General features: G+C 47.8%; 2 protein-coding genes across 5 annotated transcripts in view; both read right to left on the reverse strand.

The window, feature by feature from the left end:
* Positions 1 to 10,780: 10,780 nt before the first annotated feature.
* On the reverse strand, positions 10,781 to 37,177 carry VRK3 (VRK serine/threonine kinase 3). Its single transcript, XM_074220085.1, has 14 exons — positions 36,532 to 37,177; positions 33,026 to 33,183; positions 31,499 to 31,615; positions 30,106 to 30,240; positions 29,629 to 29,681; positions 28,630 to 28,696; positions 27,432 to 27,516; positions 27,018 to 27,123; positions 25,782 to 25,874; positions 21,957 to 22,089; positions 19,671 to 19,791; positions 18,207 to 18,265; positions 17,563 to 17,711; positions 10,781 to 10,855 (listed from the first exon to the last, which is right to left on the reverse strand). Exons 1-13 carry the CDS (start codon positions 36,834 to 36,836, stop codon positions 17,575 to 17,577), a joined length of 1,569 nt encoding a protein of 522 aa, XP_074076186.1. The 5' UTR covers positions 36,837 to 37,177; the 3' UTR covers positions 10,781 to 10,855; positions 17,563 to 17,574.
* Positions 37,178 to 52,690: 15,513 nt separating this feature from the next.
* The window catches only part of LOC141510081 (uncharacterized), a 45,931-nt gene continuing 27,998 nt past the window's right edge, over positions 52,691 to 70,623 (reverse strand). Inside the window, exons 2-4 of one of the 4 annotated variants that reach the window (XM_074220083.1) lie at positions 62,335 to 65,048; positions 59,532 to 59,791; positions 52,691 to 59,278 (exon numbers count right to left, since the gene is read on the reverse strand). In XM_074220083.1, the coding sequence (XP_074076184.1) occupies positions 63,443 to 65,035 (1,593 nt within the window). In that variant the 5' untranslated portion in view covers positions 65,036 to 65,048 and the 3' untranslated portion in view covers positions 52,691 to 59,278; positions 59,532 to 59,791; positions 62,335 to 63,442. Of the gene's footprint in view, positions 59,792 to 61,559; positions 65,049 to 70,623 lie in introns of those variants that run through there. The other 3 variants (XM_074220084.1, XM_074220081.1, XM_074220082.1) reach the window with 3 other exon arrangements.

Genomic DNA, 70,623 nt, shown 5'->3' on the forward strand with positions numbered 1-70,623 from the left:
CTTTGGAGATTAACATGCTTTCCTTTTGTAACAGCATTTGCTAGATTAATAGATACAGGGAATGCTGTAGGTGCAGTTTTCCTGGATTTTGGCAAAGATTTTGATAAAATATCTCATGTTATTTGTGTGGAAAAGAAGATAAAGTATGGATTAGACAATAATGTAATCAGATACATCAAACTCAGTTGGGTGGTTGGACTTCAGTAGTTAATGGGTAGTTTGATGGCAGTTGGCAGAAAGTCTACAGTAGAGTGTCCTGGGAATTTGTATTAGCATTTGAGTATTTTCAATCATAGTTTTATAGATGAAGATTGTGCTCAAACCATTTTTCTGGTGACACCAAACGAAGGGGACAGATGAACACCCAATGACAAGTAGGACCCAAAAGGACTTTGACAGACTGTAGCATAGGACTGAATCTATTAAGATGAAATTTAAGAGGGATCAATATAAAATTTGGTCCTTGGGGACCAAACCAATATCATAAACCTATGATGGAGAGTCATGGAAAGACAGCAAGAGTTCTGGAGAGGGTCTGTGAGGTTTAGTGCAAATTCAATATGAGTTTGAGGGTGACGTGACAGCCAACAAGACTCCAACAATCCAAAACTTTGTTGATGGAGATAGCCTCCACCTGCTCTTTGACTCAGTGATGTGGTGTCCTTGGCTCTTCCTATACAAGATACATCCTGGCTCCAGGTATTCTCTCTTTCTATCCCCCATGTCCTTTTTGCCTCCTGTCATCTTTGGCTTCTCTAAAATTCCACCTTCTCCAGGAAGCTTTTCCCTAAATCTCTCTTACTATGATGCCTTGCCTTTGAGATTCTCTCCAGTTTATCCCTTCTCTATCTTCTTTGTCCATAGGTGTGTGCATGTTTTCTCCTTCATTAAATTGTGAGCTGAGGGTGGGGACCGCTTTTTACCATGGCTTTTGTAGCACAGATCCTGGCTCAGAGGAATTATTGTTGACTTGAAGAAATGAGTATTCCTTTATCCAGAACCTTTGCCAGACCTCTTCTGACGTGTATTGAAGGCCATTGCTATGCATGATCAGAAGAAGACCTGATGTTTGTCCTTCATTCTTGAAGACCATGACATCAGGGAGGTGATGCCATGAGAAGTACATGAACTGGATTGGAGTGAAGAGGGGCTGTGCTAAGTCACCAGTCTCACTTTCTCCTCCAGAGTCACCTGGGTCCAGTGACCAGATGTGGTTCAGGATCCCTGGAGATGGCCTTGGATGCCACGCAATCAGGGTTAAGTGATTTGCCCAAGGTCTCACAGCTAGAAAGTGGCAAGTGTCTGAGACTGGATTTGAACTCTCTTCCTCCTGACACCAAGGCCAGTGTTCTATCCACCAGAGTACTGGCCCTGGAATCAGGAGGATGGCAGTTCAAATCCACACTCGACTCTTAACTGTGCCTTAGTGTTCTCCTGCTTCTGCTCATTTTCTTTTGGAGCAGTCCCAAGAGTTCTGCCCGGAGGAAGACAACCAAGATGACAAAGGGTTCATAGTCTGTCCATCATATGCAAGGGTTGGATGAAGGAGCTAGGGATGCTGTGCCCAGAGAAGAGAAGGCTCGGAGGACATAATAATTGTCTCCCAAGTGTCTGAAGGGCCCTCACATGAAGAAGGGATCAGACTTGTTCATTTTGACCCCAGAGGCAGATCTAGGAGCCATGGGTAGAAGTTGCCAGTTTGGGCCCAATAGCAGGAAAAGCTTCCTAACAATTAGAAGTATCTCAAAGTGAAATGAGTTGCCTCAGGGGTTTTCCTTCCTTGGCGGTCTTCAAGGAGAGGCTTGGAGGATCACTTGTGGGATGTGTTGCAGTGGAACTTCTTTTCATGGATGAATTGGACCAGAGAGATAGGTATGAGAAGGGGAAGGTGATCCAGGCAGCAAATGAGAGATGGAGGATGAAGAGTCAGGGAGAGCAATGTGGGGAAGTGATGGTGAGGCATGAACTAGGATCTAGGCCGTGGGAGCGGAGAGGGCAGGGAAGGATTGAACCTCCCAGCTCTCCAGTTTGTCCCTTCTCTGCCTTTGTCCATAGGGGTGTACATGTTTTCTCCAGTAAATTGTGAGCTCTTTGAGGGTGGGGACCACTTTTTACCATTGTTTTTAACCAGAGAGATCTGGGATGTGTACAGACCATCTCAGGGCTCAAGGAGGAGGATCAATAGGCTATCTGGCCCCCATCAGAAGCTGCCTGAACTGATAGAACTGAGGTCACAGCCTCCTTCTGGAGCTGTTTTTTTTTTTTTTTAACCAGTTTTTATCAGTTACCTTGCTCTGGACTCTACTGACTCTGAGGGGGAATAGCAGCCCAATCTTCACCAAAATAGCTTAGAATAATGAATGGTCACATTGTTATAATAAGAGTCCTGCCATCTTACCGTTGAGGAACTTTTGAAGTCTGGAGAGTTTCAAAGATTTGCTTAGTCCCATAGGTAACAAAAATTTGTTTTTAATAATGACAGAACTGTGGATTTGAAATCAAAACCTGTGACCCACACTGATCACTCTTTCAGGTAAATGGAAAGAGTGCTGGCTTGCACTGGGATCCGGATTCAAGTCTTAGCTGGGCCTCTTCAGGCAAGGCTTTCTTTGCTTGGGGCCTCAGAGACCTCCTCCATCTCAGGAAGGAGTTGGACTAGAGGTTTGCTCAGCTGTCTTGTTTTTATCCTTTGGGAGACTTGGGTGCAAGTCCCACCTTCAGTACCACCTGTTAGATTGGACTGGTGGCTCCCCCACCAAAAAAACCCCCAACTTATCTGTAAGATGAGAGAAGTCATAGTTCTTAGCCCACCTTCTGAGGAAAGGGCTTGGAAAATGGAAAGTCATCTATAGATGGAAGCTCTATTAGGGGCTTTGAGGTGCATATCTGTAAAATGGGGATGATGAACCTGAGGTTTACCTACCTGACAGGTAGGGGTGGAAATGGTTGATTAAAATACTATGGATGGGGGCGGCTAGGTGGCAGTGGATAAAGCACCGGCCTTGGAGTCAGGAGTCCCTGAGTTCAAATGTGGTCTCAGACACTTCATAATGACCTAGCTGTGTGGCCTTGGGCAAGCCACTTAACCCCATTTGCCTTGCAAAAACCTTAAAAAAAAAAGAAAAAAAAGAAAATACTATGGACACAGGAACCAAAGCTTGCTCACCTAGTCACCTACCAACTCTAGAACTCTATGTCTGGAAGGATTGACTGGATCCTGAGGGACTTGTGCCAATTTGGGGACATTGTGGGGGGACAGTTCAGACAATGAAAGGTGCTGGGCGTCAAGCCATTAAGGACTTATTGAAGGACCTGGGAAAAGGAGAGACTGGGGCCTGGGAGGGGGAAGTGTTGGGGTAACCCTATTTTTGACATTGGTGGGATTCCTGCATTGTATCACACCTGAAAAGTCCTTGGGCCTTTGGGTGGCTACAAGCTCAAAGCTGGGATGTGTCTGTCAGTGTTCAGCAAAACTGAAGGTCGCATGGGGTAGCAGAGATATAAAATGAAAGGGTGAGAGCAGTTTCAAGGGGACAGAGAAGCCTCCCACTCCTTCCTTTGGGGTTGACCAGTAGAGACATGAATATGCCACTGCACCCCCCCAAGGGCCTCTGCTCCCCCAACCCCTCACTGGCACAGACCTACAAGAATTTAGGGAATAGAACTGGTGAGGGAACCCAGTCCTGAACTGGGAAGAATTGTCAAAGAAGCCCACTTCTGTTTCTCCTCTCCCAGCTGGGAAGCCCAAAATGTCTGAGCTGAGGCTTCTGCCAGACCTGGGCTCTGGATCGCTGCCATTTCTGAAGAAGACCAGGAGAACCAAGGAGAACCTGGAGCTGGGGAAGTTGAGGACTCCAGCTGCCACTGCAGAGCAAGTGCACAGGTCCGCCAGGTCATCAGACCTCCAGAGCGGAGGGGCTGATCAGCAGAGAGTAAGCCTGTCTTACAGTAGTTCATTTTTCAGGGTTTTTTTTTTTTTTTGCAAGGCAAATGGGGTTAAGTGGCTTGCCCAAGGCCACACAGCTAGGTAATTAAGTGTCTGAGGTCGGATTTGAACTCAGATCCTCCAGGGCTGGTGCTCTATCCACTGCGCCACCTAGCCGCCCCTTGTGTCTGACTCTTTATGATCCCATTTGGAGTTTTCTTGGCAAAGATACTAGAGTTTGCCATTTCCTTCTCTCATTTTTCAGATAAGGAAACTGAGGAAAACAGGGTGAAGTGACTTGTCCAGGACCACAATGTAGTAAATGTCTGAAGCAGATTTGAGTTCATGAAGATCAGTCTTCCTGACTGCAGACCTGGTGCTCTATCCACTATGCTACCTAGCTGCCCCTAGGCACTATTGTCATCCTATGATTTTTAAAAAATTTCAAGAGACATAGTTTCTGGTAATTTAATTACTTATTAAGGCCAGTACGTTTATTAATAAAAGGATAGTCATTTGGGCATCTTAGACCAAAGAGCCCTCAGAGCGGGGGGCTCATAGTTTATATATTTTTCAAAGAAAGTAGGTGTTCCTAAAAGGAGGCAATCAACTGGTCAACAAATATGAAAATGGTAATTGTTTTTTAGTTTTTGCAAGGCAAATGGGGCTAAGTGGCTAGCCCAAGGCCACACAGCTAGGTCATTATCAAGTGTCTGAGGGCAGATTTGAACTCAGGTTCTCCTGACTCCAGGGCCAGTGCTCTATCCACTGCGCCACCTAGACGCCCTGAAAATGATTATTAGTGGGAGGTGGGCTGTATTCAAAATGAGGGTCTTGGGGAACTTGACTGGAGAGACTTATCATTGTTCATATCACTTGTCTGATAAAAGGGAGAGTTCATATTTTCCCAGGCCTGTCTGAATAGTTGTTGCTGTGGTTTGTCCATTCTTGAAGACCATGACGTCAGGGAGATGAGGCCACGACAAGCACTCGAGTTGGATGTGAATGGTGGTGGTGGTGGTGTGGGGGAGACTGTGCTAAGTCCCCAGCTTCACTTTCTTCTCCAGAGCCATCTGGGTCCAGTGGCCAGATAGGAATCAGATGGCTGGAGATGGCCTTGGATGGGAGGCAATCAGGGTGAAGTGACTTACCTAAGGTCCATAGATGGTACCTGGCAAGTGTACAGTAGATAAGAGTACTAGCCCTGGAGTCAGGAGGACCCACATTCAAAAACCTGGCCTTAGACACTTGTCTGAGTAAATAAAATGAGCAGGAATCCACCCATTCACCCAAACTTAGAATTTCTTTGACATCCAATTAATTTTAGCCTGGGCCAATCTTTTTTTTTTTGGGGGGGGAGGCAATTAGCAAGGCAATGGGATTAAATGACTTGCCCAAGGTCACACAGCAAATAAGTATCAAGGGGCTGAGGCCAAATTTGAACTCAGTTCCTCCTAACTCCAGGGCTGGTGCTCTAGCCCTTGGGCCACCAAGCTGTCCCCAGATTTGTCTTTCAGAATGATTTCCCACACTGAATATGGAAATAGAAGATAAGGAAATAAGGAAATAGAAGAGGGGAAAAACTTTGGTCCTGATAGAATAATTACTTTCTAATAATCCCTGTTTTACAATGAAAGAAACCAAGGCAAACAGAGGCTTAAGTGATCTACTGAAGGTCACCTGATGACTAAGTTCCTAACTAGCCTTTATACTTAGCACTTTCTAAACAGGATGTCATTGGAGCTGCACAACAATGCTGGAGGTAGGCGTGATTATGATTCCCATTTTACAGATAAGGAAACTGAAGTAGTTGAGGAAGTGAGGGAACTTGATTAGGATTTCCTGATTAGTCGATCTGAACTCAGGTCTAGTCAAATACAAGATGGTTTGGGAGGGTGGGAAGGCACAAGGCTAGGGGGAGGACAACAAAGGCTTCAAGTGGAGTGATCCCTGGCTTCATCTTAAAAAAGACAAGAGGACAACCAAAGGAACATGGCACACACCAGGTTAGACTATGGAAACAAGGTCATTTCAAAATGATCACAAGAAGAGTCACTTGTGAAGCCCAGGAAGGAAAGAAAATGACTCAGGGGTGGGTAGCTGGGTCTCTCCCCTTATGTTTCACTCAATTATTTTGGGATCAAACATTGAGTGGATTCACCTGGGAGTAGCCAGGGTTTGTGGGATGGTTTGAAGTCTGTATCCATACATAGCCCTTTGGGTGCCAGGGCTGGGCTCTGGCCTCCCTCAGTCCTCTTCTGCTTAAGGGCATCCTCAGTGACAGATCTTGTACCACTTCTTGCAAGCAATGTCCGGCTGCTTGGCTGTGCCATGATGTTAGTTGTTCACCTTAGACAGAACTCGGAGAGCATTGATTTTATTGCCTTCTGGATCTGGGGACTCCAACACATTCCTGGGGGACTAATGATAGTGGGTTACTGCCCTTGTCCACAGTGGGATCCAGCAGCTGAGAGCTAACTGATCTTGGGTGGCTTTCTGGGATGGCTGAGGTCTGGCCAAGGGTCCCTTAGAAGTCTGAGGGGTCTGGACCTTGGAACCGACAATGCTGAGCAATGGACTCATGCCATCTCAATACCCCTAGACCAAATTCTGATGGAAAAAGCCCCAGAGAATCATTTTCCAGCTCAGGTTGGCATAGGAGACAGGTAAGAGAAATCTGGGGACCCTGGAGGTAAAATCTGACTGGAATGCCTGTGTGGCAGGGAGAGACTGTGTACAGGGACTAAACATCAAATCTGGCATTCCCTGCTTGGTGTTGGGTGACAGTCCTGAGCTGACCTGTGCCTTGGGAGGCAGCATTCCAGGGGCTCAAGTTTCCTGGCTGGCACTGAGTCAAAAGCAAGTTCAGAAGCAGGCAGGAGTCGTGTGGTTCAGACTTCAAGTGGAGCAAGCTAGAGCCGGCAGGAATTCGGACAAAGGGAAGTCAGTAGTTGGCTCACTCTGAAGCAGCAGAGCCTCCCAGCTGTGGTAGTCTTCTGAAACTTCAGATTCAAAAATGTACAGAGCCCACACTGGGTATCAGTGATCAAACCTTGTCCTGATCAGACCTCTTTGGGAGCACTGAAAGCTGGTAGGTCCCCACTCTGTCCCTGAGATCCTGGAATAACACCATGGTGAATATCCCCCCCGCCAAAAGCAACAAACAAAAAATGAACTAAAACGGTGATGGAATGCTCAAGACAAACCCAGAAGAAGAGAATAATTACTCCAAAGTATCTACAGATAAAACCACAAAGAAAACCACAGGTTGGGCACAGATTCAGCTGGAATTCCTGGAAGAGATGAAGTGAGTTTAAAAAAAAAGGTTTTCTATTGTGAAATTTATATTTATAAATGAGAATGGGGGGAAATGGAAAAGAAATCAGAGTCACAAAAGGAAGAATTGGAAATAGAATTAATAACTTGGCATGGAGAGATTCAAAACTTTGGCTTGAAATGAGAATGTATCAAACAGAAAACCAATGACTTCATGAAACATGAAGAAATATTAAAAGTTAAAAAGTTATAAGACTGAAAAAATAGAAGAAAATGTAATGTATCTTGTAAAAAGCAACTCACCTGGAAAACTGAGAAAAAAATTTAAGAATGGTTCAAGATGAATTTAAGGATGAAGCTATGACTAAAAATGAAGAGCCCAGACATTGTATTTCAAGAAATCATGAAAGAAAACTTCTCAGACCTCTTAGAATCAGAGATATGTTATCTCCTTTAAGAAACCCCAAACTGAAAACCTCCTCAAACATCACAGCCAAAACCCAAACTTCCAGGTTAAAGAAAATACATTGAAAGCATCAGAAAGAAGGAATTCAATGACCAAAGAGCCACAATCAGAATTATACATATTTTATATATACCACTTTAAGAGAAAGAAGAGCTTGGAATAAGATATTCCAGAAGGCAAAGAATATAGGTTTACCATCCAAACCTCAACCAGCAAAACTGAGTATATATCTATGGGGGGGGATCGTTAATAAAATAGAGTATTTTCCAGCATTTCTAATGAAATGATCATAGTTACACAAGAAACTTTAAAGTGCAAATACAGGAGTGAGAAGAAACATAAAAGGATAAACCTGAATAAACAAAGATAAATTGCTTACATTCTAGTGTGGGGAGAGGTTTCATGTGAGTCCCCACTGAGTCCATCATCACATGGATGATCTTGGCTCCATTGTGCACCAACCTTGTGCATCTTGGGCTTTCTTGTTCATAAACATGTGGGGGTTGAACTACAGGTTCCCCAGGCCCTAAGTATGTCAAGGAGCAGGGAGCATGTTCCACCTCAGCATTCAGTGATCTTGGGTTTGGCTGACCTCTCAGGGCCTCAGTGACCCCTCAGAGATCATACTTTGTCATACTCAACATCATACGTTCAACTCCAGATCTCATGGTTTTGAGGAAGGCCCTTTGCTTTCTATGCCCTACACATGAGCTATTGTCGATCCTGACACTGATGGTGATTTGTCTTGGGAATTTAGAGCTTTACTCACCTACAAACCACTGCCTACTTAAGAGGAAGCCCTATATATATATATATATACTATATAAACCTTAAAGGTAGGTCACTCACTGTATGACCTCCCTCTCAAAAACCGTGCCTGGAGCTAGGAGGTCATCACCCCACTGTCCCATGCCCAGGTAAGACCACATTTGGTACACTGGGGTCAGTGTGAGCACCACAGTGTAAGTATACTGATAAGTTGGACAGTGTCAAGAAGGCAACTGGATAGCCTTGGGTTCACACCAAAAGAAAAACATCACCCATCAGAAAACACCAATCATTTTATACAATATATTTAACAAATCAACAACATGCCTAAAATCTAAATTAAATATCGTTTTTAAACAATCAGAAAATCAGCAAATCAAACACAAAACTACCCCAAATTAGAGCAGAGAAAAATATCAGGGAAATGAATGGAACTGAAAATAAGATTCTCTAGTGAAGCGCCCTGGGACTCTGGCACTGTGACCCTGGGCAAGTCACTTCACATGTCTGCTTTTATCCTCTGGGGAAGGAAATGGAAAACTGCTCTAGTATCTTTGCCAGGAAAAGCTCACAGAGGTGGGTATGAGAAACGGCTCAATAAACTCCCTTCTAGTTCTAACATTCTCTGAATAAAGTATTAAAATATCGACCAAAGAACTTTAAAAATTTCACAGAAATCTTGAGGTCACCTGGCATCTGGGGAACCATCGTCTTAGACTTCAGTTCAGCAAGCATGGCGAGCAGTCTGCCACTGTGGTTCTGAGCAAATTCTTGCCCATCCCTGGGCCTCATCCATAAAAATAAAGTGGCTGGACTTGCTCTCTAAAGTCTTTTCTGATTTTGTCTAAATAGGACAAGAATCTTAGTAATTGACTACACCACTATAAGCTCAGACTGCCTCAGTAGCTGGTAAGCTACTTTCCAGGTTTTCCAGAAGAATCTGCATCCTTGCTCGTGAAGGATATTCTAGAAGGAATTTGGGGCCAGAGTTGACCATGTCATCCAAGATCCCTTCAAGTCTGGCTCATCTCTGTCTTGGTTAGTAAGGCCACCCTTCATAGTGGGTCTTCAAGCATAAGGCTCTTGTGGCCATGGAGGGCCATTTTGTTGGTTGGAATGGGAATGCTTGGTCAGCTGGCTGAGGTCTGGGCAAAGGTCCCTCTGAAGTCTTGAGGGGTCTTGGAACTTGGAACGAACAATGCTGAGCAATGGAATCATGCCATCTAAGTACCCCTAGACCAACTCCATTCCAACTAAGACTTCATAGCTCATGTCCCAGGCTTATCTCCCTATTGCATGCTTGCTGCCATTCATGCTTTTACTTTGAAACATCAGGTGCAAATCCACAAAGGCCTGGTTCAAGAGTCACATCCTTTGTGTAAGTTCTCATTCAGGCTAAGTTCTGTTAATTGTCTCCTTTGGGTTCTGTCAGCAGGTAGGGCACTATGCTTTGGCTCATATACTCTAGGCAAGTTGGTCTGGGTTCATGTGGGGCTCCACAAGGTCTAGGCCTTTTTTGGTTGGTGAAGACGATTCCTAAGGTTCTTTCTATCTAAATTGATCCTAAGTCTCTAGGAGGTCACAGTGGCAGAATAAGTGAAGTGACAGAAGTAGGAGAGAGACATCAAGGCTAGATGTGGTGAAACAGGTCCTCCCACAAGCCCAGCTCTGCAGCCAGGGCATGGCGTGGGCATGCAGCTGGAGCTGGGAGTAGTTGCCATTGGCCCATTGGGATCACAGCACACCAGGCTCTGCAGGAATGTATTATGGGTGTGCTTATGGATGCTATACCCACATGAGTGGTGGGTCTTGCCACATGGCTGGGATCAACCTGGAGACCAGGAGACAGCAACATGTGACAATGGATCAAAGAAGAACATGTGGCCCCGAACAGAACCAAGACACACCTCAGTGGGCGAAATGCGTTCCCACGGGAGGGGCTCTGAGATCGAGGGGTAACCACATGTGTGAATGTAGCCACAAGCAGACCATGTGGATGTGACCAAGGACAGGCCCAATATTCAGCCTCCACTCCAGCATCACTGTGGTTACACAGCTCCAAACCCCTATGGGATGACCCATAGTCAATGACACTGTGGGATGCAGTTTGGGATGGCAGTTAAGGCCACACTCTGAGCATGATTCTCTCTGGATTCCTGCCTGACTTTCTCCAAGTCTTGTCTACACTGTGGCTTCCACTTCAGTAGATCTATGAGAGGTAACTAGACTTTTCACATTATCTAAGATTTAAGAAACAAGCTTTCTAAGAGAATTTCTAAATGTCTCCTATAAAGATTAGCTCTGTAGCAAGTGCAGGGGATTTCATACTCAGTACACATTCAGAATAGTTTCAGATTGATATTCAGGTTGGCTTCACTATCACTTTTTGAGAAAACACTCAAACAGGGAAGTTGATAAATCTGAAAGACAAGAAAAGAAGCCATTAGTTCCTAGATGTTACCTTTTTTTAATTTTATTTTTCCAATTACATGATATAAAAGTTTTTCTACATTCAACCTCTTGCATATTTTTATGTTACACATTTTCCTACCACTTTCCCTTCCCATCCCACTCCCTTCATCAGCAAACATGTATGTATCTGTTTAACATGTTTGCATATTAGTCATTTTGTGAATGAGGAATTAGGACTAAGGGAAAAGGAGGAAACCCATGGGGTAACAAGGAAAACCATGAGAGAAATTTTTTAAAGTGAACATAGTATCCATTCAGATTCTATGGTGTTTTTTTGTTTGCTTGCTTTTTGATTTCCTCTGGATGAGGATGGCGTTGTCCATACCAGGTATCCCAGGGTCATCCTAGGTTTTTGAACTGCTGAGAGGAGCTGCATCCATCATCCTAGCTGATCAACCTACAATAGTGTTGTTAATGTGTACAACGTTCTCTTGGTTCTGCTCCCTTTGATCAGCATCAGTTCCTGCAGTTCTTTCCATACTTCTCTACAGTCTGACCATACATGGTTTCTTATGGAGCAATAATATGCCCGAACATTCATATACCATAACTTGTTCAGTCATTCCCCAGTTGATGGACATCCCCCAATTCTTTGGCCACTAACAAAAAGAGATGCTATAAATATTTTTGTGGGACTTTTCCTATTTTTTAAAAAAATTTCTTTTGGCTATAGACCTAGTAATGGTAGTGCTAATCTCCAGGATGGTTGGATCAGTTCACAACTCTACCAACAGAGCATTAAAGTCCCAATCTTCCTACAGCTTCTCCAACATTGCTCATTTTCCCTATTTGTTTTCTTAGCCAATCTGATAGGTGTGAGGTGGTACCCTCACGGTTATTTTAATTTGAATTTCTCTAATCAATAATGATTTGGAACATTTTTTCATATGATTATATATAACTTTCATTTCTTCATTTGAAATGTAGATATTATTTGACAATTTATCAATTGGAGAATTACTTGTGACCTTATAAATGAGATGTTTAGCAGAACCCCTAACTATGAAAATGGTTTCCCAGCTTTCAGTTTTCCTTCTAATCTTGGCAGAATTAGTTTTATTAGGGCAAAACATTTTTAACTTAATATAGTCAGAGACAGCTAGATACCACAGTAGATAAAGCACTGGTCCTGGAGTCTGGAGGACTGGAGTTCAAATCCAGCTTCAGACATTTAATAATTACCTAGCTGTGTGAACTTGGGCACCCCATTGCCTTAAATAAATAAAATTAAAAAAAATTAATAGAGTCAAAAAATCATCCATTTTGCATTTTATAATGTTCTCTACTTCTTGTTTGGGCCTAAATTTATCCCCTTTTCATAGATCTGATAGAGTATTTCTCTGTTATCGTTCTAATCTAAATTCTGTACCCATTTTAACCTTATTTTCATAGAGGATTTGAGATGTGGGTCTCTAAGTTTTGCCATTCTATTTTCCAGTTTTCTTAATGGCTTTGGTTGAATGGTGAGTGCTTATCCAAGAAGTAATGTCTTTTGAGTTTTTTAAACAGTACATTATTATAGTCATTTGCTACTATTTCTAATTCACTGGTCCATTACTCAATTTCTTTTTTTGTTGTTGTTTTGTTTTTGCAAGGCAGTGGGGTGAAGTGGCTTGCCCAAGGCCAGACAGCTAGGTAATAAAGTGTCTGAGGTCACATTTGAACTCAGGTCCTCCTGACTCCAGGACCAGTGTTCTATCCACTGTGCCCCTAACTGCCCCCCCTACTCTATTTCTTAACCAGTACACCAAATAGTTTTGATGATTGCTGTTTTATAATATTGTACAGTATAGTTTAGTATACTATATAGTATATATAGTATAATATAGGTAAAACAAGGCTACCTTCCTTTGGATTTTTTTCATCAGTTCCCTTGATAGTCTTGACTTTTTGTTGCTCCAGATAAATGACTACTTTTTTAGCTCTGTGAAATAAGACTCTGGTAGTTTGATTGGTATGGCACTGAATAAGCAATTTAATTTGGATAGAATTGTCATTTTTATTATAATAGTTTCACTTAACCATGAACAATTGATGTTTTTTTCCAGTTGTTTAGATCTGACTTTATTTGTGTGGAAATTGTATTCATAGTTTCTGTGTTTATCTTGGGAGGGAGATTCCCAAGTATTTTATGTTGTCTACAGTTACCAAATGTTACTTCTTGCCAGGTTCCAGTCATTAATTTCCAAGGCTCATGCTTATAGAAGGGCAGGTGATCCCTCTGGAATTCTGATGGTGGAATCTTGGAATTACTAAGGATCTTAAGAGTCCATCTCACCCAACCTTACCAAACCAGTCACCTGGTAATTCTCTATAATACAGAACCACATCCTCATGATAAGAGTTGAAAGAGAAATTTATAGGTCTAATTAGTCAGTCTAGATTAGGCCTTGGAGGTCATGTGGCTGGGGGGAACCAGTACGCTGACATTTGAACTTGGGTTCTTTTAGGATTCCCATTCTGATACCCTATGTTTTACTTGTCCTTCCAGAACTGTGTCATCTATAAACTTGATCAGTGAGTCTTTATCCCAGCTAATGATGAAAATCCCTACTGGAAAATAAGGTTCCATCCCAAGACAAACCCAGAAATTGTAGGAACACAATTACAAAAGCACTTCTCACACACATAAAGTCAGATCTAAACAACTGGGAAAATGTCAACTTATGGTTAAGTCCAGCTAATATAATAAAAATGACAATTCTACCCAAATTACTTATTCAGTGCCATACCAATTAAACTACCAAATAAGTATTTTACTGAGTTAGAAAAAATAGTAACAAAATTCATCTGGAGCAACAAAAGGTCAAGAATAGCAAGGAAGGTGGCAGCTACGTGCCACAGTGGATAGAACACCGGCCCTGGAGTCAGGAGTACTTGAGTTCAAATCCGGCCTCAGACACTTAACAATTATCTAGCTGTGTGGCCTTGGGCAAGCCACTTAACCCCATTGCCTAGCAAAAAAAACAAAACTAAAAAAAAATAGCAAGGAAACTGATGAAAAAGCAAGGTGGCCTGGTTCTACCAGATCTAAAACTATACTATAAAATGGCAGTCATCTAAACTGCCTGGTACTGGTTAAGAAATAGAATAATGGGTGCAGCTAGGTGGCACAGTGTATAGAGCACAGGCCCCGAAGACAGGAGGATCTGAGTTCAAATCCAACCTTAGATACTTACTAATTAGCTAGCTATGTGACCTTGAGCAAGTCACTTAACCCCAATTGCCTTGCAAAAACGAAAAAGAAAGAAAGAAAGAAAGAAAAAGAAAGAAAGAAAGAAAGAAAGAAAGAAAGTAAGTAATGGATCAATGGATTAGGATAGGTTCAAAAGAAACCACAGTAAATGACCACATAAATCTACAATTTTTGTCAACTCACTATTTGACAAAAATTGTTGGGAAAACTGGAAAATAGTATGGCAAAAACTAGGCATAGACCCACATCTCACACTGTATATCAAAATAAGGTTTTAATGGGTACAGGATTTAGACATAAAGTGTGACACCATTGACCAATTAAAAGATCAAAAAGGGAGAAATTTATGACCAAGCAAGAAATAGTGTACATGGATGATTTTTGCATTAATAAAGCCAATGCTGCCCAAATTAGAAGGAAAACAAAACTGGGAAACCATTTTCACAGGGGTTTCAATAAAGGTCTCACTTCTAAAATATATAGAGAGAATTGCATCAGATTTAAAGGATTATAAGTCATTTCCCAATTGATAAATGGTCAAAAGATATGGATAGACAATTTTCAAATGAAGAAATTAAAGCTATATATAATCATATAAAAACACTCCAAATCATTATTGATTAGAAAAATGCAAATTAAAACAACAGTGAGGTATCATCTCACATGTATCAGATTGGCCAAGATGAGAAAAAAAAGGAAACTGATCATTTTGGAGAGGTTGTGGGAGGATTGGACATTGACGGTGGAGTTGTGATCAGATCCAGCCATTCTGGAGAGCAATATGGAACTATGCCCAAAAAGCAATAAAACTGTTTATACATACCATTTGACCCAGCAATCCAATGCTAGGCCTATATCCAGAAGAAATTGTTAAAAATGGGAAAAATCCCACTTGTTCCAGAATATTCATGGCAGCTTTTTTTGTAGTGGCAAATAATTGGAAATTGAGGGGATGCCCATCCACTGGGGAAAGGCTAAACAAGTTATGGTACATGAGTGCTATAGAATATTATTGTTTTAAAAGAAACCATAAATGGTTGGATTTTAGAGAAGCATGGAATGAGTTACAGAATCAGATGCTAAGCGAAGGGAGCAGAACCAAGAAAACAATGGACCCATCAACAACAACATTGGGAGATGAAAGACCTTGATGGAAGCAGCTCCTCTCCATGGTTCATGAAGCTAGGACAACCCTAGGAGACTGGCTGTGGATAATGCTATCACTCCAGAGGAAGAAAAAACAAAACAAAAAACCCAAAACCCACTACAGAGTTTGAATAAACATTACATTCACTTTTTAAAAATTTCTCTTATGTATTTCTTTCCTATCTCATGATTTTCTTTCTTTCCCCTGAATCCTAATTCCTCATACTGAAAATGACTCATCTATAAATATGTTTAACACAAATATATATACATATAGTATTCACCTCCCTGTTCTGCCACTGAGGGGAGGGGGGTGGAAGAGGGGGGAAGGAAATTATGAAGCTCAACAATATGCATGTGCATGTGGATGATTGTTGAAAAACTTTCATAATAATGTAATTGGAAAAATAAAATGAATAACAACAAAAACAAAAAACAACAAATAACCAAAAAAAAAAAGGAAAAGAAAAAGGCTCCAGATCAGGGAACCCTGGGGCAGGGCTGTCTTTCACTCTAGAGAAGTCATCTGAAGCCCAGTCTGAAGCAAGATTCCTCCCAGTCCCCATAAAAGAGAGCCACAGGCTCAGGGCTTTAAGGAGGCTTAGACATCGCTGTGTCCCCCTGGGCTCCCACTCCATCTTCTTGGAATATGTCCCCTCCCTGCTCCCTAAACCCTACAGTCATCTGCTGAATTCATAAGCATCCACTGAGGGCCAGCTATGGGACCACTTCTTCCAGAGAAGCCTTCCCAGATCGCCCCAGTTAGATTTGATGTCTACTGTCCTTGCTGTGCTTTGCAATTATCCAAGCATAGTCTGGATTAAAGGACTCTCAGATCTTAATTTCCTGCCTAGCTCTTTGACATTCATCTCTTCCCTCCCCTTGGATGGCTAGGATCTTGGTACAAATTCCTTCCCCAATGATTCCATCCCAGCCTGCCCTGCCCAGATCCTTCCAGAACCTCCTCAGTGATCATGGGTCTGGCCCTCCACAGGGCCCTAGCTGCTAGGAGTCCAGGCTGCTCAGAGAACTGCTCATGTGCAAGACGTCACCAACCACAAGCCTTATGGTAGGATGGAGACCCTCCAGCGCGAGCCCAGGCTCCAAGGACCAGCAGGCAAGGCCTGGCTGCCCCCCTGCTCTGCTCTCCTATGGTCGGAATTCTCTCTGCCAAGGGTCTCTCTTGTGTTCCTCACCAGGCTACTCGCCTGCTCAGTCAGCTCCACTACTTTTTGGCCTCTAGAGCCCTTTTCACTTTTCCAGCTTTAGGATCCAGTTCTCCATCATGCTCTAAATGGGGGTTCTCACTGTTCCTTCCCAGGACCCTTCATCTCCCATCTCTGTGGCTATGCAGAGTGTCCCTGTGCCTGGAACATACCCCTTCATTTCCATCTTTAATATTTTCTGACTTCCCTCCACCTTCCTACACAAAGTTTTCCTTCCGGGGGGAAGCAGAGGGTCCCAGGGAATGGCTCTGTATTTTGTACATACGTCTATCTAAGAGGAGCTGGTCTCAGAGCCAGGAAGATCAAATGTGAGCTCCTCGAGGACATTTTTATAGTCCTCCCATCCAGGACAACGTCTCAAAATTCTTGTGGCTTGTGTGTCTTATCAGTTCGCCATTTCCCCAGCACATCCTACCTGGACTTGGACTGAATCTGGTCCAACCCCCACCACCCCTGCAGAAGTCATCTAGACAAAGGAGCCTCAGCATCCCAGAGCTGAAGGGCTCCCGGGAGGCAACTTCTCTATTTCTTTGAAGGTCTACACCTGCCTTTCTGAACCTTCACCTGTTGCTCCTGATTTTGCCCTCCGAGGCCAATCGGAACCAGCCTAACTCAACTGAAGCCCTTCAGATACTTGAAGATGGCTCTCAAGGCTCTTTCCCTGAATAATAACAGTAAGCAGGACCATCTTTATGTAGCACCTTGGAGGTATGTAGGTAGCACCACAGTCAGGAAGACTCCTCTCCCAAGTTCAAATCTGGCCTCAGACACTGACTAGCTGGATGACCCCGAGCAAGTCATTTTACTTTGTCTGCCTCAGTTTCCTCAACTGTCAAATGAGCTAGAGAAGGAAATGGCCAACCCTCCAGGATCTTGGTACTCAATTGATCGTTGTTAGATCACGAGCTCCTAGAAGGCATCTCATCTCCCAAGTGAAAGGCCAGTGTGGCCCACGCATGGCTAGCCGGAAGGAGGTCTGCTCAACATTTCTAGTTCCCATGCTCAATCACCAGTGTTTATCTGTGGCCCAGCTGAGTGCCAATATGCACCCTGGGTGCCCCTGCCAGGCAGAGTGCACGTGCCTTACCTAGGGGACAGTCTAGAAGTTGATGGACTTGTAGGGAGTGATATGATGTTTCTTAAGAGCTGACATCAAGACCGTCCGCAGCCTTTTGTAGTTGGGCTTCTCCTCATACCGAAGGGTCATTGCCTTGTTCAGGTAGACCTGCAATGCTTCTGAAACAGAAGAGGCCCCCGTAGCCCCAACCACTCCATAACAGGTCCTCTAGCCCAGCACCCGCCAGCTGCTCTGAGCCCTATGACTATCAAAGGGCACTTGGGGCCAACTCTGGATTTACACACCAAGGAGAAGAGACCTCCTGCCCTGCAGCCAGTCCTTCCCCATCTTTTCAGATGGGGCAGCTCAGGACCAGAGAGGGAAGGAGGCCGGCAAAGATCAATGAATGGGGGAAAGATGATTTAGGCTGAGCTGCTGCTTCTTTGGAAGAGGGCTGAGGCCAAGGAAGGGAGAAGGGGCCCAAGGCCACAGAGCACCTTGAGCCAAGCCAGAGGGCCTGCCTCTGAGTCAGAGAGCAGGAGCCAACAAGAGGGTCCAGAAGGCTTGTCTCCTGAGCGGGGCCTCTGCTGTGTGTGGGCTCACAGTGCATCCCTAACATGTCTGTCCTGGCCCACCACTGCCCTTCCCCCTGGCCTTCACCCTGCAAAACCCACCTGGGGGTTTCCTGTAGTCATTGAACTGCCTCAGGAGCTCCGGCACATTGTTCAGGAACCTGTCAGACCAGAAAGATGGGATTTTTCAAAAAATGAAAAAACAAAGAAAAAAATTTGTCAGCGGTGACACTTCCAGTTGAAAGGCCTTTCATTTCCAGCTGACATTCTCTGGTCTTGTCTAACAGGACCTTAGATAAAGAGAAATACTCTTTGAACCTTAACCCTCATCCATTCTATTGTTTCCAATTTCCCTTGTTCTTCTTAAGAATGTATTATTTTATCCAGTTCTACATATTTTGGTTAAATACTAAACATGATACTAAAAAAAACAAAAAAAAAACCAAGACGGCAGTGCTGCCATCTTTGTATTGGCTTGACTTCATTTTCTGCTCTGAAGAGATCTTCCCTTAGTTCTATAAAATTGTTTTCTGATAGCCAGTATTTAGAAACAACTTTAAGGTTTGCAAAGGGTTTTACAAACATTATTTTCTTTGTTGATCCTCTCAACCAATGCTGGAGGGAGAGGCTATTCTTGTTATATGGGTATGTATTTATACATACATGCCAAGCCCCCAATACTGAATATATTTTCTCATTATTTTGCCTGCATTTTTTCTTAATTTGCCTGTTGATGACAAAGTCAAGGATTACCAGTTAAGGGTGGTTCTCTATTTCATAAAAGTATTTTTTAAATTGAAATTTATTTATTTATTATTCCAATTACATGCCAAAATAGTTTTCCAATTCCTTTTTTTTTTTAGGTTTGGGTTTTTTTTTTTTTATTTAGCAAGGCAATGGGGTTAAGTGGCTTGCCCAAGGCCACACAGCTAGGTCATTATTAAGTGTCTGAGGCCACATTTGAACTCAGATCCTCCTGACTCTGGGGCTGGTGCTCTATCCACTGTGCCACCTAGCTGCCCGTCTAATTCCTTTTTTGTTAAGTTTTCGAATTTCACATTTTTCTCCCTCCCCTTGTCAGAGTCATCTGATAACAGGTTATATATGTATAACTATATTTCATCAAATTCTTGATTCTTGAAATGCTTTTTGTTTAAATGCTAAGGAGAAACTTTACATTACTTTGCTTTTTAGTGGTTTTAAAAAATGTAAATACACACAAAAATGGATATTGAATTTTATTAATGGGCATTATCTCCATCTACTGCTCTAACTCCATTTCAAAATTCCTGATCTAATTTTTTATTGTACTTTCTAGCTCTGACCTCAATGGTTCCAGGATGTTCTGTGGTCTACATCTTAAGGTCATAGCCAGCTATGGATTTCCACATTCTTAGGCTGGAGGACTTCATATTCTTTTGAGGGACCATCACATCTGTGGCTTCCCATAAAGTCAGACCCACCTTGTTTCCAGACCCACCCCTTTTCCTGGGCCCTGAGCCCCTTCTCCATCACCAGTGGGTCCTTGGGTCCCAGGGGGCATGTTGGCGACAGTCTATGGCTTACCTCTCTTTCTGCTTCATGACTTTGAGCGCATCAGAAAGCTGTGAGGTCCAGGGCAGGGTCCCATACAGCCACTTCAGCAGACAGTAGCCGAGGGCCTGCATGTCACTCCGGCGGGAGGGATCTGGGGAGAGGCCACCAAGAGCTTCTATTTTTATAGGTTGGCAAAGTGCAAAGGACTCATAGGACAAGGTCATTCCCACCTTTTTACCAAGGAGGAGCCTGAGGGGCAGAGACTGAGAGATCAAGCCAAGGCCAGGGTCGATCTGAATGTCTTTGTTTGGACAGTACAGTTAGCAAGCTCTCCTGTTCACTCCATGACCAGGGAGGCAGAACTAGGTTGAGAGCAGCTCATGGGTTCGGGTCCCAGGAGGGACCTTGGAGATGAAGTCATTCAAATCCTCCATTTTAGAGATAGTGAAACCAAGGCCCAGAGAGAGCACCAGGAGACTCACACGTGTGGTCATATCAGTCACAGAACCAAAGTTAGATGTCATCAAAGACTTTTGGGTCTGGAAGGTGAAATGACTTGTCTAGAGCTTTAGAAAGGCAAGGGGGTTCAGAGGTCCCTAGTTCTGCCCCCTCCACTGACACAAAGAGGAATAACTTCCCAAGATGGACCTCTGCCAGCTCAGGATGGAGGCAGAGGGAGGAGAGCCCCTACTGAGCTGCCCATGAGGAATTCAGACCCCACCCCACACTTTGAGAACAACATCCCCAGGGACTGCCAGAACGTGAAGCCATGGCTCTGGAGAGACGGCTTCGGAGAGACCACAGAGAAGCAGCAGAGGAAGGGCAAGCGTCTTGAAAATTCTTTTGGAAAGATAAACTAGGTGTAACTTGGATGGCTGGAAAGGTTCTAGGCTCCTGTTAAACGGCTGGGGAAGAAAGAAGGAAGAGGAGCTCAGGAAGAGATGGCCAACTAACCGTGTGGTCTATTAGACAGGTTTCGAAAGCCTCGCAGGTCACAGGGCTGTTGTAGAGGTGGTTGACATAGATTTTTAGCAAAGCATTTGACAATTTTTTTTCCTTCTACTCTTATGGAAAAGATGAAGAGAGACAAGAGGGTCGATCTGGCAGGCATTGAATGACTGGATCCAAAGGAGTCAATAAGGATTCAACATTAACTTAGAAGATCCGTGATGGGGATCTGAGCATGACTGACCCATTGCGGCTTAACATATTTAGAAATAATTTGGATATTGGCATGGACAGCCTGCTTATCAAATCTGCAGAAGGTGCAAACCCAGGAGGGAAAGCAAACAAGCCAAATGGGACAGGGGATCAAAAAAGATGCTGATAGGTTAGAATGTGGGTTAGAATCTAGCAGCAATAAATTTAACAGGGATCAATGTAAAGCCCAACACCGTGGTCTTAAGAAGTCATTTTCACAAGTAAAAGATAGGACAAACATGGCTGGCCAGAAAAGCTGATCTAGTGAATCTGAAAATGATATGAAGAATTCCTTGGACTAGAAATACAGTATGGCAGCCAAACAGGCTTTGAAATCATGCCATGGAAAGGAATGAAGACACTTGTTGGCCAAACAAGACTCAGGAGTCAGGATGATGCAGGCCTCTGATGCATACACTAGTGGCTCCTGCAGCCACTAAGCGACAAGACACTGAGAAACATCAGGGAGATTTCATGGGATGGTCCCCAAAGTGATGAAATCACTGATCCAGAATTCAAAAGGAAAGGAGAGGGGAGGCGAGGGGAGGAGGGGAGAAGGCAGGGAGAAGAATATACTGAGATTATGCTAACTTTCTTCAAGTAAATGAAGAATAGTCACATGGAAGAGAGATTGGGTTGGTTCTGTGGGGTCCCAGAATGTGGAACCATGGAAGAACAGTGGGGAGAAGCGGCAGAAAAACCCTACTAAGAATTCGAGCTCTGTCTAAGACCAAGGGGCTGCCTCAGAGGAAGGGGCTTCTTCTTCTTGGGTGCTTCTTATTCAAGCATGGCTTAGACTCAGTGGCCTCTGAGGTCTTCATGTCTGAGATTCTATAAGCTTATCCAGCCATGTTACAGAAGCCCAGAGAGGAAGTGATTTGTTCAGGGTCCTATGGTAAATCTTCTCATTTCCCCATACGGTCCTACCATTAGACTCAATCTTCCTCTTGAAATTCTAAGCTCTGGGACCTTGGGTATTTTTAGATAGGTCCATCACTATGGAGTCATCCCAGCCCCTCTCTCTGGCCCGTTGCAGCTTAACCCAAGATGGTAGGAGATGGAAAGCAGTCCCCGGCAGAAATCCCTGGGGGCTCCTCTCCTCTCTAGGCTTCTTACCTATCCCCTTGTGCAGATCCAAGCTGATGAATTCAAGCGTTCCTTGGTGAGGAGTTCTCTTCTGCTCCAAATAAGCCACATGTTTCCCCCCGGGGCAGTAGCGGAACACAAAGCTGTAGTCAGCCAGAATGACCTACAAGAGAAGGCATGGGAGGCCGTGGGTGAGTAGAGATCCCAGACTCTCAGGAGATGAAAGGCACCTTGGGCTCATTTCATCTACCCTTCTTGCTCAGCCCAGAGGTCTTCTCTACACCGAAACAAAGAAGATCTCCCCCCACCAAAACAAAAGAGGGGAAAAAAAAAGAAAAGGAGAAAAAAAGGAAAGAAATAAGAAAACAAAAAAAATCTTTTTAAATAAAAAATAAAAATTAGAATAAAAAAATAAAAAGATCCCCAAGCATCACCTTCTCCAACTTCCCCACCATGTGTAATAAATAGTCCCTTGGAATAAAGATCAGAACCAGCGGAAAGTGTGCTTCTTGAGAGGAGGCACCCAGCCAGTGCTTGGCACATAAACCCTCATAGTTTCATTAGCATAGTGTGTATAGGCATAGCACAGTTGCTCCAAATCGCTTGTCCTTCCACGTAGCTGGCAGGAGCTCCTGTCTGCTGTGGGGCCACCTGGGCCAGGTCCACAGCTGTGTTGCCTGGAGACCACTCAGGGTCTGAAAGCCTGGGGGGTGGGCAGTGGTCAGCCCAGGCCCTTTGTCAGACTGCACAGAATCTAGCAATCAATACCCAAAAAACAATGGAAGAGGCCCAAAGAAGATGGGCCAGAAGCACCAGACATGCACAGACAAGGCCCTTACACAAAGCACCAAGCTGGGAAATGAGACAGAAAGGAAAATGTGAACCAGAGAACTAAAGTTTTATTATGTGGCCAGAGATGGCCAAGTCACAAACCTGAAAAGAGGGGAACAACTCCAAATCGCCTTTAAGGAAGTTTCAAAGAAAAATACAGCTGAACATTCAGGAAGAAATGAAGCAAGAGTTAAAAAAATATTATAAGAAACAAGGGCACAAGAGGAAGATATTAGAAAAGCAGAGTTTTAGAACAAGAGAACTTCCCATCCATCTGACCCAAGTTACAACAGATTCCTTGAAAATGAGAATGAAGGAAAAGAAGTTGATGATTCCATGAGACAACAAGGAATGTTTACACAAAGTGAAAAGGTGGACTATCCTAGCGGGAGATTAAGAGCATTTCATCTAAAAAAGAACTGCGCTGGAAAACAGACCCAGGAGAGATGAGGGAAGAATCACTGGACTTCCTGCAAGTCAAGAAATTGTCCCTTGATAAACATGTGCTGAGCATCTCCTGTTTGCCAGTCCCTGTGCCAAGCCCTGGGGATATGAAAAGAGGCAAAAGGCAGGTCCTGCCCACAGGGAGCTCACCAGCAATGGAAGGGACAACCTGTGAGCATCTAGAGACAAAGTGAAGTCCACACAGGAGCACTGGGAGGCAGGTTAAAGAGGGAAGGCTCTGGAAGGAAGAGGGGTGGGCAGGCTTCCTGGAGGAGCCGAGATCCTATCTGGGACTTAAAGGATGCAGGGGAGGTCCAGAAGAGACGGGGGGCCTCACTCCTGAGACTCCAGGAGCCCATTCAGACCTGAGAGCAGACATCATTTTGCCTTTTCTACTCGTGTCCTCTGCACCTCAGAGGGATTCGCCCATGTGCTATGGTGGTTCAGTCATTTTTCAGTTAAGTCCAACTCCTTGTGAGCCCATTTAGGGCTTTCTTGGCAAGATCCTGAAGTGGTTTGCCATGTCTTTCTCCAGTTCATTTTACAGATGAAGAAACTGAAGAGACCTGCCCAGAGTCCCACTGCTAAGAAGTGTCTGAGTCTTCTTGCTTCTGAGCCCAGAACTCTCCCTGCTGGGCCACCCGCCTACCTCAAGTAAACAAGAGCTCCTTTGTCACCGATTCACTGGCAGGGCAGAACACAGTGGGTGTTGAAATGGTTGGTTGGTTCTTGTCCTTGAAGATCAAAATGACATCACAGTGTTGGAGACAAATCACAGCATGGCTGCTCAGACCAACAGGAGCTCAGGTGCTCTCCCACAGGTTGGGCACCAATAGCCCATGGGAACCCCTGCGATGGGACTCTAAACTTTCCTTTGAGATCCTGTCTTCCTCATAGAGCGCAGCCCCCTCACCAATGAGGTCACACCACACTGGGTGCCCTGTGCCAGGGTCTCCCATGCTGTATGATCAATTCTAAAGTTCTTCAATGAGATCTTCAGGGGGACCCGGTATCCCTTCTTCTGACCCCGCTGTGAGCACCTGTCCTGGGTGAGTTCTCCATCAAATAGTTTTCTTGGCAAGACAGTCTATCGCAGTTATGCTCTCTGTAGTAAAGGTTGGAATCCTTGGCAGTTTAGCAGAGAAAGGACCTCAGAGTTTGTTCTCTTCTCCTGCCAGGTGATCTTCAGAATCTTCCTGAGACAATTTCAGTGGAAGTGATTCCATCAAAGGTGGAAGGCCACCTGATAAGGCTTTGGCAACCACAACCAGACAACCTGGTCTTTCTTGAACACCCCCTAGACCCCAGGTGTTTAATAATTGCTTGATGATTGTCTAGATGCTTGAATTCAAGTTGAGCCAAGTCTAGTGAGATGAAACTGAATACAGCAGCAGAATAGCAAGTCTACCCTTGGAAAACTCAGTGTCCCCAGTCCTGGGGGGGGGGGTAAGATCAGAATTCACTTTGTCTGAAAAAGCTCTGGGGGTCTTGGTGGACAGCAAGCGCAGGTTTAGTCAATGTCCATTTACTGCCAGAGCCTCCCCAGGGCCAGGTAACCAACTGGTACTTCACAAACACTGGGAGTGGGGTGGCTAGGTGGTGCAGTGGATAGAGCACCAGCCCTGGAGTCAGGAGTACCTGAGTTCAAATCCAAACACTTAATAATTACCTAGTTGTGTGATCTTGGGCAAATCACTTAACTCCTTGCTTAAATAAATAAAATAAACGATAGGGGATGCTGTGATCTGGCAACCCACAGAGCTAATGAGATCTTTGGTATGATGATGAGAATCTAACAGAATTCAGCAGTTGATGGTCCTCCCGCCAGACTCCATCTGGAATAGTGGGCACTGCATCCTAGGAAGAGCGACAGGGGCAGGGATTGTCACAGAGCAGGAGATGATAAAGCAGAGCAGGGGTCCAGGCAGGAAAGGGGCATACCCAAGGCAACCAGTTCCTAAGGGTCAGAAGGGAGGCTGGAAAGCAGACTCCGGGGTTCCCTGGCCAGGTTCTTTCTGAGTGAAGGGTCTAGAGTCAGGCTAGGAGGAGAGCAGCCCAGGCCCCAGGAGGCCAGCCCAGTTGGGCACCAGAGAACCGTCTTTGAGGCCTGAGGGGGCCCCACTTTAACCAGAGCAGGGGTCCAGGAGTCAGGAAGGCCTGAGTTCAAGTCCAGCCTCAGACACTTCCAGGTGACCCTGGACAAGTCACTTTAACCTTATTTGCCTCAGTTTCCTCATCTGTAAAATGAGATGGAGAAGGAAACGACAAAGTCCTCAAGTATCTCTGCCAAGAACACCCTGGGTCAGACACGATTCAAACAACTCAGCAACAAGCCCCCCACCCCAGACGGCAGAACCAGGAGCAAGGGCGGGGGAAGTGGAAGGGTAGATTTCTGCTCAAATCAGACCCATGCTAAAGGAGGATGGACTACCTCCCTCAGGAGATCATGGCAGGGTCATGTTCGGAGGAGGATTCATCAGGGGAGGGTTTGAGTGAATGATGCCTCTACCATCCCTTCAGGGCCCATGAGCCTGAGTTTGGTCCCCAGTCCATAGCATTCTGGGATAGCATGGACCCTACCTGGCCGACTGTGTCTGGATTCACAAAGATACTCTCTGCAGAGATGTTTCCATGAACGTACTCATTGTCATGGATGAATTCAAGTGCATCCACCTAAGGGGAGACAAGAAGGGCCTGGATCAGCCCAGCCAGGCACCACCACCAACTTGGTTGCCTCGTGTTCAGTTCTGAGCCAATGGGAGGGGCTCTGCCATCTTTCTCTCCAGCCGCTGAGGTGGCAGCCATCCCGGGCTCCACCTGGAAGGGCCCTGCAGGTGCCCGCTCATCCCTGTGTCCTCCTGTCATGGTCACTTGCCTCTACATGGCAAAACTGGCCAACAGTTGGCAGCTCATCACCTCCGGGGAGGACTCTCCACTCACCGGCATCCCCAGTTCACCCCACACCTCGGCCAGGATAACTTCTGCATCAAATCTGCTCCTATCCTCCCCCTGCTCAAAATCTTTTGGTAGCTTCCTATCTCCTGTGGAGCGGCTGCTGAACTTCCCCGGGGGAAAGCATTCAAGGCCCTTCTCACCTTTCTGGCCAGACTAGATGGACACCTGGGGGTCCCCAGACACACCCTGAACTCTGGACAGCACTGTGCCCTCGGCCACATCTCCCTGTTGAATTCCCACTCATCCTTTAAGGCCTAAGCCATGGAATTCACAGTTGGTTAGCCCCCCTCCCCCAAAATCTTTTTGCTTATTTTGTACATAATTATGTCGGGACTATGCTAGAATGGAAGGGTCTTGGGAAGTCGTGAGTTCCGGCAGGGTGGGATGGCTGCCTCATCTATCAATGTCTGTTCAGGTCGGGCTGGATGGGATAGTCTCTGAGATCCCACCCTGGACACCTGACCGCTGGGGTCCCTAGCATTCTCTATGCCACCACGGGGATGGGCTAAGGAGGGGTCATTGTGGCCTACAGACGGTTGGAAGAGGGGGATCCTCTGGAACCCTGGAAGCCTGGGAGGTAGCTTCGAGCTCGCCCAATCCAACCCACTGAGAACGAGGCGAGGGGGCTCCTTCCCAGCTGGGACAGTGGCTGGGATGACCTCTCCTACAGTCACGTCCAGCTCTGTGCTGCTAGGCTGGATGGACTGGGAAGCTCAATGAGCTGACCGACCACTGGATCCCTGAGGTTTTCCCTTTTCTAGTCCTTAGTTTCCCCATTTGTAAAATGAGGGTGTTGGACACGAGGGTCCCCAGGGCCCCTGCCAGATCTGGAAGGCGAGGCAGTTCTCACACACAACATACCAGTCTGAACAAGAGGTGGAACACTGTCTTCTCTGACAGAAGGTTCTTGGGCCGGCTGTTCAGGATCGACTGAAGACTTCTCCCCAGGTTGGGGAATACCAGGAACCTGAGGGACATGGGAAGTGAGGTGCCCAGAGCCTGGACAGCCTCTTGGGGCAGTGTAGGAGCTGGCCTAGGGGTGGAGGGCCCGGATGGTCTCTGGCTGACCCATGACTGCCCGCCAAGGGTCTCAGGCTGGACACTCCCTCAGCTTCCCTAGCTGTCCACTGAGGCCAGGGGGGGGGGGGGGCTTGAGTTCACTCATGTCTCCAAGAACAAGAGGGCGGCTGGGGCGAAGGCATGCTCGCTTGGGCCTGGAGCCGAACCCCGGCCACCCCCGGGAAATGAGGAAGTGGGGCCTGGGATCCCCTTCACCTGTAGATGTCCTGGTGCAGGCCAAAGGTGATGAAAGTGGGGATGGCCAAGGTGGGGATGGAGCGCGACTTCTTCCATCTTTCCACTGTGGGAGAATAGGAAGAGGCTCTGGATTGGCCTGTCACTGCTGGCCACTCTGGACCAGGGGCTCCGACAGCCCTCGGACAGGACCTGGGCCCAGTGGGAGGAGCTTGGGTCTCTCCACTCTGGGCAGGAGGAGGGGAAGCAAGGGCTCTGTGGTCAGGAGCTTGCATCTTAGGCCTCATGTGCCTCAGTTTACTGCCTGCCTGACTCCTGGCCTGCATGTGAGGATTAGAGGGAAGAGTGGAGAGGAGGAGGGGCCCCTGGCTCATGCCTGCCCCCCCCCCCAGCTCAGAAGCAGCAAGGCCCCTGCCCTGCCCTGTCGCCGGTCCTCCAATTCAAAAGAAGCTTCCGGAGGGCTCCCCCTCTCCTGAAGCCAGAAACTAGAGGGGAAAAGGGAAGTTGGGGCAGGGGTCTCCACAGCTTCAGCCCCCATCTAGCCCAGCCCAGCCCAGCCAATGTGCCCCAATGTGTCGGCTCTGTCTCCATTCTGAATCCAGTTTTCCAGCGGTCCTGGCACTGGCCCTGCTCTGGTCTGTCCTGATGATGGACTGGTGGGGCCCCTGGGTGTGGGGCCCTGGGGGAGCTGCCAACCCGGGTCTCCTTGGGCACCTCCTTCCTTCCCAGAGGCTCCGTCCTCTCTAGCTCTCCTTCCATCCTCCCCATCACACCTCATGTTCCTATGGAACTGAATCATCTGCCTCTCTGTTAGACAGAGAGGAAACTGAGGCCTGAGGGGCTAAGGCGGAAGCTTGGGGACCCAGACCAGACCAGATGGTGCCTTAAGGAGCACTGATTCCCAGGGATGGAGGGAGAGAGCCCAGGGGCCAAGGGAGCCCCCCACCTATGCCTGGGGGGACCCATGCCTTCCTGCCTCCTGGCAAGGGCCTGAGCAGACTGAGTCCTACAGGGTTGGACCATGCTGTCTGAGAGGAGAGGCGCGCCACTCAACAGTCTCCTCCTGGGCTAGGAAACTGGCCATGGGAGGCCGGCAACCACTCGCAACTTAGTGTGGGCAGGAGTCATCAGATCCTGGGAGAAGCCGGCCAGGATGGCTGACCAGGGGCGGCGGGGAGGGGGCAGGGGTGGGGGGCCGCTCTCCTCCCCATGGGCGCACCTTCTCTCTCTTTGGCTGCTCTCTGGAAGAAGATCTGCTCGTGGAGGAGGCGTCCATTTTTCAAATCCTGAAGAGAGAGACACAGAGAGATGTAGCTGGTAAGGGCCAGGTAGGCCTGTGGGAGCTAGGATGCCTGCCGGGGGCCTCCTGAGGTCCTGGGGAGGGGGACCTGCCGTCCCCACACCCTCCCAAGTCTGTGCGCCCACTTTAGGAGAGGTTTATGCGGGGATTGGGGGAACGTAAAAATCGCCTTTGAGCAAGGTCATGCCAAGGCTGAGGGCCTCAAACCAGGCAGCATCCAAAGTCTCTCCCAGTTTTGACCTGGCCTGCCGGGTCGGCTCCTTCCCACAATCCCCCCGGGAGCATTTTGGAGGCTGCCCCCGAGCTTCCCACCAACATGCAGCCTAGGCGTGGGATACAAGGGCAGGAAGAAGAGGGTAGGGACAAGTCCCAGGCAGCTAGCAGACCCCAGCCCCACTGCTTGGGGGCTGGTGGGGATCAGGCCCTGGGAAAGCCCTGGGGAGACCCCAGGCTTCTGAGCTCATGGTGGGGGAGGAAGCACATCCAGAGACTCCAGACCTGGGGTCTCTGCCCCAGAGGACCAGCTGAAGGTCCTTGGGAAGCCTAAGCTGGGGGGGGGGGGGCTGCTGGCTGCTGCCAAGAAACCAACGGTCAGCAGCCAAGGGGAGGAATGAGTGGCGCACTAAGCAGGAGGAGCGTAAGGGCAGAGGCCCCATTTCTGAAGTGGGCCAGCGGCTTCCCCCTTCCCTAACTGGGGGCACCCTTGGAGCTCATGGCTCTTAAGATTCCAGCCTGGGCTGGGTGGCTTGGCGGGAGTCCCTCGGGTGACTGGCCGGTCCTCTGTCTTCAAGAGTGGGACCCTCCGGTGGGCACTCCTCCCAAAGTCGGATGTCACCTCTGCCCTGAGACTGCTGCCCGTGGGACCACCTGCGGGGCACCTGCTGGCCAACAGCCCTGGGGGCCCACATCCCAACTCACTAGCTTGATGGAGAATCTTTGCTTCGGAAAGGCGGTGTCAAAGGAGGCTGTGGCTGTGAAAGAAGGGGAGATGCTGGGTTACTGCCTGTGTGGGGCTGGGGGGCCTGAACCCTCCTGGCCCACAATTGAGGAAGCTGGGAAACTCAGGACTTCCGTATTCTATTGCTCTCCCGGCTCTGACACCCCACTCTAAGCTCCTCCCCGGTTGTGACACCCCCTCTTCTAAGGCTCTGATATCTAAGTGTACCACCCCAGAGGTCTCCTCTGTTTATAGAGGAAGGCACATCAGCCGAAGAGGCAGTGACTGAGCCAGGGCCAAACCAAGATGCTGGCTGGATGGCCTAGGGAAAGGCCACCTGCGGCCCATCACCCCCCACCCCTCTCCTTAACTCGCCTTCAAAAGCCGGGTCCCGGAGTCTGCGGACTCCTCCTTCATGCCCTCCCCACCCCCATCCTCGACCCGACCCTGGGCCGCACCTTCAAAAAGCGACCGGTCCACCTGTGCCCCCAGCCTCCAGTGCTGGCCGTCTTTGTCCGTCAGGAACATGAACTTCCCCAGAGTCTCAGGGGACGTGGTTTTGGCAGACTTCGGGGTGTGGCCGTGGTCCTGGCCTTTGGGAAGACACAGGCAGAATCTCAGAGAACCCTTAGAGGGACGGGCAGCTCGCTGCATCTCATGGCGGGCCGTTGCCAGGACACACAGCGGAACCTGGGAGGAGGCTCTTGTGGAGGGGATGGGACCAGACCAAGGGCACCGTTTGTCCTGGAGCTGCCAGCGTTGGGGGGGAGGGGAAGAGTCCTCCTGCTGGTGCAGGTTGGCACCTTCTCTCTCACTTCTAGCCCAGAATCCCAAGGGGGCAAGGGACCTACCCAAGATCACACAGTCATGGCAGGTCAGAAGCTGGGGGCTACTTCTCTTCTTCCTCTCCCTCTCCCCGTTCTTCTCTCCCCCTCCTCTGTCATCTCCCTTCCCCCCTCCCCTAGCATACTTCTCTCCTTTCTTAAACTAACAAGATCCACATCCTTGAACCTTCCTGCCCCCTAGGGCGCTGCCCGGTGCGGACCTAGGCTTCCTAACATTTTATCCCAGAAAGGCCCTCTGGCCCCGAGAGGCTGCGCTGCTCTGACCAGTCTGGGGGGGTGTCTTCTGGGCCAGATCGGCCCCCTCCGTCCTGTGTCACATTACTGTAGCCCTCCTGCGTGCCGCTCCTACGGCCCTTCCCCACCTCCTGGCCCCCCGCCCCGTCCCTCCTGGCCCCCCCCCCGTCCCTCACCTCCTCTTCACTGGCCTCCTGCTTGCCCGCCTGGGGGGCTGTTCCTATTCCTCCCCTTAGGCTCCCACAGCCCTGTGGCTCTGGGGACACATCCTGGGGAGGTGGGCTAGGGCGGGCTGTGGCCCCAGGGGCAGAATCCGCACCAATGGGCAGAGGTTTCGAGGAGGTGGATTTCAAGTCAGTCTAAGGGAGGTGGGAAGCTTCTGGCTGCTCTCAGGAAGCTCTCCTCTGGGTGGAGGCTGGCCAGCGGCCAGAGCAGCGGCTTCTGGGAACAGCAGCCCCCGAAGGGCCCCAAGACGGCGTCTAGTCTACAAGAGTGGGTTGAGGGTCCTAGAAGCTCAGTGACTGGGCCAAGGTCACAGCAAGGAGGAAGAGGCCGAGGCAGGCCGAGGAACCAGGGGCTTGGTCTCCCCCGGACCTCTGGACTAGGGGCTCGCTCCTGAGATAGCCCAGGCTGGCTCCCACCCGCAGCCTGGTCTGGCACCAGACAAGGAACCAGGGATCCTGGAAGATGGGCTCAGGGAGCCACAGCTGTTGGAACTCCTCCCAAGTTCCCCCAAATCCCTTCCTCTGCCCGCCACCTTGCCGGCTCTCACCTTTGGCCTTCCCTGGAGACCTGGAAGGGGACGAGGGTGCTGGGCTGAGGGGCACGGCCCACTTCATTTTCTTCCTCTGGCTCCCCTGGCTTTGGGGGGTCTTTCTCTTCTTGGGTCCTGGAACAGAGGGTGGGTTTGGGGGTGGCCATTAGCCCAGCAGAGAGTGGGTCTCCCCTACAGGCCCCCCCACATTCTCCCACCCTTTTGGTTCTGGGCTTTACTAAATTCTTGAGAACTAGGAAAGCCTCAGCAGCATGCCCCCCCCACTTGACAGATGAAGCAAGCAAGGCCCCAAGAGTGTGGGGGCCTCAGCCGTGCCCCCCAGGGGATAATTCACCAAGGCAGGCCCCCAGGAGGGAGAGAGCTGAGGGTCAGGCCGCAGTCACTGAGCCTCACCAGCCCTAGGTGCTGGGGGCTGCCCTTGGGGAGCCCTCCCTCTCACAGGGAGAGCCCAAGCAGACCACAAAGTTGAGCGGTCACAGCTGTGAGACCCGGGACAGAACTGGCCCAAGGCGCTAGCGCGGGGGGAGGGCCTCTGAGAAAGATGGCTGGAGGGGGCAGGAAAAGGGAGGGCCCTCCCGGCACAGGGGAGCCCAGAGACAATCCCCAAGATGCAGGGTCTCCTGTGAGGGGCGGCCGGAAGACAGCTGCCACCAGAGGCGACGGGCCTGGCCCTGTTGGGACGAGCTGGAGAAGGAAGCCAGGGCCCCCAGAGATGCAAGGAGGGCCGTTAGGCTTGGGGATCAGGACAGGGAGGGCAGACGCAGCCGCCGTCCTCAGGTCTGGGGGTGGTGAGTGCCAGGATGCTGACTGCCCTTCCCTTCTCAAGGTCCCAGGGTCATCAGTCCAGGGAGGGGCCCTCTCCTCGGGGGGCCACAGGCCCCTGGACTGCCCAGTCATCTGGGGCAGAGCCTCCTCTTCTCCCTTTGGTCCTTGAGGCCCTCGGGGTCTCTATCTGGTGGGGACACCTACATTCCCTGGGGCTTTTATTGGGGAGCTCAGGGGATTCCTGCCTGGGAAGGGAGGCTGGAGGCATCCCAAGTCAGAAAGCCCGGGTTCAAATCCCACTTCTGCTCTTTATTCCCCGGGGGAGCTGGATGAGAGACTCCCCAGGGGTCTGCTGGGCCAGAGAGAAGGGGCCCAGCAGAGAGAGCTGGGTTCAGATCCTGCCCTGGCCGCCTCGAGGCCAGTCACACCCTGAGCCTTCGCTTCTTCATCTGTAAAAGGAGTGGGCCAGGCCTCCTCCAACCCCCTTATGCCCTTGACCCTCTTCCTGCTTGAAACTGCAGACAGCACACAGGGGGTCAGCTTCCCCCCAAGATCTGGGGCTCAGAGGACAAGCTATTCCCTCTCACCCCCCCTCCTTCCCAGGATGGAGGGCCAACCTCACCCCAACACTGGCTACACCCTCCCATCTTCGGGGCCCACCCCTACTCCGTGGGAGCATTTGGACACATTCTCCCTCCGGGTCTGGGCCAAGGCCCCATGGAAGGCCTGGCCTGGAGCCTGGGCCAGTGGCGACCGTACCTTCTCCAGCGGTGGCTGTACCTCCTTCCATGATCCCATGATGCTCCAGGGAGCTTTGGTTTTCCATGTCTGCCTCATTGGGCAAGAGCTCTCCGCAGTAGGGGCAGAAGTGGAAAGCTGGCTTTACGTCTCCCCTGCAGCCCGGGCAGAAACGTATACTGTGGGAGAGTGGGCACCGCGTGTCAGTCTGGCCTCCGGGGACCCCCCTGCCCCCCACACGAAGCAGTCCCGGCCCAGTTGGGAACTGGGCCTTTGCCCTAAAACCTTCCCTCCTTCCGGTCATGGCCCTCCGGTCTTGGCAGGGACGGACTGGGAGGGTCGCACCCTGGAGAAGGAGATGTTGCCAGGGCAGCCCTTCCCCTCGGCAGGCCTCAGTCTCCTCTCAATGGCAGGACAGGAAGGGTCAGAGCTAAGGTTTGGGAAATGCCTCCTGGCCTAGCATTTCTTGGGGTCTGCCCCCTCATCATGAGGAAAGAGTCCTTGGTGGGCTTCTAAGAGCCAGAGAAATGCACTTGCCCTTGGGTGGGCAGCCAGGTGGCACCTCATAGGGCTGCTTATCGTGGCTGCCTGTCCTGGAGCAATAATGAAAGCTTCCGGAGGATGGGGGTTCTGATTATGGGGGAGATGGGCAGTGGATGGGTGCTGAACAAATGAAATGATGTCCTCTTTCTGGGCCTCCAAAATGGACCAACACAACACCAAAAGTTGTAGATGAAAAGTCGGGGAGCTCCTGGGGGCAGAGAGGTGACTGCGCAAGTGTGGATGCAGCAGCCACACCTCTGGAACCAGATTAAGCGTCCAGGGGAAGGCTGTGCCCCCCAAAGTAAATCCACAACAGGACCCAGAGGATGGGAGTTTGTGGTTCTCTAGAATGGGCTCTCTCCAAGTGGGTCGCCCCAAAATCTGACCGTGGCTGGGATGAAGCGGGGCCTCCCCAGGTCCCCAAGTACCCTCATAGCTTTAGAACCTGGCTAGGCCGGCCAAAGCACTGATCCTGGAGCCTGGGGTGGGGGAGAGGCCCAGCCCAAAGAAAGGCTCCAAGCCTCAGAGCTGGCTCGGACCTCGGAACACGGATATTGGGAGGGTGCCCTGACACAGAATCCGGGGTGAGGAAAGCCAGCTCAGAACACAGCTGAGGCCTGGAGAGGAGAAAGGGGGCACCCAGGAGGCTGAGGCCCACCTGCCCCCTCCATCCATGGCCAGTCCTGGGGTGGGGGTGGGGCTCAAGGGTCCTGCTGGTCTCCCCCTGCTCCCTCCATCCCCACGACGCCCCTCAGGCTCTTCAGCTTCCTGGCTGGGGGCCCTGTGGCCAACACCCACCATAGCCAGGGGCTGGTCCCTCTGGGTGGGGGGCAGAGCCAGAAGTTGTCCCCCAGAGCGTTCTCAGAAGCAGGGCCTCCCCCACAACCCCCGGGGGCAGCCCAGAAGGGACTGGGGGACAGATGGGGATCCCAGGCTGGCAGAAAACCTGAGGCAGCTGCCCAGTCCTGAGACACCCCCCACTCCCCACAGCCCAGGAGGGGGGTGATCTCCGGGGGGGGGCCCTACCTGCACTCAAGGGGGCTGTAGGAGCCCCTCCCCAGTCCTGACATCAGTCTCCTGGGTACCAGGGTCACCCTCCAGCTGGGCCACCCCGGTGGGGCAGGAATGTGTAAACAAGGCGCAGGAAGTCCGCGTTTCCTCCCAGGGGCCCTGGGGGTGCTCTGGCCGAGCAGAGGACTTTCCCTTCTGGCCTCAGCTTCCCCCCAAACTCAGCCCAGCCTTCCAGGGAGGGGGGATTCTTAGTCCCGTTCAGAGAGGAGGGGTCCAAGGTCCAGTGGCCAGGCGAGTGCGTGATGGAGCCGGGAGGAGCCCACAAGGGGCCCCGGTTGAGCCACTGCTTCCTCTGGCACAGGCCCCGGCCCAAGTGAAGGGACTTGCCCAGGGTCACCTGGCAGCACCGGCTCTGGGGCTGAGTCTAGTGTCCCCAGACTCGGGGTCTTGCTGGGTGCCCCTGGGGACCCTGGAGGGGTGGGGATGGGGGAGAGAGAGAACTGAGTGGAAGGGGAGGGAGTAGCAGCAAAGGCTTGTGGGAGAGGGTCCCAGGACCTCAGCTCCACTTGGTGGTTGCTGCTCCTCTGCATCACCCCAACAACAGAGCCTCACAGGGGGGTCCACAAGTTCGGTTTTCTGCTCCCCCTAAGTCACCAAGAGTCTCCCCATCTTCCTGCCTGCCACGGATGACGGGGGCAAGCCCCTGGGGTGCAGTGGGCGCCCCTGGGGGCTGGGGAGGCAGCCCCCGGGCTTCTGACCGGCCACTGCCAGCCTTGACTGGCGCCACAGAGCCTGGAGTCAGGAAGACCCGCTTCCCGAGTCCAAGTCCAGCCTCAGACTCAGGCTGCGCCACCCTGAGCAAGTCCCTTCACCCTGGGTGCCTCAGTTTCCTCATCTATAACATGAGCTGGAGAAGGAAATGGCTGCGGGATCTCTGCTGAAGAAACCCCAGATGGGGCCTGGAGGGTCAGACCCCAAAAAGGGCCCGGAGAGTCGGACCTGAGTGAGCAAGAAAGCCTCACGGAGAAAAGGGAATGTGCTTGAACTCCGTGCCTCGGTTTACCTTAACTACAATCCAGCCCCTCCATACGAGGGGGCCTGCAAGGCGGCAGAGGGTGGGCGCCCCAAGCATGGAAGGGGCCATCAGGCCAGCTGGATTAGAATGTGGGGGGCGGTGACTGAGAATGGAAAAAGGGGGAGTGGGCCGGGTGCGAGACCCAGGGAGGAGTTTCTGTTTTCTCCTAAGGGTGACAGAACCAAGGGGGTTTTAGGGAGGGGTCGGAGGACCCAAGGTGGGAGGGGAGGCCCTGGGGTTGTGGGGGGCGGTGAGCTGCTCAGCTTGGGATACCAAGGGCACCCCTCCCCGGGGGTGCGGCGGGCTCGGCCCCCGAGGCTTTGCCCGGGCTGTGCCCGGCGCGCATGCCCTCCCTCCTCAGCGCTGCCTCCCTCAGGAGCTGGGGCGCCCCTGGGCGTCGCTTCTCTGCAGGGTCTCCCTCCTGCAGGGGAGTGCTGGGGGTCAGGCCGAGGGGCGCCGCCGCACCCCCTGCCCCCATCCACCCTGGTCCAGTGTCTGCTGTGTGCCAGCCTCTGCCCCGCAGTCCCCCTCTGGGGGTCCCAGAGCTCTGCCAGCCTCCACGGAGTGGGGCGAGGAGGGGGAGGGGAGGGGCGAGGGAGAAAGGAGGAGGGGGGAGGGGGAGGGGAGCCGCGGGGATGGGGGTGAGGAACCCCAGTACCTTTGCCCCGCTTTGAGAGCTTAGGAATCGGGCCTACAACGGTTGGGGAGGGGGCACCAGGGCTGCCCAGGCCAGGAGGCAGGAGGGGAGGCTCGGTCTCCCCATCTATAACACGGGGTGGGGGAGCCGCGGGGCCTGGGGGGAAGCGGGGCGTGACGTCACGGAGGGGCGGGAGCCGACGTCACAGGAGGGCGGGCCCCGCCCCTTCCGGCCCCGCCCCTCGCGGCCCCGCCCCCTCACCTGGCCGGGCCCTCCGCGGCGACTTCCGAGGACGGGGCTGCGCGCGCATCGCTCGCCCCGCCGAGGCTCTGCGCAGGCGCGGGCAGCTTCCCGGGCCTAGGCCTCCGGGAGTGGCTCGCGACTTCCATTTCCCCAGGGTCTCGGCCAAGCCCGACTTCCGACAGGCCGGCCTCCGGACCAGGGCTGTGCCGGCTGTGACCGGCCGCGTCCCGGGGAGGCCCCGGTGGCGTAGCTAGCGTGAGGCCCGGCAGGGAAAAATAAAACCCCGGAGTCTTCGGAGCATGCGCCGTCTCGAGTGGTCGCATGCCGTCCGCCAATCAAAAACCGCTCCTCAGTTACACCTCCCTCCTCCCGGCTTGGCTCCGCTCCGCTCTGCGCGTGCTCGTCTCCATAACGACCAGCGGCGTCTTCGGCCCGAAGTCTCCGAAGAGACTTCTGGGAAATGTAGTCGGCGCGGTGCCCACGCTGCGCCAGTCGCGGGACGATGGAGACGAGGGCGCCGCCTGGGGGCGGGAGGCGGCCAGGGCCGCCCTTGCCTCTCCCTCTCGAGCCCTTGGCTTTCACGCTCGGAAGGATATGCTCCGGCAGCGCCGCCCTCCCATTTTATGAATGGGGACCCGAGGGCCATGGGCTGTCGTTTGTCCCTGTGCCTCCGCAGCCTCCCGCGCCGGCGCTCCCCCTCCCCCAGTCAGGTCACAATGGCGCCACCCAGCCTGGCGCCATAGCCGCTGACCCCCGAGATGAGTCACAAAGACCCCCGGGAGCCGTCCCAGCCGCTGAGGACCAGAGGGCGAGCGGCCAGGCACACCCAGGCCGGGCGGGAGGCCGGACCTGAACTCGGGTCTCCCCGCCTTCCTTGCTGGGGGGCCACCTCTCACAAAAGGCACCCGTTCCTCTCAGAAGCCCTCTGCGCTCTGGGAATGTGGGGTCTGCTTTGTATCTGATTCTCCGCATTGGTGTTTCCCCCAGTAGAAGCTGCGTTTGCCGAGGGCACCGTTGGTCTCGTTTTGGCCTTGTCACTCGAAGCACATTAAATTAGAGCATCCCTTTTGTTGAGGTCACCGGAGTCGCCCCAGAGAGAACCCAGAGTCCGATCAATCGACCCCCTGACTCACTGTCTCACCTAGATTCCCCGCTTGTCTCCCAGCCTCCCTTTCCCTCTGGAAAAGGAGGGCATTCCCGGGACTTGGAAAGCCTTATTCTGTCTCCTCCCCCATCTCATTGGCACCCTGCCCATCCTTTTACTTCCCCTCCTCTGGTGTCATGCTTACGTTCTCAGGGATCTCTTTTCCTTTTTTAATTTTTTTCTCTAGGCAGTGGGGTTGAGTGACTTGCCCAACATCAGGCTAGGTAATGATGAAGTGTCTGAGGCTGGATTTGAACTCAGGTCCTCTTGACTCCAGGGTTGTTATTCTATCCACTGCACCACCTCACTGCCCCTCCTAGGGATCTTTGAGCCAGGCTTATTCTGTCTCACAATCCCAGTAGAATGTCCATGCAGTTAGGGACATCGATGACCACTGGCCCTGGGCGTGACTGAGAATTCCCTTAACACCATCACACATGCCTCTCCCAGGCGACCACCGAGGAAGGAGGGACCAGCACCTCTGGAGGCTGCCCATCCTGCTCCTGCGAAGCTCAAAAGCTTAGCAAGGCCTTTCCTCACTGGGCCTCACCTGGCTTCTCCACTTCCCCATTGCCCTGGTTCTGCTTCAGGAACCAAAAGAACAAGGGATTCCCAGACCCCTTTCCCAATGTCTCAAGCCCACTCTCTCTTTAGAAGAGTGAGACTGATTCTTTGCTTTCAGCACTTAGCACCGTGCCTCCTTCATTCATTCACTTGTTCATTCACTTCCTTATTCATACACTTATTCATTCATTCATTTTGTTCACTCATGTATTCAATCTCTCTCCTATTGTGTCTCTTCAAGGCTTCTGGATGACTTAGTAGATAACTGAGGAAAAAGCCCCAAGTTAGGGACTTGGATGGTCTGGCTCACCCAGGGACATTCAGGTACTTGTCACTCTCCCTCCCTCTGGAAAAAAAGGGAGCCACTTTAGTCTTTTAAAGTTCTCAATTCAGACATTTGATGTTCTAAGCTCCCTTTGAACCTAAGGCACAAAGGCCTCCCCTACCTAGGAACCAGCTGAATGTATGGGAATCGGGGGTCAGATTCCATCTCGGCCACAGCAGATCTTTTGCCTTCTCTTTGGAAGAAGCTGAGTGACAAGACCAAGCCTTGAAGAACCCACTTCACCAAGTGGTGAGGATCAAATGAGATGGTGATGATGGATGATTCTCTGTGTCTCAGAATGCTACATAAGGTACAGCCGTTAATATAATTGTGTTGTTGGTATTTTAAATGAATATATTTTTCACTTGATGTAAAACTCACCTTTTCTCTCCTTTTCCCTACCTTTCCCCAAATTTTAAAAAGAAAGAAGAAACCCCTTATAACAATTATGTGTAGTCAAAACAAATTCATACAGTGTCCATACCCAAAAAAATGTCCCAGTCTGCCTTTAGAATCTGGTATTATTTGAAGTAAGGCCCCTCCCAGGGCAATTAGAAAAACCTAATGTTTAGAATGCTGGATCTGGAGTCGGTGAGATTCCAGAAAGGCTAAGTTCAAATCCACCCCCAGATACTTATTAACTGTGTGACCTTGTTGGCAAATCATTTAAATTCTTTATGCCTCAGTGTCCCCATCTGTAAAGTAGCAATAATAATCTTATTTGTAAAATACTTGGCACATAGTAGGTGCTTACTAAATGTTTCTTCTTTTCATTAGAAGCATATTTCCAACTCTTAGCAAAGACTTTTGAAGATCCCTTAATTATTTTGTTTATTTTTATATAAATTTTTCTTGGTCTCTCATATCCCTTCAGAGAATGTAACTTCTTGAAGACATCAACTGATTTGTTTTTGCCTTTGTTTCCATAGCACCAAGCATAGCACCTGGTACATGGCAGGCCTTTAATAAATGATTAGTTTATTGAATTGAATTATGTTATCCAGTCCTGATGTCATGTGCCCTATGATCTTAGCCTCTAACCCCAATATCGTGTATTTTATGTTGGGCCCCCCTTACCCGATATCTGTGCTCTGTGTCTTAGGTAGCCTCCAGCCCTACTGTCCTGTGCCCAAGGTTCTTAGGTAGCCTCCAGCTACCTAAGTGCTCTGTGTCCTAAAAATCCCCTCTCACCCTGATATCCTGAGTTCTGTGGTCTCAGGTAGCTTCCAATGCTATCCTGTGCTCTATGGTGTTAGGTGGCCTCCAGCCCTGATATCCTGTGCTCTGTGTCCTAAGGGCCCTTCTGGCCCTGATGTCTTATGCTCAGTGTCCTAAGTTCCCTCCAGCCCTGCTGTTCTGTGTCCTTGGGTTCTATAGTTCAGTAAAACTGGTTAAACGACTTGCACATCTGCTGCTCAGGGGAATGTCTGACTGGAGTAACAGGCAGTAAATTCCTTGAACTCTTAGCTTTCCCAGAGCTGCAGGTATTGTGCCACTAATTGGAGAAAAAACATTGCTTGGAAAGGGAATCGGGGATGTCTCAGGAGAAGGAGCAAACTTTCATCCCATGGGTTAATTTCCATCTGTGATTCCTGTAGTTAATTAGGCTCATGGGGGCAGCAGCTGGGTTCAACAAACAGTGGCTAAAAGTACAACTTCTCCTGCTCTCTGGGAGCAGGAAGGGAGGGGAGGGTCAGGTCCAGAGAAGCAGGTGGGATTAAGGCAGGAGGAGCAGCTCTGGGACCCATTAGTCTCCTCCTGGGACTCCTGTTGTCTTCTTACTTGTCAAGGTCACAAGCTGAGATCTCACATCCCACAACTCAACTCCACAAAGTTGTTAGAAACCCCTCTTATCCAAGGCACAGGCTTTATAAAGCTTTCAAAAAGTAACACATATAAGACAATATATCATGCCTATATGATAAGTATAATAGGACGCAGAGAAGACAGTGAAGAATTCTGGAATGCTACCAGCGATATTTATCAGTCTTATTGTCAGTAATAGAAGTACCCGGTATTTACTTGTTGCTGTGCAGTTGTTTTTGTTGTGTCTGACTTTCTGCGACCTCATTTGGGTTTTCTTGGAAATTCCGGAGTGGTTTACCATTTTCTCCCACTCTTTTTATTGATGAGGCAACTGAGGCAAGCAGGATGAAATGATTCTCCTCCAGTCACACACTTAGTAAATATCTCAGAATAGATTTGGACTCCCGGAGATGAGTTTTGCTGTCTCCAGGCCCAAGCCTCAATCCACTGCAGCCACCTAGCTGTCAGTATTTGTTACAGATAATCACTGGACCCGTAAATAGTGAGAAGACAAGAGTATTTGACTTCCACGTGGAACATGGTTTTCTTTTTAAACACAATAATGTCAAGAGAAATTGATATGAAATGCGACATTTTCTGTGGAAACAAATTAAGCTGTTGATGGATCTGCTGCCTTGAATTCTTGATGTCATCTTTCCCAAAGAGAACTAGATTTGGCTTTCAGGTTCAAAAGCTGGTTAGAATAAAATGTCTCATCAGTCATGGGCATGTGAATGGCCTCAGGTTAGACGGTTCCATTGGGAAACACACTAAGTGATGTCTCCTCATAGTTGCTTTCTCCTGTTGTTTTCGCTGGGAGGTCAAATATTGAAGCTGAAGGTTAAATACTTTGGCCACATAATGAGAAGACAGTACTCACTGAAAAGATCCAGATGTTGCGAAAGATTACAAAAAGAGTAGGTGCGGGGGTCCAGCCTCTGCGGGGGCCTTGGAACCTGACAGGAGGGATAGAGTCGGCGAAATGAGTTGAGTCAACAAGTGGGTAAAGGCAGGAGCAGGTTGATGGACTGTCAGCTGCTTGGATTTATTTTTATAGTCTCAGAATCCTGTATGTTTCAAGCGAGCAAGCTGAGATCATTTCCTTGGTTACAAGAGTGTGCAATTTTCATCATCAATCATATAGTTCATATGGTTACAAGTTGGATCATGTGATTACAAGTTTAAGTAATAATCATATAGTTAATTGATTTCTTATCCCTAATCAGACCATGATGACCTCAACTTGTCTGTTACCTTATTTATTACTACATTGTAGAATTGTTAATTCATTTTTTTAATTAAGCAATTCTTTTAATGGAAAGTTTTCTTTTATATTTTTTGTGTAAGTAATGTTTTTCAATACACTTCCTTAACAATCAATAGTGAGGGTCTTTATGCTTGTCTACCCATCTGTTAACTCTTACAATAACCAATTTTTCTTTCAGGCCTTGTTGGTAGAAGCCACAGTTTCTGCAACTTTTTTATTCTTTCCCATGAAACTAAGGCTGTTAGAGTTCACATATCAGTCACCTGTACTAACTATTTTCTCACCATCTTTTTCATATATTCCTGTGTATGGTAAGGGGGGCAAAACTATTAATTTCCCTGGAATTCTATCTGACCCATCTTGTATCTGTTTTCCCTGTATATATTCTGACGTCTCCCTGGAACTCTCAGTGCTGTGTCTTCCAAAGATTTCATAATGTTGAAGCCTTTTGTATGTCTCAGCAAAAGGCAGTCCTGTTAAATTTGCACAGAGTTCACAATCTGTTTTATTCAAGGGCTTTTTCTGAAATCCTTCCTTTATAATCATTACACTATTAGGATAAGTAAATATTGCAATCAATAATAAACCTATAAATATGGGTATACATGGAATCCCTATACATATATATCAAAGAAGGAAATGGTGTTCCATCAGGCAGTGTGGCCGCCTTGAGTTTTCTTGCCACGACTGTGTCAAACAGCTTAGAGCCTGGCTCCCAACAAGTAGGGTGGTACAGGGTATGACGGATAGAGAGTATCACAGAAACAACAGTGAGCTTGGAGAGACTCTGGGAGATAGTGGAGGGGGGAAGGGCCTGGATGCTATGGTCCTTGGGGTCACGAAGAGTTGGTTAGGACTGAAAGACCAAACAGTAATCTAGACATGGCATTTTGACTTAATTGGGGAAACATTTATATGTAATCAAGGAAGATAAAAGGTGAAGGTTCTGAGCTTGGATCTGGAGATCCCATGGAAGCACTGGGCTAGATGATGCATATTGGTTGATACCTGGGTCCCCTCCAGACAGAAGGCTATCCCTGGGAAGGCTTGGGATCTTTTTGGCTATCTATGTAGGCCCCTTGGAAGCAAAACTCAATGGGAACAACACATTTAAAGGAATGACTACCCATGTAAAACCAGTTTTAACTGGTACTGTGTGATATCTTTGAAACTGTAATGGAAAACAAGAGATTTGGAAAATATTTTGATAAAAATATGGTTCATGTTCATGAAACACAGGACTCTTACTCTAAGGCAGTTCTAGAAAGATTTACACTCTTTAGCTAGATAGAAGGAAGAAGATTGGTCGATATTTTGAGGACACATGACTAGCTCCCCTACAAGATACTTTGGGAATATCATCCAGGTCCATATCCAGGCCCCTGGATTGGTCAGATGTCCCCCAAAAGTGGTATACCCATCTATGGAGTCATGAAATAGCTGACATCCAAAAGTTTCCCCATGGGAAGAATCTCCAAAACCCTGCCCCAGCCAACAACATGGAAACAAAGGAGTGATGAATGTGTGTCTGTGTCCTTTGGATTTGGTCATGGAGACAGAAAAGTTTTCTGTGGTGAGTCAGGATCTGGTTATTACTATCTGAGATCACAGAAGGGTTACACTGAAGGAACCAGGGCTTAATGATCCATGTAGGTTATGTAAACATAGAGGAGGTTGGGGTAGCTAAGGTGATTCCGTGGATAGAGTACCGGCCCTGGGGTCAGGAGGACCTGAGTTCAAATCTGGCCTTAATAATGACTTAGCTGTACCTTGGGCAAGTCACTTAACCCCATTGCCTTGCAAAAAAAAATAGTAGGTACTGGGAATCACAGCCTGTAGGCTGCAAACATTATTCACTCATGTCAGACTCTTCTTTTTTTTTCTTTTTTTTAAGTTTTTCCAAGGCAATGGAGTTAAGTGGCTTGCCCAAGGCCACACAGTTAGGTCATTATTAAGTGTGTGAGGCCGGATTGGAACTCAGGTCCTCCTGACTCCAAGGCCGGTGCTCTATCCACTGCGCCACCTAGCCGCCACACATGTCTGACTCTTCTTGGCCCCATTTGGAATGTTCTTGGCAAAGTGGTTTGCCATTTCCTTTGCCAGGTCATTTTATACTTGAGGAAACTGAGACACAGAGTTGAGTGACTTGACCAGGATCACACAGCTAGGACATATCTGAGACCAGATTTGTACTTGTGTGTTTGACTTCAGGTCTGGTATTCTTATCTAGTGTGCCATGTAGCTGCCCTGCAAACATTTAGCACCTATGAAATTCTCTTTGGCTCAAACTATTGACTCAAATGAATCTGTGTTTAATAAGCACCTACTCTGTGCCAGTCTCTGAGTTTTGAGAATACGAATACAAAGAATGAAAACTACCTACCCGTAAGGAACTCACATTCTAATGAGGCAGACGCAGGTTTATATAAAATATATATTCCACATATACACATGTCCTTATACACTGAGCATGAAGAGAAAAGGATAAAATATTCGTGTAAAATTCAAGAGGGGGGACAAGCTGCCTCACCTTCATAACCAGACGACACATCCCTTTCTTACAAATCAGGCCTCAAAGTGTCCCAGAGAAATCTTCCAATAAACCAAGAAACCAGATCATTGCTTCAGACAGAACTATTGCCTGTAGTCACTTAGATCTGACATCGCTCCATAAAAATTTCAGTACAAGGCTTTTTATACATCTGGCTGCTGTGTCAGATGTGGGGGCCACCTAAGTGGTGAAGACAGTAGACTACCTGGTCTTGAGTGGGGAGAAGCTGAGTCCAGATCCAGCCTCAGACACTTTCTAGCTGTGACCCCGGGCAAGTCCCTTCACCCTTTTGCCTTAGTTTCCTCATCTGTCAAATGAGCTAGACAAGGCAGTGACAAACAACTCGTGTCTTTTTTCAAGAAAACCCAAATGGGGTCATGGAGAGTCAGAAACAATTGAAATTACTGAATGATAACTAAGATTTGCAAAGCTTTTTCCAGCCATTCTTTCCTTTAGTCCTCACAATTTACCTGTCAGGTAGATGTTACACCCATTTTACATATGAAGGGTGAAGCAATTTGCTCAGAGTCTGAGGTAGGCTCCCTCTGCAGGAAGGAAAGAAAAGAAAGCTGAGTCAGGTTGGGTGGGGTTCGTGAAGGCTCAGAGGAGGCAACCCCCAAGGCAAGCTCGGAGGATTCTAACAGGTCCAGAGGAGGAGGAAGGTCTCCCAAACTGAGAAGGCCTGGATTGTTTGTTTATTTTTTATTTTTAGGTTTTTGCAAGGCAAATGGGGTTAAGTGGCTTGCCCAAGGCCACACAGGTAATTATTACGTGCCTGAGACCACATTTGAACCCAGTTACTCCTAACTCCAGGCTGTGCTTTATCCCCTGTGCCACCTAGCTGCCCAGGCCTGGATTGCTTGAAAGTAAGGAGCCTGGAGGTTCAGCAAACCCAGGGAGCAGTGAGCAGTCCATGATGACTAGGATATAGAGAGTAAAAAGGAATGACATAAATGCCACAGGGTCTAGGGGGCTCTTACCTGCCAGGGCTGGGATCCCCATGTGTCTGGGCACAGCCCTTAGAGCAAATCGGATCCTGGTGGAGGCCCAAGGGGCCCTTTATGGAGGAATAAAGCCATTCAGATGGATTCCCTTCTTCCAAGGTAGGCCAACCCCCCCCCCCAAATAAAACCCCAACTATCTTCTGGATCCTCATATTATTTGGCCAGAAGGCTGGTGCCTGGATCAGGACATAGTCCATAAAAATCAGAAGCAGCCTCCTGGAACCTCTCCACAAAAACAAATCACTGTCATAGAAACTTGGACCAGCTCTATGCCAACCTCGAAGTGGGTGCCCTGTTTAGGGTTATGGATAATGGTGGCTGCCTTTCTGCTCCCCGTGCCCCCTGGCCCTGTCTTCCTGTCTGCCCCCTTGTGTAGGGGACCAAGTCCAGCAGGGTGTCCAGAGAAGGTGAAAACCATCTTTGAGCTGGATCCCCCTGGCTTTTCAGGAACAGAGGTGGGCAAAGAATGTGACTACCATCTTGAACACTCCAACTGGAGGATGACCTAAAACTGTGGGCTTTGGAGGGACAGAGGTGGTCAGGGGGAGAAGAATAGCTTCCTTATGATAGGGAAGCTTAGCTTTATGGGGGCAGGGAGAGTCAGGGAGGGCAGCGCAAATCATCCCAAGAGGTGACCATGTGCAGGACTGGGCTCCACTGGGCAGGAGTCCTGGAGACCAGAATGCTGGATTAGAAGTCAGAGGCCTAGGTTGGCATCCTGGCTGCTTGGGAAGCCAAGTGGGTAGATCCCATCTCAATGAGTGTTGGTTTCTGCATCAGAAAACTGAAGGTGACTGGATGAGATGAGAAGTTCTGGGTCCTTTCAAATGAGCTCAGAATAGTCCAAAGTGCTATGAAGATACTACTATCATCATCACCCATGGATGACTCTTCTGCAGAATATTTTTCAGTATGTTAAACAAAATACATGGGATTACATAGGTGACAAGTTATATGAAAAGCCAGGTTTCTAGCCCCCAGGTTAAGAGCCATTGACCTGATGATCTTTAAAAGCTGGCAGCAGTGACTCTGTGGGCACCCATGGGCTGAGGAGAGGGGCCAACCTTCTTATGCCTCAGATCCTGGACTCCATACATATTCCCTAGGCAGTTCACAATCTAACTCCAATCCCCTTCTCCAGATGGATCTCCTTGGACTCTACCAAAGGCTGTCTACACTCAGCCACACTGGTATATTTGCTGCTCTCCCTATCAGGGCTCTATCCATCTCCTGCCTCCAAGTCTTTGCATTGTCTGTGCCTGGAACTTGCCCTCCTCATCTTTACTTTTTGGATTTTTGACTGCCTTTCAGATCTGGTTCTTAATCTTGATTTTGCCTCTGGGGCTTTTGGGAGCCAGGGTCTCTAAGCTGCTTGATACAGCCACAGCAAGAAGACTCAAGGCGGCCACACTGCCTGATGGAACAATATTTCCTACAATATATATATATATATATATATATATATATATATATATATATATATGTATATTAGGGATTCCATGCATTCCATGCATACCAATATTTATAGGTCTATTATTGATTGCAATACTTACTCACCCTAATAGTGGAATGACTGTAAAGGAAGGATTTCAGAGAAATTCCTTGAATAAAACAGATTGTGAACTCTGTCCAAATTTAACAGGACTGCCTCTCCCTGAGACATACAAAAGGCTTCAACATTATGAAATCTCTGGAAAACCCAACACTGGAAGTTCCAAGGAGATGTCAAAATATACATACAGATATATATATATACATATATATATATATATATATATATATATATATATATATATATATATGGAAAACAGATACAAGATGGGTCAGATAGAATTCCAGGGAAATTAACAGTTTTCCCCCCCCTTACCATACACAGGCATATGTGAAAAAGATGGTGAGAAAATAGTTAGTACAGGTGACCGATATGTGAACTCTAACAGCCTTAATTTCGTGGGAAAGAATAAAAAAGTCACAGTAACCGTGGTTTCTACCAACAAGGCCTGAAAGGAAAATTGGTTATTGTAAGAGTTAACGGATGGGTGGACAAGCATAAAGACCCTCACTATAGATTGTTAAGGGAGTGTATCGAAAAACATTACTTACACAAAAAATATAAAAAACTTTCCATTAAATGAATTGCTTAATTAATGACTTTAAATGAATTAATAATTTTACAATGCAGCAACAAACTAGGTAGCAGACAGGTTGAGGTCATCATGGCCTGAGCAGGGAGAAAAATTAACTACATGATCAAACTTGTAACCATATAAACTATATGATTGATATGAAAATTATACACTTTTGTAACCAAAGAAATGATCTTAGCTTGCTTGCTTGATGCATACATGATTCTGAGACTATAAAAATAAATCCAAGCAGCTGACAGTCAGTCAACCTGCTCCTGCCTTTAACCCCTGTGTTGACTCAACTCATTTTTCTGACTCTGTCTCTCCTGTCAGGTTCCAAGGACCCCGCAGAGGCTGGACCCCCGCATAGGGCAAGAAACAAATTCCTTTGTTAACTATTTAAAGTTTTTCTGATCTGTTTAAGCTGAGTTCCCATTTGAGGTCCTTTTCAGTCATGTCAGACTCTTTGGAACCCCATTTTGGGATGGAGTGGTTTTTCCATTTCTCCAGTTCATTTTACAGATGGGGACACTGAGGCAAACAGGATGAAGTGACTTGCCCAGAGTCACTTGGTTAATAAGTGTCTGAGACTATATTTGAACTCAGGCCATCCTGATTCCAGGCCTGTTGCTCCATCCACTGATTTCTCATCATTCAATATCTTTATCCACTGTCTATTCCAACCAACCTGACTTTCTTACTCTTCCCGAGTCATAAAATTATTCTCCCACCTACATGTTTTTGCAAAACCTGTCCCCCAAGCTGGAGTGGACTCTTATCACTATTGCCTTTTGGAATCTCGGTTCATCAAATGCCCCAATTTGTTAATGGGCAGCTAGGTGTAGCCTAATGTAAAGAATGCTGGGCCTGGAGTCAGAGACCCTTCCTAGTTGTGTGACTCTGGGCAAGTTTTTGCCTGTTTCCCCATCTGTAAAATGAACTGGAGAAGGAAATCGCAAATCAGTTCAGCATCTTTGCTAAGAAAATCCTAAATGGGGGGCGGCTAGGTGGTGCACCGCCCGGGGAGTCAGGAGGTCCTGAGTTCAAATTTGGCCTCAGACACTTCATAATTACTCACTGTGTGACTTTGGGGCAAGTTACAACCCCATTGCCTTAAATAAATAAAATTGAAAGAAAAAAAAGAAAATCCTAAATGGGGCCACATAGTCAGATAAAACTGAATGACATCAACAACTAGTTCCCATCTTTGCATATTCTGCATATTTTAAAAAATAATTATTTCTGTGTGTTCATTCTGCTTTTCCCCAGCGGAATGAGGTCACAGAGAGACCATTCCACCACTGTTCCTGTATCCCTAACTCCTAGAACAGCCTACTCTCTGGAGAACCCTTCATAAAAACTTAGTAGTTTAGTTTGAATTAAAAGTTTCCTTTATTCAACTTTCTTCTGCTTCTTGCCGTCCCTGAAGACTAGGACTCAAAGTGTCTTAGGGCTCATTTCCCCAGCGGAGGTCTGCTTTGCCAGCTGGGCCCAGGGGCCTGGAGCTGTGGGGAGCAGCCTCCTCTGGCTTGGAGGTGGTTCCCTCAAGACCAATTAAAGAGGTTTCCTCTAATGAGCACCACTTGTAGGAAGCTCAGCTGAGGCTTGGGTATCTCTGTGGCTACCGGCAGTAATCAAGGAGGCTACTTTGGACTCAGCCCATCCGTCCCCATCCATGGGCTGCTCTCACTCTCCTGCCTCCAGCCCTAGGCCCACTTTCCCTGGACACTCCACAAGATACCACTGAGGCAGGGGGTGCTGAACAACCTCAAAGATCCTGCCTAGCTCTGAAACCAAGACACTAAATTAGTCACGGACCTCATCACACAGACACAAGGCATCCCAGGAGAGAGTGGAAGACCTAAATTCAAGGTAGAAGTCACAGGCTGGCAGGCACAAATCTGAGCTGCTCCAAGGTCTTTCTTCTGGGCTGACTAGGAGACAGTGACCTCCCCTTGCAGAGGATCACCTCCTTGTCAGCATGTGTTCTAGAAGGGTTCCTATGGGGAAATGGAGAGGCCTGGATGGCTGCTGAGGTCTCTGAACTCTGAAATTGGTTGGAATTCTCTGATGCAGAGCAGATCCATAGTCACAAATTAATATCATCCAAGCATACCATGTGCCAGACACCGTCCTCAAGGAACCTACCTTCTCTGGAAGGAACCAATACACACTATATTTAGGTGCAAAATATATGTAGACTTCATTAAGCTCAGGCTTGGCCATGTTAACACCCTTCGTAAACTCCTATGGCTCCCTATTGCTTAGGATCAAATGTAAACTCCTGTATTTGACACTGAAAGGCCTTTTACAGCCCAGTCTATGCCTTATTATATGTGCCTTCCCTTCATGTGCCCCATTCAGGGGTGTGTTAGTACAACTAATTCTCTGGAAAAAGAAAATTTGCCAGCACATGCTTTTCAGTTTAATTTACATCATAATTTCTCCACCATGTCCTTAAACTCAGACAAGAAGACAACGTCTAGCCCTGATTTATAGTATTTTCTGATTTCTGAGGTAACAGTCAGCTCTCTAGTGGGTAGAATCCAACCAGCCTTCTGACCACAGAGTCAAATTCCATTTCCCATTTCCATGATTTTGCACTGATGTTCCTCATTCCTGGAATACCCTCCTTCCTCCCTTTTGCTTTTTAGAATCTCTAGTTTCCTTCAAGACACAGACAGTTTAATCACTGACTTCTCCACAAGCATCTCCTGAGCCCCAGAGTAGTTAGTGTGGCTCCCCTCTCAAATGACCTTCTGTCTTATTTGTTTCTCTATTTATTATTCCTACATATATACACATCGTTGCCCCAATAGACCATAAGCTCCTTGTGAAGAGGATGGTTCGTTTTTGTCTTCATATCACCAGGCTTCACAATACTTGGTCAATATTAATTGCTCCATCCTCATCCTTATGATCACCATGAACATCATCCTCATCATCCTCACCATGTTCATCCTCAAAAGCATGTCGGACTGAATAAAATTGAGATCCTCTGTCCTGGAGCACTTCCTTCACAGGATGACCAAGAGAACTTGGTGTTTGGGGAGCAGTTAGTTATCCAATTTTTTGGAAATACAGAGCATGTGGAGGGAAGTAATGCCATCAGATCATGGGTAGAAAGGGAGGATGGTATCATATTATGAGGAAGGTGAGTCTGGCAATCATATGGAAAAGGGATGGAGGAAAGAGTGGAGTGGGAGAGACTCGTGACTAGGCTTCCTAGTCTCAGCAGGTGGCTGTGTGGCCCATGGAGTGGTGGAAACAGTTTCTTAAAGCTGCATACCAAGCAGGTTAGACAAGTTTTTCCCTTGCATAGTTAGTGAAACTATCTGTGGGATTCAGTTGATTCAGGGGACTAGGGCTCAGATTATTGATGTCACTCTGGTTGACAAAAACAGCCAAGACATTAGAAGCTGATGCTCTTCTTCCCTCAGGTTTCACACAACAGACCAGCAACGTGACAGAAAATCTTCACTTAGTTGGAGCAGCTGCAACCTTGATGAGCTTCTCTTCCCTACTCTGAATGTCTTCCTTATGCAATGGCTAAGTAAACCTCTTTTTGGTAACTGTTGGATGGACTATGGGCACCTCATTTCATTTTAGTTTTGAACCCAAGGTACTCAAAGGACCTGGTCAGCCCTGGACTATGACAGCTGGTGTTGGGAGATGGAGGGGAGGGGAAGCTTGCAAGAGATAGAATGTAAAACCTCTCGCATCCAAAAGTGCTTGGAGAAGAGGCAAAGTTATGGATCTGCAGACAGAACGATCAAGCAAAAAGTAGGGGCAATTGTGGGAAGAAGCTGGAGAGGGGTTAGAGAGAGCATGCCACCAGAGGTCAGAAGACCTGGGCTAGAATCTCAAGAAGGTCAGCTCTCCCGCCTCCTCTCGGAGCAGGATTTATCCTCTACAAAGTGGTCTCGGGCATTCAGCTCCTATATAACCTAGTATATCATACTCAGTTTGGGGGGCACAGTTGAGGAAGGGTCTGGATAAGCTACTGGCGGATGTCCAGAGAAGGGTCTCAAAGACAGTAGGGGGCTGGAGACTAGGAACTATAAAGCTGAAAGAACTAGGGGCATTGGTCTCCTCTAGACATGAATCTGCCATGTTGGACAGGAATTAGGCTGGTTTTGCTGAGCCCCAGAGAGCAGATAGGGTGTGAAATGAAGGGGAAGGGTCTCATGGAAAGGCTGACCTTACCCCAGAGGAGGGAAGCTCCAGATCATTCAGAGATTTGCAGACTTCCCCCCCCCCCCACAATGACATACTGTGTCCTATATCCAAAATGCCATCCCACAGGCTCTTTTAGACTCTGATTTCCTTTTTTAATTTTTTGCAAGGCAATGGGGTTAAGTGACTTGCCCAAGATCACACAGCCAGGTGATTAAGTATCTGAGGCTGCATCGGCACTCGGGTCTCCCTGACTCTAGGGTTGGTGCTTTATCCACTGCACCACCTAGCTGTCCCTAAACTCTGATTTCCTAAGTCACTTTTTTTTAGGTTTTTGCAAGGCAATGGGTTTAAGTGGCTTGCCCAAGGCCACACAGCTAGGTAATTATGAAGTGTCTGAGGTCCGATTTGAACTCAGGTACTCCTGACTCCAAGACTAGTGCTCTATCCACTGCACGACCTAACTGCCCCTAGACTCTGATTTCCTAAGTCACTTTCTAACAGATCTTCCCAACTTTTGTCCTTTACTCACTGGTTTTTCAGTTCAGAACACTCCACTGGTCTCAGCCATAACCAGTTTGAACCCTGTCTCTCCCTGCTCCTCAGAAATCTTTGGTCATTCTATACCCCTTACCAAGAAAAAGCCCAATCATTTGCTTGGCATTCAGTTTTTGCAATCTAGCCATTATCCAGCTTTCCAGTCTTGTTTCTCATTCCTGCTCTGCCTACTTTTTTCCTCCCCATAAGAAAGGACAATTCTTGGCTAACAATTTGAAAACTGAGCGGATGCTCATTAGTTGGGGACCAACTGAGCAAGTTAAATTGGAATGTAAAGTAGCACTAATGGTGTAATAAGAAATGATGAATAGGTAGGTTTCTGAAAAACCTGGAAAGACTTATGTGAACTGATGCTTAATAAAGTGAACATAAATGGGAGAACATTGTATGTTGTACAACAACATTGTGTGATGATCAATTATTATAGAATGATCTTTCTCAGAAAAGACAACGATCCAAGTACAAAGGACTCATGATGGAAAATGCTATCCATAGCCATATAAAGGATAATGGATTCTGAATTCAGATAGAAACATTTATTGTTTCGTGATTTTTTTACCTTTTGATCTCTTCTTTTACAACTTTGACTAATACAGTTTTATATAATTGCACATATACAACCAATAGCAAATTGTCAACCATTTTAGGGAGAGAAGAGATGAGGAAGAAAATCTGGATCTCAAAATCTTGTAAAAATGAATGCTAAAAAGTTATCTTGACATATAATTGGGAAAAATATTATTCAAAACATTAAAATTAAAAAAGGACAATTCAGTTTAATCAACAGACACATCCTGTGTCAGTTCCCATTCTTACCTTGCTTTCAGGGCACAGCTCAATGACACCTCCTCTGAGAAGCTTTCCCTGAGCACCAGTTACCACTTACATCTCAGGATGACATAATTCCTCCTTCCCCAGACTATACCTAACACAAGTTTGCCCCTGTTTTGTATACATCTGTAAGATGACTTATGGTAGATATCTGTGTCTGTCATAGTTTCCCCAGCAGGTAGACTAGGAGCTCCATGGAAAAGATTGTGTCTTATTTGACTTATCTTTCCCTGGATCAAGTAGAGGGCCCAGTACAGACTTGGTGTTTAATGTTGAAAAGTAGATGCCTATTGATTAAGAAAGGGCTAAACGAATCTTGGAATATAAATGTAGCAAACACTATTGGGCTATAAGAAATAGATTTGAAGAAATATAGAATGATATAAACATACAGTGACTAAAATAGAATTTGAATTAACAATAATCACCACAAAATCGAAAATGAATGTCCTATGAAAAATTGCTCTAAATCATTAATGATTGGAAAATTCAAATTTAAACATCTCTGAGGTACCACCTCACACCTTTCAGACTGACCAATATGACCAGAAAGGATAATGATCAGTGTTGGAAGGGTTGTGGGAAATCTGGGACACTCATACATTGTTGGTGGAGCTGTGAACTCATCCAACCTTTCTGGAGAGCAATTGGGAATTACTCCCAAAGGGCAATAAAAATACACATACGCTTTGATCCAGCAATACCACTACTGGGTCTATACTCTGAAGAGATCATGAAAAAGGGTAAAAACATCACTTGTGCAAAAATATTCATAGCAGCCCTGTTTGTGGGGGCAAAGAATTGGAAACTGAGGGAATGGTCTTCAGTTGAGTAATGGCTTAACAAACTGTGGTATATGTATGTCATGGAACACTATTGTTCTATTAGAAACCAGGAGGGAAGCCTGGAGGGATTTGCATGAATTGATGCTGAGTGAGATGAGTAGAACCAGAACATTGTACACCCTAACAGCAACATGGGAGTGATGATCCACCCTGATGGACTTGCTCATTCTATCAGTGCAACAATCAGGGACAATATTGGGGTATCTGTTATGGAGAATACCATCTGTATCCAGGGAAAGAACTGTGGAATTTAAACAAAGACCAAAGACTATTACCTTTAATTTAAAAAAAAAAAAACCTTTATCTTATTGTGGGTACACAGGCTATTCTAACAGCCATGACACAAATCATCTCCAAGTAAACCACCACCTGGACAGTCTCAGGAGCTGGCTTGCCACCCTGAGAGATAAGGTGAGTCGGAGTCCTTGGGAGCCAGAATCCTTGGGAGCTAGACATTCCGCCCCACTGACCAAGGGCACTAGACACAGCTGTACCTTATCATCTCCTCCCTAACGTACCCTCCTATCCTGTAATGCAAGAAGCTGTACCTACACATCGCTTGCACCCTCCCCCCAAATTACCTCATTATTCTTTGTTCTACCCCGGAAGACCTAACAGTATATATGTAATAGCTAAGCAATAATAAAATTGAGCTGGAAGCATAAGGCAATAGTGGCTTGACTCCTTATTCTCAGCTCCCCTCCTGGAGGGAGGTCGCTGCTGTGGGCCCCAAGGAAGAAAGCCACAACATCTTATTATGTAATTTTGCTATCTCTTATATTTTATTTTTTCCTTAAGGTTATGATTTCTCTCTCATCACATTCAACTTAGATCAATGTATACCATGGAAACAATGTAAAAACAGATTGTCTTCTGTGGGGAGTGAGGGGAGGGAAGTGAGATTGGGGGGGGGGGATTATAAAATTCAAAAAACAATTTAAAAAAATGAATGTCCAAGCTTGGCCTGGAAGCAATTTGGGAAAATGCTTCTCTCTCTTCTGAGCAGAGATGGGAGAATGGAAGTAGAACATTGCAATGGATTTGACTGATAGGTTGGGCAATTTTGTTGCTTTCCTCCTCTTCCACCCTCTTCTTTCTTTAAAATTCTTTGTTATAAAGGTTGGCTCTAGATGTGGAGAGGGAGGGAAGACTATATTGGGAAATGAAGATGCTATAAAAATTTACAAAATTTTAAAAAGAAAAGTACATTAAGTTCAGAATTGCAGAATTTATGAATTAAAAGGAACTTTGGTGAATGGATTTGGAATCCCCAGACCTGGGTCCAATTCTCATCTCTTCCACTGACTAGTTGTATGACCTTATGCAAATCAGTTAACCAAAAGAGTGTTTTTTTCCCCTTGTAAAAAGAAGGCCTTGGATTCTATGGCTTCTGAGCTTTCTTCCAGCTCTAAATATATGATCCATCTGGCCAAATTCTTGTATCAAAGGAATTCCCATCGTGACCAGTTTGACAAGTGATTGTCCAGCCACTTTGAGAACCCAACACCCCTTGAAGCAACCCCTACCCTTTTGAGCAGCTTTCACTCTGAGCAAATATTTCCTGATATCAAACCTGAATTGATATCTGAATTTGTTTTGAGAAAAAGACAATGTGCTGATTGTCCATGGATAATCCATCTGTGTGGAAATAGAGTACAGGCTAAGGAACTCAAGATTGCAAATTTGAATTCTGTGTCTTCTTCCAGGATGTGTGACCATAGGCAAGTGACCACCTTTCTCTAAACCCCATTTTCCTCATTTGTAAAATGTTTTGTGTTGTTTTGGTTTGGTTTTTGCAAGGCAATGGGGTTAAATGACTTGCCCAAGGTCACACAGCTAGGCAATTATTAAGTGTCTGAGGCCAAATTTGAACTCAATCCACTGCACCACCTAGCCACCCCCCTCATTTGTAAAATGGGGAGGCTCTGCATACCTAATTCGGTCTCTACCTTTTCTCTGTGGAGGGGGATGAATGGGTGGATAATGACATGTAGACTGACTGTTGAATCCAGAGGATCATCTATCAACCCTCAAGACCCTGCTCAAATCCCTCCTCCTTCAGGTGGCTTCCCCCAGGCCCCTAGCTGCAGTAGACATCCCCTCTCAGAATGCAGTCCCCTGCTCCAGATGTTATCTGTACCTGCTTATTTACATGTAGTGTCTCTGGGTACCCTGAGGGCAGGGGCTGATTTGGACTTTGTACTCCAGGGCTAGCTCAGTGACTGGCACATAGGCTTAATAAATGCTTGTTCGATAATGTTGGGGCAGCCTCAGACATAGTTATGGCAGGGGCTGGATTCTTGACTGGTTCCAGAGGATAAAACTCTAATATTCTGTTGAGGAGCTGTAGGGTTGGCAGAACTGTCCAGAACCCCAATTTATGCTTGAAATGTTCCAAGTCAGGACCATGGACAGAGACTCGGGGTCATGGGTCTTGCTGTATCCTAGGGTTCTGTGCAGCATCTGAGCTATGTGTCTCTTTAATCCAGAAATGGGCTGGTAATCACAACCTGCCCCTAGGGTGGCAGTTAGGGAAACTGATAGATAAAGGAGTAACTGGAAGCAGCAAAATAGGTAGAATATATGGGCTTTGGAGTCATGGCCATGGTGTGAAGGTTGGCTTTGCCATTTCCTAGCTATGTAACCCTGGAGGAGGTGGGATTAAAAAAAAATGTGGGATTTGGACTCAGTCTCTAAGACCTCGTGGCAACTCTTGATGTTATTTTCATTTCTTCCTTTGCTCTTGGTTCTAGTCTAAAACAGTCATCATCTTTCTCATGTCACAGGCCTCTTTGGAAGTTGGCCTGGTGAACCCTAGGAACCCTTTCTCTCCATTTATTTTTAAGTGCACAAAATACAAAGAGTTGTAAAGCAAAGCAATTCTATTCAAATAAAAATGCATTATTTTCTCCTGTTCAAGTTCAGAGAATCTCTGAAACCTATCCATAGATCTCATGTTAAGAATCCCAGACCTAAAAATCTAATATATATGAATTAATTGGAAAAAAATGAATTTACCATTCAGGGTGTTTTTTGGATTGTTTTTGGAGAGGGACTAATGTTTATTTCTCAGTCATATAAAAACCATCATCATGGGTGGATGCTCTGGCCTTAGCTAAGCTAGTCCTTAGGAGAAGATGACTAGGGGATCTTTCAAGCAGGACTAGTCACTTGTATACTCTGCTGGTCCAGCACTGGAGAAGCCAGAACCACTTCTAGGCCCCTGGAGAGGGTCCATCCCAAGAGTAGCCATAACTACTGACTTCCACGCCAATTTTTTATTCTTTCCAAGGTTGACTGACATGTAAGTGCAGGGTCTTCCCATGACAGGCTATGTCTTCAGTTACAGTATAGAGTAGAAGTCATAGAACAGAAGGGGCCATTCTGCATGCTATTTGTTGACAGGATAATGTCATCCAGCTTCCAAAGCACTCATCATGGCCCAGAAGACTCTCTTCCATAGAGGAGTTTCATGCATATTTCAGGATCACACAAGGCTCCTTTATAAATGCAATCATAGGAAGAGCTTCATTCAATGAGGCATCTACCAAGATGGTACACTCACCTGTTTACCCCTGCCGTGGGGAGGCCCTTGGTGGAAGCCCAGGGCTGGGAGAACTAACTGGGTAGCTAGCTGTTGGGTAGTAAAATTAACTGGGAGCAGCTCCTGGTACTCTTCATGGATGATACTGGGATCATTAAACCTCAGAATATTATGGGGCTCCAGTGAAAGCCACAGAATCTTGAGAAGTAGGCCTAATAATTCTCATGAGGAAAAACCTAATAGATAAAAATAGTGATTTTTCAGATTGTGCCAGTCAGTTCAATGGGTGGTCCATTGGGCTACATCAAGAGTATATGTATGTGATACGTTGCATATGTTGCATATAGACAAAGAGCTAAGCTCAGAAATGAACAAGTGAAGAGAGTAGACTGGATTGCATGTGGGAAATTATGGTGTGCTGTCAGTGAGCTTGGGTGGGACCCTGGCTCAGAAGCCCTTCTCTTTTTTAAAAAAAATATTTTATTAGTTTCCCAATTATATATAAAAGTAATTTCTACCTATCATTTTTGTAAGGTTTGGAATTTTACAAAATTTCCCCTACCTTCCCTTCCATCCCCCACCCCCCACAGAAGGTAATCTGATAATCTTTGCATTGTTTCCATGCTATTCACTGATTGAAATTGAATGTGTTGAGAGAGAAATCATATCCTTGAGGAGAAAATAAAATATTAGAGATAGCAAAATTATGTTGTACATAAGACACTTTTTAAAAAAAAATTGAAGGTGATAGACTTTGGTCTTTGTTTAAACAACACAGTTCTTACTCTGGATACAGATGGTATTCTCCATCGAAGATACTCCAAATTGTCCCTGATTGATGCACTGATGGAATGAGCAAATCTTCATTAAGATTGATCATCACCCCATGATGCTGTTATGGTGTACAATGTTCTTCTGGTTCTGCTCATCTCACTCAACATCAGTTCATGCAAATCCTTCCAAGCTTCCCAGAATTCCCATCCCTCCTGGTTTCTAATAGAACAATAGTGTTCCATCACATACATATACCACAGTTTGCTAAGCCATTCCCCAAATGATCTACATTCACTTAATTTCCAGTTCTTTGCCACCACAAACAGGGCTGCTGTGAATATTTTTGTACAAGTGATGTTTTTACCCTTTTTCATCATCTCTTCAGGGTATAGACCCGTAGTGGTAGTGGTATTGTTGGATCAAAAGGTGTGTACATTTTTGTTGCCCTTTGGGCATAGTTCCAAATTGCTCTCCAGAAAGGTTGGATGAGTTCACAGCAACAATGTATTAGTGTTTCTTCTCTTAAACATTATTTTCCTGGTGATGCTTGCTCTAGGTCTGTGAGTCTTTGAAGAATCAAAATTGCAGGTATCCCAGAGTATACATGGAGGCCACAACTTAATTCTAAAGATGTTTGTCTTACAAGAAGTGGTAGAGGTCATTGGAAAGGCCCAGTGCAGTGAAGGATGACTACTTTGGGAGACAGAAGACAACCCAGGGTCTGTTCCTTCCTACTGCAGTGACCCCAGGTAGGACCTGCTGGTCTAGACTTCGAGGACTCAGGGTCCCTTCTACACCATGAAGGGGTCTCAGAGGTCTTGGTCGGGGTTTTCTTCTTCAGACAGCATGGCAGATGTAAAGGTTCCTTGGAGGTCAAAGTGACAGGCCCATCTCTAACTTTGGGGATCAGTGGTTCATCACCACAGATGGAAACCTCTTTGAATGCTAGCAATCAGGGCTTCAAGTATCAAAGAGGCCAGCCCTCTGCTGCTAGGCCTACCTTTGCAGGGCCAGTGAGGCAGGGCTTGGATAGCAAACATCTACTCTAATGGCTGGTTTGGATAGACTACCTAGCCAGTTGAGAGTTCAAGGGTGGACCACAATCCCTTCTCTTCCTAAGACCAAGGCCAGGGGGTGAGCCAAAACTCTTTTTGCATTCTTGTGGATTTCATGGCAGAGGCTGGAAAGCATTTGGGGGGTCTGATGCCACCACTACCAGGGCTCCTCCATACCTAGGAGCTGTGGGACATCTACAAAAATCCAACTTTTGTTTATTGAATTCAACTACTGCATGCAAGACCCTAGAACTAACCTGTCCCTCAAAGAGTTTCTAATTGAATGGGGTGGGACTTAGGGGAGAGACCCAGAAATCAGCACTCATTTCCAGAGGCCAGTAGAATGTAAACCCCCCCAAGGGCAAGGACTTTTGCTTCAGTATCCCTAGTGCCCTATTGCAGGGCTTGGCCCATGACAGACAATATGTGTTGGCTATGTGCTGCTTACCTTGGGTTAAGCTTTGCAAATCCTTTCATCACAGTGACCCTGTGATAGAAGCAGGTCTTCTGGTCTACTATATCCCTGTGGGCACCAAGAGGATGTGGCAGGTCACCAATGATGGGCCTGCAGGCAGGAAGAGACGGCCAGCCTCATTGAGCAGATGGTGGAAGGGGCTTGGATGAGCTTGGAGTCCGGGGCCTGGGCCCAAAGCCCAGTTCCAGTGTTGTCCGACTGGTCCTTGTCAGGGTAAGCCTCAATTTACTCATCTATCAAATGGGAAGAATGAGATAGACATTGGTGAGCTCACAGGGCTATGTGTATCAATAACAGAATCATCTTCTGAATCCTCAGGGCTGTGGCTCCACTTTCAGAAAGTCCCAACTCCATTGCCAAAAATGTGGATTTTGTTCCTTGAATAATATGCAGGTCTTACCTTTTTCCTGAGGGAAAAGAAAAGAAGGAATGAAGAGGAAAAGAAAAGCCAGGTCAGTGACTCATAGGGTAATGCTCCCTTCCCCTGGGATCCTCTCCTCTCTGCTTCCTAGGCCATGTGCTGCTCTAGGAGGTAAGCTTCAAGAGGGCAGGGGGCCCAGCCCCTCTAAACCTGATTTTGGGGGTGAGGCTTCTCTCCCTGCTCTCTTCCCCAAGGGCTCACAAATGTCAGAGGCAGACTTCCAACAAAGCCTTCCTGAGACCAGGGCCAGGGTCTCTAGGCTGCCCTTCCTTGCATCTCTCACTTAAAGAGTTCAGGAAGGTTTTGTGAAGAGAGTTCAGAGGCAAGATCTGCTGGCTGGCTCCAGATGGATGAGGGGCTGTGTGGCTGCAAAGACCAAGGCCTGGGCTGGAGCCCATGACCATGAGGGCTGGGCCTCAAATTAGACAGAGGCTCACCTTTCAGGAAATGAGGCTGCTGGAGAGATTGAATTCCACTCCCTTTAGCTTCTAGACCTTCAGACTCCCTCAGAACCATATGAGGAACACAGCCATAACCTGGAACAGTCCTCTCTACAATGGTCACCACCTAGGGAGTCCCAGCCTCTGTTTGAATAGCTCCAGTGACAGGGAAGTTCACTACTTAGTCACTATTCTAATCCTTAGGGAGTTTTTTTTCTTACAAGGCAATGGGGTTAACTGACTTGTCCAAGGTCATATAGTTAGGTAATTGTTAAGTGTTTGAGGCCGGATTTGAACTCAGGTTCTCCTGACTCCAGGGCTCTATCCACTGTACCACCTAGCTGCTTCAGGAAGTTCTTTGTTAAATTGGGTCAAAACTGGTCTCCCAGTCCAATGACCTTGATTTAGCTCAAAGAGGGCAAATCTAATCTTTTGTTCCATACAATATTTCTCTTGATTCTAGAAAGAAGTAATCAACCTTCCTGCTACAAGTGGTCTTCAGGTTGAACCTTCCCAGGTCCTTCCCTTTGCCCACCTGCCAATCAAAGATATTCATAAAACTGGGACAGTGAGCAGGCAACAAAGCATTCGAGAGGTGCTTAGCTGGGGCAGAAGATTGTGGAACTATCACCTCCCTAAGTGTGGTCAGACCACTTCTCTTAGGGTAGCTTCAAATTACATTGGCACTCTTGGTAATCATATCATAAACTGTAAATTTATATTGATCTGGAGGACCACTAACACCTTCAGATCTTTATCATATATCATTTATTATGCCTTCCTGTTTCTTCTCTTCATGCCCCCCTCTGAGCCTGTGCAGTCAATTAAAACAACCCCACTTGACACACTCCTTTATTCAATGCTTTTTGGCTCAAGGTTCTAGCCTATGGAGAGCTTCTTAGATCTCAGCCCTGCCATCCCTCCTCACTTCATTGAGGGAACAGGAAGTATGTAAAAAAGAATTCAAGCTAGGCTACTTGTAACTAGATTACTCCCACCCAAACTTTTGGTATTTTTTTCTTCTGAGCTTCCTTGGATGACAGTGGCAGCACCTTCATTCTCCTGGAAATAATCCTTGCAGAAGGATGCTCCCCTCCCCACCTCCCCCCACAACCCACTCCACCCTGAACCAGAGGGCATTGCTCCCCAGTGCTGAGATATATCTCCTCTTTTTTTTTACACTTTGGTCGATGGACTGGTAGCAAGGACTGGTGAGAAGCAAGGGTGGGAACAGGAGGCTTGGCATTTATAATGTGAGTTCAAGGTTGACTTCATATATACCAGCTGAATAACCTTGGGTAAGTGGTTTTCCATCACTGGGCCTCAGTTTCCCCATCTATAAATTAAGGTTCTTTTTTTTTTTTCTCAAGACTCTTCTAGCTTCATAGTCTACTTCTCCTTATAGAGAATCCTGTCTTGGCTCATGAAGCCTCATTTGCCGGCATAACAAGAACACAAGCCTTTGGGCCACAAACCAGGGAGCTGGTCCTGCTCTTCATAATCACATCTCTGCCTGTTTCTCACATACAGCCTTTCCTTCTGGCTTTCTAGAGGAAAACACCCTGGACTAGCCAGGACTGGCTTGGCCAATACCCAAGTGGTCATGGGTTTGAGTACGGCTTCTCAAGTGTCCAAATTTCTTTATGGTAAAGTGGGAGAGGGATGTCTAGAGATGTAATGATCTCCATAAAACCTTCAGGACTCTGCTTCCATTTAGTGGCTCACTGTGGAGATTTGCATTATGGGAAAAGTGTTGGAGTTGTAGAATAAAGGAAGGAAAGGAGTAACAGGGAGGGAGGGAAGAAGAAGGGGAGGGGGAAAAGGAAGGAAGGGAGAAAGAAAGGGCAAAAGGAAGGAAGGGAGGAAGAAGTACTGTGCTAAGTGTTATACAAATATTTTCTCATTTGAGCCTTACAATGCTTCTGGGAGGTAGCTGCTGTTCTTCTACCCTTTTTTATAGTGGAGGAAACTGAGGCAAGTTAAATACTTGTCAGAGTCATTTGAACTCAGGACTTCAGCCCAATTCTTTGCCCTTCAACACCTATCTGCCTTTCTTGGGAGTGAGGTGGGATGAAGTATGGGGCAAATTCAGATTCTGACACTTTCTTATTTTGTAATTTGGAACAAGTTTCTGACTTCTCTGTGTATCAATTTCCTCATCTTCATCAAAATGGGTAAGAAAATCAGGCTTCACAGAGCTGTGAACTTTCAAACATAATGTAAAAGAGTTATTATTCTTGGTACCAATTCTGTGATATTCGATGAGCAAAGAAACAGTAATAGCTGTTCTCTGGTTCCAGTTTTAAGGTTTGCAATATGCTTCACAGACTTTCCTCTCCTTTGAACCAGCAGTGAGTTGGGTGTTAGTGCTATTGCCAATGCCATTTTGTGACTATTTTGTGACTGAGGAAGCGGAGGTGGAGGCAGAGGCAGTGGTTCCCGTGGTTACATGGTTTCTTCATCTTTCTTTGGATTTGTTGATCCCTGAATCAGAATGGAAGCTCCTCCCAGACAGTGATCCTGGCTTCTACAATGCCTAGCTCAGTGCTTGGCCCAGAGTAGGTATTTAATGAATATGGAATTGAGTTGAACAGTAAATGCTGGAGATGGGATTTGAAGACAGGTCTTGAATAGAACCCTAGTTCTCTATTCATTAAGACCCAGGGTTTCTCCTGATTGAAGTCCTAGCCCAGTGAATTACAGACCTTTTACAAATGGAAATGAGTGAAAGGACAACATCACTACATTAAAGTTATCACAGAATTAATGAAGGAATTTAAAAGGATCTCAGCCATCATCTAACCTTCCATTTTCAATCTAAGGAAAGTGAGGTACTGAGAAGGGAGGAACTAACTGGGGATCTCAGAGGCAAACATCTTGTTTAAGTCTCCCATGTTGCAGATGAAGGACTGAGCTGCAAGGCAACTACCGATGTGACCAACACATCAAGAGGTGACAGATCAGGCCCCCAAAAGCCTCTTGGTTCCTGCTCAGCTCCTAGCTCTTCAGGCTCTATGATATTCTTAGGCTTTCTCTCCAGAATGGGTTCTCTGGTGCCGAATGAGGGTGGAAAACTGACTGAAGGCCTTCCTGCATTCACTGCATTCATAGGGTTTCTCTCCAGTGTGGATGATTTGATGTTGAGTAAGGGTTGAACGGAGACGAAAGGCTTTTCCACACTCTCTACATTCATAGGGTTTCTCTCCAGTGTGGATTCTCTGGTGCTGAGTGAGATATGTGCTCCGGCTAAAGGCCTTCCCACATTCATTACATTTATAAGGTTTTTCTCCAGTGTGAATGAATTGGTGTTCAATGAGGGTAGAGCTATGACTGAAAGCCTTCCCACACTCAGTACATTCATAGGGTTTTTCTCTGGTGTGAGTCCTTTGATGGCGAGTGAGGTGGGCACTGCGGCTGAAAGCTTCTCTGCATATATCACACTCATAGGGCTTCTCCCCAGTGTGTATTATCTGGTGCTGAATGAGGGTGGAGCTATGACCAAAGGCCTTCCCACATTCACTGCACTCATAGGGCCTTTCTCTAGTGTGAGTCCTTTGGTGACGTGTGAGGTGGGCGCTACGGCTGAAGGCTTCTCCACAAATGCTGCACTCATAAGGTTTCTCCCCAGTGTGAATGATCTGATGTTGGGCGATGGCTGATCGATGACTAAAGGTTTTCCCACACTGCCCACATTCATAGGGTTTCTCCCCAATGTGAATTTTCAGATGTTGACTAAGGTACGCATTCCGGCTGAAGGCTTTCCCACACTCAATACACTCATAAGGCTTCTCTCCTGTGTGAATGATCTGATGTTGAGCGATGGCCGATCGGTGGCTGAAGGTTTTCCCACACTGTCCACATTCGTAGGGTTTCTCCCTGATGTGAACTCTCTGATGTTGGGTGAGGTATGTGCTCCGGCCAAAGGCTTTCCCACAGGTACCACATTCATAGGGCTTGTCTCCAATATGAATTCGCTGGTGTTCTGTCAGATATGCACTCCGGCTGAAGGCTTTGCTGCAATCTTTACATTTGTAAGGTTTCTCTCCCGTGTGCATTATCTGGTGCTGGATAAGGGATGAGCTGTGACTGAAGAGTTTTCCACATTCACTACACTCATAGGGTCTGTTTCCCGTATGGATTCTCTGGTGTCGAATAAGATTGGAGTGATAACTAAAAGCCTTCCCACATTCATTGCATTCATAGGATTTCTCTCCAGCATGGATAATCTGATGTTTAATCAAGTCTGAAATCTGTCTAAAGCTTTTTGCACAGGTTTCACACTGATGAAGTCTCTTTCCTGTAAGGTCTGTGTTGAGAGGTATTCCAAGGTCTGAGCTCAGATTTAAACTCCTTCCAAATTCATTGTATTGTTGACCTTTCTTCTCTTTAGGGACTTTTGTTTGATCAGCTATTAAATGTCTGAGACCTTTTCTCTCCCAGGAAATAGATTCTTCCTGAGTTTGACCTAACAGGTCTCCCTTCTGACTCTCTAACATGGTGCTGATGTTCCCACATTTGAGGTCCAAGAGGACATTCCTTGCTGGTCTTTCCATGATTACCTCCTGGGATTTATCTTCAGAAAAGCTGGGCTTTGGAGCAGATGTATTTGCTTCCATACTAGTCTTCTGGCTGAATGAGAAAGAAAAGAAATGTCACAAAAATATCTTGGCTAGAAAAAAGAAAATAGGAGAATGGGAAACCAGTTTGGGTGGGACAAGTCACTGGAGTTATGGAGCTAGCTCTGCTATTAAGAATCCTGGGAGAATCTCCTTTGGGCCTCAGCTTGCTCCTTAAGTTCTTTCCAGTTCTAATCTTCTGGGGTTCTTTGCATAATAATTAGAAAGGCAATTAATTCCTACAGGAAGGGAGGAGCTTTGAGAGATACATTCAAAGAAGGTCTCTGGAAGGTGAAGAAGAGAATGGGAAGCCCATCAAAGAGACTCATCAGATGAAATGAAGGGAAGGGCCTTGTGGGGTCAGCCAATGTTATAAATGACTTGAGTGATTAAAGTGGTCTTTTATTAATACATCTTTGCAAAGAAGGGCCACCTCTCTCAAGGGGAGAGGGGCATCGACTCTCAGAAATGCTAGGTCCTATATTTACTTTGAAAGGTTAGTTCCTCTCCCTTTCATGTCAATCATTGGCTGGGGTCACAATCTAATTGATATTTTTTTTTTTTAGTTTTTGCAAGGCAATGGGGTTAAGTGGCCTGCCCAAGGCCACACAGCTAGGTAATTATTAAGTGTCTGAGGCCGGACTTGAACTCAGGTACTCCTGAATACAGGGCCGGTCCTCTATCCACTGTGCCACCTAGCTGCCCCTCAGACCCTAGTCTTAACAATCTCTCTTCTCATTCTTGTGGGACCCAAACATCCCCATATTGCTCACATCCAATCTAGCCCCCTAATTTTCCAGAGGTTGCCTCAGGGGAGCAAGGAGGTGACTGTGAGGATTGCTAAACAGACTGATGATGTCCTAGAGCCTCTTTTTCTTTGTCTTTTGGATTCCTGGTTCCTAGGACTGGGCTTTATTAAACCAATGAAAGCCTCCTCAGTTGGGAAGAACCAATCCTGATGCAGTTGCTATCTAACCACCCTATAATTTTTAAGGTGAAGATTCTTTTCTATTTGCCAGTATACAACCTGGGTCCTCCCCCTTCCACATCTTTACCTTACATGCTCCCTCTGCCTAGAATCCCTAATTTGGTGTAATGGAAGGTCTGCTATGTTCAACGGCAGGAGGCAACCTGGGTTCCAAATCCTGCCTTTGGACTTATATGCATAAAAACACTGATAACAAGGGCAGCTAATTGGCACAGTGATAGAGTACCAGCCCTGGAGTCAGGAGGACCCGTGTTTAGATCCAACCTCAGACACTTATTACCTGGCTGTATGACCATGGGCAAGTCACTTAACCCCATTACCTTGCAAACAAAATAAAACAAAACAAACCATGGATAACAATTCTTTTCTGGTGGTAGGAAACTGGAAATGGAGGGGATACCCATCCATGGGAATGGATGAATAAGTTGTAGTTTATGACTATAATGGGATATTAATGTGCTATAGGAAATGATAAGCAGGATGCTCTCAGAAAACCAGGAAAGACATGAGTTGATGCTCAGTGAAATGTATTATGAACAAAGTAACCGCAACTTTGGAGGATGATCATCTGGGAATGATTTACTCTTAGGCACACAATGACACAAGATCACCAACTGATAAAAATGCTATATCCATCCCCAAACAAAGGACTGATGGAATTAGAATACAGATTGAAACAAACTTTTTTTTGAGGGCTTTTTTTAGTCGATATTGTTTTTCACAATATGACTCTTATGGAAATGCTTTTCATTACTCAATGAGGGGTTAAGAATTTGGAACTCAGTGTTTTGAAAAATGAATGTTAGTCAGGGAAACCTGGAAGGATTTGCATGAACTGATGCTGAGCAAGATGAGCAGAACCAGAAGAACATTGTACACCCTCACAGCAACATGAGGGTGATGATCAGCACTAATGGACTTGCTCATTCCAACAGGGCAACAATCAGGCACAATTTTGGGATATCTGGGATGAAGAATGTCATCTATATCCTGAGAAAGAATTGTGGAGTTTGAACAAAGACCAAGGACTGTTAACTTTATTTAAATAAAATGTTGTCTTATTACATAATTCTGCTGTATCTCATACTTTCTGTTTCTTCCTTATAATTTCTCTCTCATTCAATTTGGATCAATGTACAACATGGAAACAATGTAAAGACTGAAAAATTGCCTTCTATGGGGGGAGGGAAGCAAGATTGGGGGGAAAATTGTAAAATTCAAAATAAATAAAATCTTTCAAAAAAAAAAAGAAAAATGGATGTTAGGAACAGCTAGGTGGTACAGTGACCAAAGCACCCACCCTGGGTCAGGAGGACCTGAGTTCAAATCTGGTCTCAGGCATTTGATACTTACTATGTGACCTTGGGCAAGTCACTTAACCCCATTGCCTCACAAAAAAAACCCCAACAACAAAAAAGAAAATAAATGTTAAAAATTGTTTTTAGATGTATCTGAAGAAAAATAAAATACTAAATGAAATTTTAAAAATTAAAAAAAATCCTGTCTTTGACATTTACTAGCCATGTGATCTTGGTCAAGTCACTTCTTGCTTGCTCATAGCCAAGGGATGGGTGAATGAAGGCAGAAGGGCACCAGAAGCAAGGCAGAGATGATGGAATCACTGAGCACCTGAGAACCTAGACTGAAACAAGTCAGAGATGGAAGAGGTTCTAGGTCTTGAATGTCAAAGCTGGGAGGGCCCTAGGCTATGAAACATCATCCATCAACCACGGAAGGGCCCTGACAACGGAGTCCAGATCAGAGGGGAGAAAACCCCCAGACTCAGACGGAATGCTGGGGTGGGGACAGATTGTGAAACAAAACGTGACAGGAGCCAAAGGCTGCTTGGAACCCAGAATCTGAGCTCTGGAAGACCCCTCTGACCCTGCTTAGTCATGTCCCTCCTACAACAGGAGGCCTCCATCTGAACTCCATCTCCCTGTCCTGGTCTGGGTGGAGCACAGAATGGGTGACCCCAGACACCTTCTCATGGCCCTGTCCCCTGCTTCGAAGCAAGTGTCTGGCCCAAACCCCGGACGTTTTCCACAGGAAGGGCCTCCTCAGACCTAGTGGTTCCTGTTTTGTTCTCACAAACCTGACTTTTGGAAGCCAACTATAAAATTTACAGGTATAACTGATGGCAGGTTGGGTCCACAGACCTTGCCAGCTGAGGTCTGGGTGGATCCTGATTCTAGTGCCTCATGGGCCACACCCTGCCCAGCTCTGGGTTCCTAGCAGATCTGTGAAGTGCATCAGTTGGGCCCCAAAGACATGAGGTCTCCACAGGAAAAAGACCATGTCTGCTCTCTGGGCCTGGCTATTCAACTGGATCTGGACCTGGGCAACATGAAAGACCACAGCAGGAGCTTTGGCTCTCCCTGGGCACATTTTGCTGGTGGCCTTGGCCTGACCCCCACGAGACCCATGGCCCTGGGAAGAAAGGAAGGGACGTCAGTCTGGGGTCACCGGCTCTGAGGAAGCCACACTGCCTCATCATGGCTTCCTTTACTCCAGGGGCCCAAAGGATCCATCTCCTACCACATACAGAAATTTCCCAGAAAACAGAGTTGGACCACTGGCAAACAGTTGGCAGGTGGCACCTCCCCTCCCCATTTGGGGGGTCTCTGATCCTGGGGGATGCTCCCACCTCAAGCTTTTCAACTCTTACTCCCAGAGGCTCAGCTTGCAGACCAGAAAACTAGCAGCATCTAGAGCGCAGTGAACCAAGCTGCCTGGTGTGTGTGTGTGTGTGGGGGGGTCATTGCTGACCCCCAGGCCCTGCCAGACTTACCATGTGGGGACCAGGGTGGGAGGGGGAGGTTTGGGGGGATGAGGTGTTTCCTAAGCCCTGGTTCTGGGAAAGGCTCTGAGGCCTGCACAGCCCCTAGTTACCTCAGAACCAGCCAGGGCCGGGTCATGCAGGGCCTCTCATGCCAGGCCCTACCTGTGATGGCAGTCTGTAGCGGGTCCGGGGCCGCTACCATCTCAAACTAAGATGGCCTCCCACTGCTCGGGCTGTGCCCTCTGGGGCAAAAAGCAGAAAGAGAGGTTCAGCCAGCTGCTTCTCCCCTGGGCTCATTGTGCTAAGGTCCTGGCCACTGAGACCACCTGGCTGCTGGCATTGCCCAGCATGGGGCCAGCCTCAGGGGCAGTGGCTGAGATCTCCAGGCCCCTCCCAGCTCTCTCTCTCTGCACCCCGGGGTCTCCAGGCCCCTCCCAGCTCTCTCTGCACCCCGGGGTCTCCAGGCCCCTCCCAGCTCTCTCTCTCTGCACCCCGGGGTCTCCAGGCCCCTCCCAGCTCTCTCTCTGCACCCCGGGGTCTCCAGGCCCCTCCCAGCTCTCTCTGCACCCCGGGGTCTCCAGGCCCCTCCCGGCTCTCTCTGCACCCCGGGGTCTCCAGGCCCCTCCCAGCTCTCTCTGCACCCCGGGGTCTCCAGGCCCCTCTCAGCTCTCTCTCTGCACCCCGGGGGTCTCCAGGCCCCTCCCAGCTCTCTCTCTCTGCACCCCGGGGTCTCCAGGCCCCTCCCAGCTCTCTCTCTCTGCACCCCGGGGTCTCCAGGCCCCTCCCAGCTCTCTCTCTCTGCACCCCGGGGTCTCCAGGCCCCTCCCAGCTCTCTCTCTCTGCACCCCGGGGTCTCCAGGCCCCTCCCAGCTCTCTCTGCACCCCGGGGTCTCCAGGTCCCTCCCAGCTCTCTCTGCACCCCGGGGTCTCCAGGCCCCTCCCAGCTCTCTCTGCACCCCGGGGTCTCCAGGCCCCTCCCAGCTCTCTCTCTGCACCCCGGGGTCTCCAGGCCCCTCCCAGCTCTCTCTCTGCACCCTGGGGTCTCCAGGCCCCTCCCGGCTCTCTCTGCACCCCGGGGTCTCCAGGTCCCTCCCGGCTCTCTCTGCACCCCGGGGTCTCCAGGCCCCTCCCGGCTCTCTCTGCACCCCGGGGTCTCCAGGCCCCTCCCGGCTCTCTCTGCACCCCGGGGTCTCCAGGCCCCTCCCGGCTCTCTCTGCACCCCGGGGTCTCCAGGCCCCTCCCGGCTCTCTCTGCACCCCGGGGTCTCCAGGCCCCTCCCGGCTCTCTCTGCACCCCGGGGTCTCCAGGCCCCTCCCGGCTCTCTCTGCACCCCGGGGTCTCCAGGCCCCTCCCGGCTCTCTCTGCACCCCGGGGTCTCCAGGCCTCTCCCAGCTCGCTCTCTCTGCACCCCGGGGTCTCCAGGCCCCTCCCAGCTCTCTCTGCACCCCGGGGTCTCCAGGCCCCTCCCAGCTCTCTCTGCACCCCGGGGTCTCCAGGCCTCTCCCAGCTCTCTCTCTCTGCACCCCGGGGTCTCCAGGCCTCTCCCAGCTCTCTCTCTCTGCACCCCGGGGTCTCCAGGCCTCTCCCAGCTCGCTCTCTCTGCACCCCGGGGTCTCCAGGCCCCTCCCAGCTCGCTCTCTCTGCACCCCGGGGTCTCCAGGCCTCTCCCAGCTCTCTCTCTCTGCACCCCGGGGTCTCCAGGCCTCTCCCAGCTCGCTCTCTCTGCACCCCGGGGTCTCCAGGCCCCTCCCAGCTCTCTCTGCACCCCGGGGTCTCCAGGACCCTCCCAGCTCTCTCTGCACCCCGGGGTCTCCAGGC

The sequence above is a fragment of the Macrotis lagotis genome, chromosome 1, assembly GCF_037893015.1.
Source record: "Macrotis lagotis isolate mMagLag1 chromosome 1, bilby.v1.9.chrom.fasta, whole genome shotgun sequence".
Lineage (NCBI taxonomy): Eukaryota > Metazoa > Chordata > Mammalia > Peramelemorphia > Peramelidae > Macrotis > Macrotis lagotis.

What these genes read in the sequence shown, in the direction of transcription:
- VRK3 (XM_074220085.1), bottom strand. Translation starts at nt 36,836, where the DNA reads ATGCGACCACTCGAGACGGCGCATGCTCCGAAGACTCCGGGGTTTTAT. An exon ending in AAAGATTCTCCATCAAGCTA is followed by an intron (nt 28,697 to 29,628) that starts GTGAGTTGGGAT and finishes CTCTCTCTTCAG; the next exon opens with GATTTGAAAAATGGACGCCT. An exon ending in TGACTACAGGAAACCCCCAG is followed by an intron (nt 17,712 to 18,206) that starts GTGGGTTTTGCA and finishes CTTCTGTTTCAG; the next exon opens with AAGCATTGCAGGTCTACCTG.